The 61,470-nt window shown below is 40.2% G+C and overlaps 2 protein-coding genes, 1 long non-coding RNA gene and 1 pseudogene across 6 annotated transcripts; 2 read left to right on the forward strand and 2 right to left on the reverse strand.

Annotated features, from left to right (window-relative positions):
* Window positions 1-8,580: 8,580 nt before the first annotated feature.
* LOC111608505 lies at window positions 8,581-15,768 on the reverse strand. 3 transcript variants are annotated; one of them, XR_002752711.1, is made up of 5 exons: window positions 15,688-15,768; window positions 14,962-15,503; window positions 10,858-11,122; window positions 10,630-10,722; window positions 8,581-10,116 (listed from the first exon to the last, which is right to left on the reverse strand). It is a non-coding gene; the product is annotated as an uncharacterized LOC111608505 (long non-coding RNA). The 3 variants fall into 3 exon arrangements; XR_002752709.1 differs by lacking the exon at window positions 15,688-15,768 and having other exon boundaries at window positions 14,962-15,595; XR_002752710.1 differs by lacking the exon at window positions 15,688-15,768 and having other exon boundaries at window positions 10,858-11,134; window positions 14,962-15,595.
* On the forward strand, window positions 15,696-28,741 carry LOC102223477 (mitogen-activated protein kinase 13-like). Its single transcript, XM_023333089.1, has 12 exons — window positions 15,696-15,897; window positions 18,227-18,356; window positions 18,496-18,554; window positions 21,288-21,393; window positions 21,528-21,557; window positions 23,540-23,587; window positions 24,728-24,842; window positions 25,563-25,634; window positions 26,036-26,115; window positions 26,628-26,706; window positions 27,868-28,041; window positions 28,499-28,741. The coding sequence occupies exons 1-12, from the start codon at window positions 15,785-15,787 to the stop codon at window positions 28,582-28,584; spliced, it is 1,092 nt and encodes a 363-aa protein (XP_023188857.1). The 5' UTR covers window positions 15,696-15,784; the 3' UTR covers window positions 28,585-28,741.
* A 1,715-nt stretch (window positions 28,742-30,456) lies between these two features.
* On the forward strand, window positions 30,457-45,629 carry LOC102223212 (bromodomain and PHD finger-containing protein 3-like). Of its 2 annotated transcripts, XM_014471288.2 has the most exons (13): window positions 30,457-30,797; window positions 33,893-35,448; window positions 35,546-35,702; window positions 35,816-35,947; window positions 36,425-36,553; window positions 36,987-37,299; window positions 37,391-37,690; window positions 39,609-40,205; window positions 42,587-42,668; window positions 42,753-42,841; window positions 42,917-43,011; window positions 43,098-43,252; window positions 44,501-45,629. In XM_014471288.2, exons 2-13 carry the CDS (start codon window positions 33,917-33,919, stop codon window positions 44,682-44,684), a joined length of 3,765 nt encoding a protein of 1,254 aa, XP_014326774.1. In that variant the 5' UTR covers window positions 30,457-30,797; window positions 33,893-33,916; the 3' UTR covers window positions 44,685-45,629. The 2 variants fall into 2 exon arrangements, with proteins under 2 accessions (XP_014326774.1, XP_023191386.1); XM_023335618.1 differs by lacking the exons at window positions 42,917-43,011; window positions 43,098-43,252; window positions 44,501-45,629 and having other exon boundaries at window positions 42,587-42,679; window positions 42,753-42,842.
* Window positions 45,630-47,384: 1,755 nt separating this feature from the next.
* LOC102222958 lies at window positions 47,385-60,740 on the reverse strand (annotated as a pseudogene).
* Between the last annotated feature and the right edge of the window lie 730 nt (window positions 60,741-61,470).

Consider the following 61,470-nt stretch of genomic DNA (forward strand, 5'->3'; position numbering starts at 1 on the left):
TAATGTATGCTTATTGAACACTGTACAAACATGTAGGTCTAACAAAAACCAATGTCAATGTGTGTTTGTGTTTGTGTCTGTATCCTTAATCAGAGTCACAGTGGTGACAAATGAATGATGGTAGCCCAGGAGTGCAGGCTTGGTGGGCCCAGAGGCTGCATAGGGCACATTTTACCCGCACTTCCTGTGGCTTTGAGCTTTTAAATTTGTCTAGCACCTACGCTGGTATTCAATTCTTCTCTTGTCTCCAGTGACTAACCTGTCATATGCTTACCTCACGTGGAGTCAGTCCATAATATAGGTCTGCTGCCTGAGTCAAATAGTCAGCCAACACTTCCTCCTGCACCTCAGAGAAGACTTTGTTGCTGCTCCAATAACCTACACTGGGAAGATCACTGGACCCCTGTTCTCTCAGCTTCTGCAGTGATTTGCAGTATCTGCTCAGTGTTACATGGCAGATCCCATGCGCCTTCGCAACTGATCTGACTGACTTGCTCTTCTTTGTGACCTCATCAGATGCCTTTTTTAAAACATCTGCAGGCACACCTCTATCAGTCTTTCGTATCCACTGCCTAGGCATTCTGTAAAATTATTAAAATCAAAATGTTCTTAGTTGTATGTAAGGGGATGGTTGTAACACTTTTTAAAGATGTGTTACAACCCACCCCAACCCTGTCAGCCATGTTTAGCTAGCTGTAGTAGCATAGCGGTTTGAAATTAGCACGGGAAAGTGCATCACATTTTGCCTGAGAAATTACACTTTCATCTAATGTAAGTCATATGGTTTTATCTGCAACAGTATAAGTACTAAACAAAATATAGTCATGGTCAAAAAATTTACTTTCTTACCTCAAAATCAGTTTTTTCTCCTTAGTATCTGCATGTGCCTGTTTCCAGCCTTGACAATCACAATATGGGATTGGGGAGGAAGCGGGTAAACACTGAAATGATCATGTGACTCCTATCTTATCCCTGATTGGTGGAACTGGTGGTGTTACAACTCTCCCTATGTTACAACCATACCCGGTCTCCCCTAATGTGTCCTTTTTCTCACTAAACACAAATGAATGAAAAATATCACTTTTCTTGAGTCTTATTCAATACTTGTGCTGTTCTTTTGCTTTTATGTATACATATAACAGAAAGTATCCAGGTCATTCGGGACGCTGAGAAACGCTGGGTAGAAAACAAAAAAATCCGTCCACAAAATTCAAAGGTATATATATATATATATATATATATATATATATATATATATATATGTGTGTGTGTGTGTTTTATGTTCGAAGATCATTGTTAACAGACTGACTGGTTAGTTCCCTCAGCTCTTAGTAGAAACGACTTAACGCTAGCTTAGCTGAAACAGGTGCTCGCGCTGCTGTTGAGCGACCGTTAACTCAGCAACAGCGCGAGCACGGTTTTTTTTTCTCTAAAGGGAGCGGGGGTGGGAGTGGGGGGGTGAGGGAGCACCACCCATCCTTACTCTTCGATCGTATGTGAAAATTTGTGTGAACCACATGTGCATTTTTCAGTTTGCAGTAAATTCATGTGAAATCCACAAATACATATTGATCAACTGATAAATACTTTTTTGCATTGATTTATACAGACCAAATCAAGGAAGTGTTCAAGGATGTTGATGTCTCTGACATCAAAGTTTGCATGGCACAAAAATTGAAGGACACCAGGAGACGCGCTGAGAGGTGACATTACATTAAGTTAAATGTAATGTAATTAGATTATTTCATACCTTCTGCTCAAGAAATCTTTGAATATGTCTATATACAGGCAGCCAGGGCAAAACGATGTACTGTAAACCAATAGTCAGGTCGTCCTGTGGCTGGCTGATCACAGTGCTGCAATTTGTGTGTTGAAATTGTTTGCTTTTCTTTATTCTTTGATCTGCCACAGAATGTTGCTCATTTAGATAAGCAACATTCTGATTGTGAATAGCTTTAAAGAGGAATAAATAAATTTCTAAATTTTTTTTGGTCAAATATATTTGTCTCACATGTCTTTATTCATAGCAAGTTTTTTGTAACCGTTTTGTAAACAAAATGCAATAAGACTTCATGTGAAAGATGCATTGAAATAATGAGAATCACGTGTATAAACATTTGTGACTTTTTTTAAATCACGTGCTCACGTGTGAATCACATGTGATTTTACCACGAAACGTTCCAAAATCACACGTATACATGTGCTTTCACATGTGATTCACATCATTCACATGTAAAAATTTGTATGAACCACATGTGTGGTTTTCATGTGATCACATGTGAAAATCACATGTGATTTTCATGGGATTTTTTTGTAAGGGTAACTCTATTCTCATCATTAAACAACCATCAATCATCTCACCTGGGTCATCTGCGTCTTCCTCACCGCTTCCACCACAACAGTTCATGACAGAAGGACCCGACCAAGACATACAGTGAGGAACGCAAACAAGCTAAAAGAAAATATCATCAATATGAACACTCCACAATGGCACGAATTAAGGAGAAACATCAAGGACTACAGAGAAATTATGGCTGAGCCATATTTCGCTTATCGACGCCTGGGTGTAGCTACCAGGCTTCTCCTAGTGCTGGAGGACTGGTCCGCTCACCTCCTTCTGCTGGGTTTGGTGGAGCTGCAGCGGGAGGCAGAGTGGGAACGCCAGGCAGCTCTAACCGTCATGGCTGGCGACCCTCTGCCTCCCAAGCCGGACTTTCGCTCCACCAGCCCAACTCCAGCATCTCCAGCAGGCACACCTCAGCCTGTTTGAGCCGGCGCACCCGAGCCCATTCCAGCCTGCATTCCAGCCTTAAAAAAATTTGGATCTCGTTAAAAATTTAATTCTACTCTGAATTGTAGAATATAACTAATAACTTTCCTTTTTTGGTCTAAATGAATATAATGTAAATGAACAACTTTTATTTTAATTTATTAAGTGCTCTATCATTTGCGTGTGCTGAAAAAACAACAATGTAAAACAAACTAAACTTAGATTTTTTTTCCCCTTAAAGGGAAACTGTGTCCTACAGAACGAACAAACATCAACTGTTCCTGTTCATCCAGGGGCTGCAGAAGAAGAGAAGAGCAGATCCACTAGTGACAGACGATTAGGATCTGTGTTCACTGTGATATTATTCACCAACAATAATGTAGCTTACGGTGTTACATAAAATCCTAAAGATAAAATGTACACTTCCAACTGTTGTGACCTGCATCTAATAACACAACTGTTTTACCGGTTGTACTCTGTGTTTTTCTTTCTTGTTAAAACTCTGACGTGATAAACAAACATTGGAGGATGGTTTTATGTAGAGGATCGGTTTAGCATGATGAGCGTGATTTCTGATACTCAGAAGTAGCTTTTTGCAGCGTCATAAATCCTTCCGAATATAGGTCGAAGAATACCAAGAAGCGCTTGTTTAACTATGAACCAGAGGCCATCTAAGCATCTTTTTCTCCAGCTCTTACTTTTGTCTCAATCTGAAATTTCAGGGCCCTATTTGAATCTGTCAGAGAGACATTCACTTCATATATTTCCTCTGCTGTGCGTTCACGTTGATCTAGCTGAGCGATAATTGTGTGATGTTTATCTTCCAAGTGCAAAATCTTCTCGATGTAGGTTTCTTCTTTGTGTTTGGACGCTTTCGAATCTTCCATTAATTCTGCCATCTTCATCTCAAGCTTTTGAATATCAGCCCTCAATTCATCGTTTTCTTGTCTCAAAGACGATTCTTGGTCTTTCCTTTCAAAATTTTCCAGTGGAATTTTCAATGAATCAACGCTACTTCCAAGTTCTTTATTAAATCTAACAAATCATTTGACAATTGAGATGCCTGCCTGATCCAATTTGATCTCATAGCGTGCATTTTTAGCCGAAAGATTTTTTGTTTATTTTGTCTAGGCTTGAAATCATTGCTATATACCCGTTTCTTGACATGTTAGCTTGTTCCATGAATTCTGGCAAGTACGTCTGAGAATTTCCCTTTCCTGGTCCTGTGTCTTCAGTCGTCGAATGCGTTTGCTCTGTTCATATGGACATTTTACCGTCCAATTCTGCTCGTGTGCGTAGAAGATTAAGCAGTTTGGATTTTTGTGGATTTTCACTCACCTTTCTCTCCATATTTTCCTGATTTTTAGTTTCTTTCGACTGCTCATTTTCCTGCGTGTTCCTGCGTAAGACCTTCTTTCAAGTCCTGTCAAATTCTCAGACGGTTGCTGTTGAAAAGCTTTACCAACACGATTGTTCAACATGTCAGATGAGATTTTCCAAAACGACCTGTAAAGAAATCCTTTCAAATGAACTGAGACAGAACCTACGCTGGGGCGTCACTATGACTATATGTCACAATGACAACCGATTTCTTAGTGCGTCACGATAGCTGTCTGTTGCGTACGTGTTCTGGTATCGCTCTGAGCATGCGCAGTGCCACGACGTAGGTTGATGGTCCGAAGAACCAGCGCCATAGCGAGGGAGAGAGTTGAGACACCCACTGAACGCGGTACCGAGCCACGCAGCTTTAAATAGGTCCAAACATCTCAGCGCTGTTAGTCAGTTTGAATGGCTTCTGCCACGTCACGTAAATAAATAAACTTATTTTCTTACTTTCTCCCACAACGCCGCTAATTGTTGAGCAATAATGAAGTGATTCCTTCACTATGCGTTTTATCAATGCACTTTTAGACGCGACAGGGATAATTATCAGCGTTATAAATTCAGAAGGAAGAGAGACGAACACATTTGTTAAATAAGAGTCTATGAAATACACTTTACATAGGCGTGTCTACAGTGTTTTATAATAACGTTATGCAGGTACATAGGAAAAAAAACAGGAGTAACAATAACCATTGTAGCTTCTGATGTCCTCTGTATATGGTAGCATGAGACTGCTATACCTCATCGTCTGTGCCAGCAATTAGACCTAGTTTACCTTCAGATCTACATTCTACTAATATATATATATATGTGTGTGTGTAATCCAGATATCACAGATGGAAAATTAGCTCAATGCACAGTTAGATTAATTAAAGAAGTTTTAAATTAGAACAATATAAGACCTGGGATGAATTCTTAATTTCTATAGTATAATGAATCTAGTTTTCCAAATGTGAAGTGACTATCTGGATCTGTAACAGTTTATTGTGCGCCTGACAACCTTTGGAAAACTTTAATTCATTGCCTAAAATGGTCATTTAAATTTAGACAAAATAAGTGTGTATTTTACTAAACAAATTATAAAATATGTAAAATGCAGAGCTTAAATAAAATGCTAAAATTTTCATTTTTGCTGTTTATTACATACAAACCCTGGTAAAAAAAAAAAAAAAACAAACAAAAAAAAACCTTGCCTTTTTTGGAACATTGAAAGCCGTGACATTTAAGTCAAAAAATCATTTTTTGGACCTGCTTGGAACGTTTGGAGATCGGAAAAGCTTGGAAGATTGGATGATCACATTTGGATGACTGAAACTTCACAGAATGAACTTGGAGAAGACGCAGAAAGTTTGTGTGGTGATGGCCAAATGAAGCAATGAAGCTTCCCGGCCAGAACGACTTCCGGCCGATCTTATCTGCAGACTCCAGTTGGCTCTCAGCACAGTGGTGAAACGTGGTGGAATTCTAGCAACTGAAATGGACAAATATTTGTTAAAACAATTTTGTAGAGGTTGCTGGGATAACGGCATGATAAACAAACTGCAAGTAGAAAAGAAAAAATACCAACCACCTCCCTTCTCAGAGCTTTTATTAACACTTAGAACAGAAGAAGACAGACAGTTGGCAAAAGAGATGTTAATGAAAAAACATATTCCATCAGTCAAGCATCGTGTCAATGTACAAGCTCACACTACCAGTGCATGTTCATGTGGCCATCTATCAGACTCAGGTGCTATTGAAGACTTGAGGAAGCAAATGCTGAAGCTGCAGAGTCTCCAATTCTGCTAAACCAGAAAATCAGCTGAAAAAACAGAAAGCAAAACCTGGCCAGACCAGTAGTAGGCCAAAGCCCTGGTTCTGCTTCAAGTGTGGACAGGATGGTCACATTGCTCCCAACTGTTCCAGTCAGCCAAATTCCAGCCTGGTTGAAGAAAAACGCCGCCAGCTTAAGCACAAACAGCAGTCCTGGGAGAAAAGGAAACCATCAAACTAGAAGCAGTTCTTACTAGTGATGGATCCGGCAACACCGATGCGTCGGCGCATGTGTCAAGCTCATAGACCAAAACCCGCGTTGGTGCGCGTATTGTTTTCAGCAAGTCACGTGACCGATACAGGAACTGTTTCGAAATGACACTGGTGCGCCAAACTGTGTATATATGGAAGCGAATCTGTCAACGGGAAGCATTTGCCAAAATAATTCTTGATCTTTTATGGTACAGCGTTAACTATGGAGCCTCAAGGCAAACAAAAGGTTTCGTAGTTTGGGACCATTTTGATCTTACGTCAGAAAATAAGGTATTGGTTGTCACTTCGTAGTTGTTTCATCCGGTTCTTTTCAGTGTCACTCGATCTATCTGAATCCAAAATCAGCTGAAATTGACTCTTAATTTACTTTCATATTATGTTCTGCAGGTTAAGTTTTGCATATGTTTCTCCTTTTAAATGATACATTTCATAATTTTATTGGGGCCTGCCCATAGTAATGCATAAGGAGAGCAGTACTGACTTGCGTGGTATCAAAACGTGCGGCATTGGAGCTGTTACTTTTGTTGGGAATCGGACTTACGATGGCGACGTAAAAAGCGAAAAATGAGCCAAATTTCCAACTGCCGAAACGCAGAGCATAACTGACACCAACTGCCGCTCCATTAGAGTGAGAATTTAAGCAGATTTTAGACCCCCAAACAATTTTGAAATCGCCGTCACACCCACAAATATCGCCCGATTGGTATCAAACTCGGTCATGACATTGATACGCATGCCTGCTCCGGTAAAATGTTTTCGAAATTTCTCTAGGGCTTACGGTTTTCTGTCAAGGTGCTTCAGAGCGAAATCATGCGCCAGGGTAACTGACGCTCTCCCAGATTCACTTCCATGTATTTCTGAAAGATTTCTGAGCTCTGCATACACCATTTTTGTCTCATTACTGCAATTACTGTGAGTGAGCTACAAATATGAATCGCGGTACTATGGGAGACGATAAATAGCCCTCTCATACGCTTCAAACAGTTTTCCAATACGTCTCTCGGTTCCTGAACGGCAAGGAGTTGTTCAGACTGCTTTTTCCATATAAACTGACTGGGTGTCTCACAAAGATAGAATTCTTTTTCCACCACTCTGTCTCACACACACATGACAGTTAGCAGAGGATTGATAACCATAGCAATGGAACACAGGAGGCAATTGGCTGCTGGTTAAGACTACAAATGCGCATCACTGTAGTTCTAATGAACACTCAGTTAAAACAGAGGGCTGAGCTGCCATTTAGAGCTACTGGCTGTTTTGGCCAGTAAATAACGGATTTAACCCAAACACTGTTAGACATTTTAATTAGTGTGGTCATTTAATATGAAGCTTATGTTTTCACATGGGTTTAGTGTGGCAATTTAGCAAAAAATAGCAAAAAAACAAAAAACTTGCATTCTTTTCTAGGGAGCCTGCGATCAGCCTTACAGAAAGGGTGAGGAGCTGCAGTCATCGATTCTAGAGTGAACTTTGAGTAAAACCTTCCGAATAAAGGTTGAAGAATACTATTAAAAAAAGAGGATAATTTAACGTTAACTTTGGACAAATCGTTTGGCTCTTTCCTCTTTAATCTTCCCGGGAATCCTCAGCGAGTGACGTTCTCCGCTAGTGACGCTCTCAGTGGGCGACGTGCAGCGACAAGGAAACCACAACACTGCGTGTTGACATCACCGAATCACAGAGTTTAATTTCATACAAAACAACGCATGAATCAATCAACAAAACTGCAGAGGAACAGAGATATTTATTCAATACCTTGAAACAGGAAAAATAAAGCAAGAAAAAACCCAAGAAAAAAAGCAAAGACGCGTCTTTGGAGATAGCTGCTGGAAAAAAGCAAAATAGTGGCAACTTTCTGGATTTTTAGCGCTTACACAAAATTTTATACTGAGTGGGTGTTTCTTCAATTTAATATATTCAATTAAGGCGTTCCGTTCTTCGACCAATTAGAAACTCTCGTAGGGACTCAGAGAAACTTAAGAACCTCCCTGATTTACGGCAAAGATTGGAGGTCCGTCTGGTTTTTGTCTAAGCAAAAGGGCGGACCACTTAATCTTGGGCCGTGCCAGGTACGGATGTCCCCGGCGCCGAAAGTCCTGAGATAAGATTTCGCAGACACCCTCGGAATCTGACGTCTCTTCCATTATCTCTCCTAAAGTTCTCAAAGAGACTTGCATCTGGTAATTTTCAAGGAAATGTTATCTTTGCAAACCCCAGTTTTTGCTTTTCCACAGTCAGCCCCCCCAAAAGATTGAGTTCTGCCAAAATAATACATGAAATCCACAGGACAAAATAAAGTATAATTCCTGAACCATTTTCTAATAGTAAACAAAACATTTTCATTCAGACAATTTCCATTTGCTTCTAATATCGTCACAGATAATACAGTTTTCAAATACATTCATCATTTAGTAGTTTTAAAATGAGATAATACAATCTTCAGTAAAAACATGGTATTAATACTTAGAAATTAAATGTTCGGGGTTTCAATCTTCTATTTTGCATTAATTATACACCATCGCAGATGCTGGCCTCCGGCAGGTCTCCCCCCAACTGCCTGCAGGAATGCTAATTTTATGGCTCTGTGTTCTGTCCGCACAGCAAGAGGCCCCATTTAGTGATCTGCATTTTGACCCCTGTCTGTCCGGTTCAAAATAAGAGCGTCAAACATACCCTTTTTACACATGCGTAAGATTAACTGTATTAAGTACTAAAATAATCATTTTTTTCAACAATACCAAGAAGGCCTTGTTTAACTATAAACCAGAGGCCGTCTAAGCATCTTTTTCCCCAGCTCTTAGAATGAACTACTTTTGTCTCAATCTGCAATTTCAGGTCCCTATTTGAATCTCTCAGAGAGACATTCACTTCATATATTTCCTCTGCTGTGCGTTCAAGTTGATCTAGCTGAGCGATAATTGTGTGATGTTTGTCTTCCAAGTGCAAAATCTTCTCGATGTAGGTTTCTTCTTTGTGTTTGGACGCTTTGGAATCTTCCATTAATTCTGCCATCTTCATCTCAAGCTTTTGAATATCAGCCCTCAATTCATCATTTTCTTGTCTCAAAGATGACTCTTGGTCTTTCCTTTCAAAATTTTCCAGTCGAATTTTCAATGAATCAACGCCACTTCCAAGTTCTTTATTAAATCTTGACAGATAATTTGACAATTCAGATGCCTGATCCAATCTGATCTCATAGCGTGCATTTTTAGCCGAAAGTTTTTTGTTTATTTTGTCTAAGCTTGAAATCATTGCTACATAGCCTTTTCTTGACATGTTTGCTTCCTCCATCAATTCTGGCAAGTACGTCTGAGAATTTCCTTTTTCTGGTTCTGTGTCTTCAGTCGTTGAATGCGTTTGCTCTGTTCATATGGACATTTTACCGTCCAATTCTGCTCGTGTGCGTAGAAGATTAAGCATTTGGGATCTTTGTGGATTTTCACTCACCTTTCTCTCCATTTTTTCCGGAGATTTAGTTTCTTTCGACTGCTCATTTTCCTGCGTATTCCTGCGTAATGATGCTCCCTCCAACAAAAAAGAATCAAACAAGAAATAAAAATCACTTTTCCAATAAGGGGAAAGGTATCAACGTTGATCCATAATGTCACATCACATTCACTCATTGCATCAGAAGATTTTTGAGTGATTGTATTTTTGGTTTTAGGGATTTATGTCCAAGTGAGAGAAGCACCCTTTGGATGAAGTCAAAGGTGTACTTCAGTTGTTGAGGGTACTCCAAATTCAGAGCATAAATAAGTCCAAAGAGCAAGCACATGGCATGTGGAAGATTTCCAAGGTCATTCATGACAAGACTTCCTTCCAAAATGATGGCAGTACCTGAAGACTCAAGGTGCAGTGAGTCAGGGGAGGCCTGCCTGTCCTCAGGAATGATGGTCAGGATCCCAATGGGGGTGAGAGATGTCTGGGTCTTCGCAGTCCTAACAACAATAGAAGCAACACCACAATTGCATATCAACGTAACACTTCTTCATCACGGCTGCTTCTCCTACAGTTTACAGCTGTCCCACCTATGGCAGTCCACTCATCATCAGCCTTCTATGACAGTACAGCGAGCGCATTTCCCAAGAGTGTCAGTGATAAATAAGTGTTGATGATGTTGGAAGGGAAAGTTCATAACATTTTTACATGTTGCACTTCATCAGCTAAGTGTAATTCATTGTACTTTTTTGTTCTTGATGACATTCGGGTTTCACATGGTGTGACACTAGAGAACTGCAACTGAAACCTTTCGAAAGACAGCAGAGAACCACTAAAAGTGTTCTGATTGGGGATATTTCATCAGTGCATCATGTAAGAAGTACAGTAGCACTGATTCAGGCTGAGTGAAAGAACAGTAATTAAAACTAAAGCTATCAAAGTCACATAAGGAGCAGAATTAAGTGGGACATACTGCGGTGTGGAAGTATAAAAATGTAATAAAGATGACTTACAAAGCATGTCTTGAAGAAGTCTGTGTTCTCATCTCCAAGGATTACAGGAAGGCCACGGAGCACTGCCATTCGCTTCGCAGTAATATCTGAACTCTGAAAAATCATATCAAACACACATTACTCCTGTGGTAAAGAATAATCAATTAACAGCTCTGCATACACAGTGGGGTTGTGCATTTTGTTCCCAACATGATAATAAAATAATGACTTTGTATCTGAGAAACTCACCTCGGGTCTGACTTGTTGCAGATACGTCTGAAGTTTCTGGGCAACACTTCCCCCCTTGCTCTTGAAAATCTCAAAGAAGCGAGGGGTGTATTTGTAAAGTTCTTTGGAAAATTCTGAACCCAGGTTTTTGCTCGACAAGCGACAGAACTTCATCATCCCATGGGATGCTGCAGCTGGCCAGGTGAAGATGGTGAAGTGCAGTACACGAGCTGGTCCACTTGCAGGTCAGCAAGGAGTCCTGTTTGAACCTCTGTCACAGTCACAGCTACCAGAAGGACTAAGGGTTAAAGAAGGAATAGTGTGCCTACAACAGAGTTCCTGGTCCTGCTTCAGAATCCCAGTGAACAATGATGCTGCTCATGACATTGTCTTACCCTCCAAAAGTAAAGTAGGTCAAATCCAAGCAGTAAAAGCAATATATGTGGCACCAACAGAATGAGCAACTTTGTCTGCATGGCAGAGCAAAACATAATATTCCATATGAATAATATATTAGCACTAAAACTGGCATCTGCACTAAAAGCCTGTCTGTCTGACAACCAAACGCATATTCAGATGTAGCATTATGCTTGTGATGTTTTAGAAACTTCTGTATTTATTAAAAGAAACTCTGTTTGTAGAAAGAGTTTTAGTCCTTATGTTAGTTCTGTTAATGTTCTGGGGATGGAAATGAAGCTTCATCCCAAGAGTTGGAATGAAGGTTACAATCTTTATTATATAACCACAGTTATATAACATGAACATTGTTAGATAAGTCAAAACATTCCCATTGGTGTGGGACACTCTACTTTATTATAGATAAAAACTGCAGTCTGGATATTTTTAGCTTGTAGAATTGGTTTAGTATTAAAATGTGACTTTTGGTAATAGGTTCATTAATGCAGCTTAGTGTGGAAGTTAATACATTTACACCACATTCAATTTGTAAAAAATGACGACGCATAAATATATATATATAAAACGTAAGCCCTGCCAAAATGAAGCAGGTCAATGCTGTCACAAGTGCTGCTCCTGAACATTATGAAGGAAGAAAAACATGATTTTTCAAATTGATAATCCAAATTTGAAGTTAGTGGCCAGAAATGTCAGCTTTTTTATTTATTTATTTTTTCAACCAAGCAATTGTGATAATTGCTTAATGATGAAAATAATGGATTTTTAATTCAGGGTTTTACCAAAATTCAAAGACGTTAAAAGAAAGAAATGTTTTAGTGTCGTTACTATGTGGGCCACTTGATGTCAGAGGAGATAAAGCAGTTTTTTTCCCCAACACTTTGCACTTTGTTATAACTCTTTTATAAGTCTCACCCATCCATTATCATCATACACTTATCACTAGAAGGGTCTCAAGGCTACCTTGGGTTAGAGGTGGGGTCACCCTGGACAGGTCGCCAGTCCATCGCAGGGCAACACAGAGACGGACAGGATAAGCAATTATACACACACACACACACACACACACCAATGACTATTTGGAGCGATAAATTAAACCGACACTTATGAGGCTTTTCCTGCTATTGCAAGAACAATTAAGAAAAATAAACAAACCGTTTTTGTAACTTCAACATCAGACCTGCGTTTTTATACATACAAGTGTATGTTAGGAGAAAAATATTCTTGCCCATAATTTGATAGTTAGAGGGCACAGATCCGCCCCCCTCCTCCTCCTCACCATGGGGCCGATGTCTGAACAACATGGAGGAGGAGAAACAGAGAATCATTACTAGACGAGGGCAGCCAGACTAGTTTCTTTTGCTAAATTATTATATTTAGTTAAATATTACTGTTGAGGGGCACAAACAAGCTTCCTGACACACAGACAAAAAAAAAAACTCAAAAAGGGGCACTAGGAGCATCAAGGGAGCAGGGGCTCAAACCCCCTCCACCCCCCCTCTGCACCTGCCTGTGAGTTACAACCATAAAGTATCATATGATTTGGTGTAGTACACCAAGACAAGGTTTTTCACCCACATGAAAATCTCAATGCGTAGGGGAAGAAAAACTACATTACCTTGAATATATATAATCCAAATAATGAAACATAGAGGTGGCAGAGGGAATGCTTTTTATAATAAACCAAACACAAGGGAAGAACAAGGACTGTAAACTAACCCTGAAAAGAATGCAAAAGTAGAAGAATACACAACATTGAAAACCAAAGTGTGTGACACAACTCAGAGTAATTCTTTGGTTTGAACATAAAAAATAAAAAAAAACTTGCATTCTTTTCTAGGGAGCCTGCGATCAGATGCCTTACAGAAAGGGTGAGGAGCTGCAGTCATCGATTCTAGAGTGAACTTTGAGTAAAACTGTTGCACCTCTGCGTTGAAAGGAGCCAGTAGAAATGGTAAAGTATCTGATCAGGAGGCCCCTGAGGTTTTCAGACACATTTCACAAAGGTCAGGCCCACGTTATTCAAGTTGTCATAACTATAATGTAAATGTAATAATTCATGCCTGGGAGTTAATAACCGTAATTCATTTCAGACTTTTCATCATAGCAGAATAACAAAGTGTTTACAATTTGAAGCTCCTGGATTTGACAGTGAACGTTCAGTGTGAGACTAAAAAGTCAAAGATCTTCATGCTTCGCCCGTTCTTGTTTGTGTTACCGTCCCTCACTAGGCTGCCGTGATTCATACGTTTCTGCCAATGTACAGTAATTATTCATGACAAGTAACACCTACTGCGTGTGGGTGGGAGAAAAGCGAGTCATGTTGACATGTCTCAGCAGGCAAAGCGGCAAATTTTATCTCACAGGAGATCATGTGATTTGAGGCGTTTAGTTTAGTTTGATCTTTTCTGACATATTCAAGAATAAATGCCTGTTAGATATTCAGCTATGCTACCTATAAACAGTAAGAGTTCAGTTTAAAAAAGGATCTGAAAACACACGATTCCATTCATAAAGTCGATGTTAAAATCCAACAGGAAGTTGAGTGACCTTCCTTTCAAATGAAAGTTTTGTTTAATTTTGAAGAGGGACATTTTATTTTTGTTGTATAATTATTATTATTATTTTTTATCCTATTTTGATAATAGTCTGGTGAAAATAAAAATGTACATAAATAAATAAAATAAAGGCATTACTTTGTAAATGTTTAAAGTGTCAGTTTTTACAGGAGACTGGGTTTACTCCTGTTTCCAGAGGGCTGTGTTTCACAAAATTAGGATTCACTAATTTAGGAAAAAGAACGAAGCTGTTCGAAGGTATTTATCTTAGATAGATAAGTAGGTGAATAGTTTTCTCTGCTTTTCTTGTTGCTTTTTGTCTGGTAACAAACTGTTCCTTTGATTCAGTGTGTTGAATCAGCTGAACATTTAAAAGTAGACACTTGGAAAAAGACAATGATGTGCACAGATAAATCTTCTTAGATTGAAGGTGGCTTATAATGATGCATTAAGACTTTAGTTAAAAAAAAGCCCAGATGGGCCAGTGACAGTGAACTGTTTGTATTTGCTCGCATCAGCACTTTCATGGCTGTTTTAAGAAAGCTTATGTATAAATCTATTTGTTGTTTAAATGAGTCTAATAATAGAATTATCCTACTTTTGACTAATGCTAAATATAGTGCAGTAAAATACTCATCTGTACTTTGGAGACTTTGGTATGATTGTCTCCTGAGTGGTTAGGAGCCTGTTTTATTTTTACTTTTTTATTCTTTTATTGTATTTGTTTTCTTTTTTATGGAATTTGGACTTTGAGTCTGTAATAAATAATCTATCTATCTATCTATCTATCTATCTATCTATCTATCTATCTATCTATCTATCTATCTATCTATCTATCTATCTATCTATCTATCTATCTATCTATCTATCTATCTATCTATCTATCTATCTATCTATCTATCTATCTATCTATCTATCTATCTATCTATCTATCTATCTATCTATCTATCTATCTATCTATAAATTGCTAGTTTTAAACTAATTATATTGTAAGTTATTTTAAACAAACAAAGTGATAAAAAGACACTCCAGAATCCCCCTGGCTCTTTGTTGGCTCTGGAGCCGGCTAACTGCACAGACTGCAGACTAAGTTTTTGCTTTCTCGTGGTCTGACGTTGTGGATCTCAGTGCAAAGTCTGAAAAAATAAGTTACCATAATTATCATCTGAGTTGAAATGACGATTTGTACAGTATGGGGTTTCTGACCATCCTCAAACAGAAAATCCAAAATGGCTGTCCAGTATGGCTTGTCCATCCGCCTGACGACTGCAGAGTCATCTGAGGACGTCATCAGGAGTGACTTACGCTGGAAGACTCGGATGTAAAGAGGAAAAAAGGAAATAGTGAGAGTACAGTCCCCTTTGGTACTAATGTACTGCTGACCACCTGACCTGATTAGACACACAATCATTCAGTCTCACAAACTGGTTTGTTTGTTAGATAGTCGTAGATCCCAGCCGATTGTTGAGGCGTCCACCTGAGTTTTCTGGACTCTCTGACAAATAAGAGTGGATTGAGTTCAATCAAGCCAGTTTTCCTGTTGGCAACAGCCAACAGGAAAACTGAGTCTGAACTTGGGGTCAACTTAGATTGTCCAAGCTGGAATTCGGTCTTTATGTGTCCGTTCTATTTGATTCTTCCAACTTGGAAACGTCGACTTCAAGATGATTTTGGCTAACAGAGTCCAGATTTTATCTAGAAAGACCAAAAAACTCCAGTTAAATTCCTAAAGCGGATGTTACGATAGAGGGCTAGTCATCAGGTAATCCTGGCATCTGGACGACATTCTGGGTTAACAAAACCAGTCCGTTTTTACAGCTACAATTTGGCTATTTTATTTTGAAACACCACAACCGGAACAAGGCGATAACACCTCTACCTTGTTGGTGTTTTCGTTTTCCTCCCCTGAGCGAGTGACAGGCGAAACAGGAGGAGGGAGCAGAAGTTTTCCTTAGCTTCGCCTGCTCGTTCTCATCATGGAGGCTCGGGGACATTTCTCCCGTGAGGAAATCAACAGCACGGTGTGGGAAGTCCCGGAGAAATACACGCGGCTGAAGCAGATAGGAACTGGGGCGTACGGTGCAGTGTGGTGAGTGGCTTGTGGGGGCGTGTGTGTGTGTGTGTGTGTGTGTGGAGCTGTGGACTCGGTGTATACACAATGTTCAGTTTCTGGCGATGCCTACAGCAGCTGCAAGCAGCGTGTGGTGGGCCTGGCGTGATATCCTGTACAACACTGATGTCTGTCTGCCCTGACGACACAACCAAAACACTTACGTAGGAAGATGAAAGCTTCTACCACTTCCTATCAAAAAGAAAGAAAAATAAAAATCACTTTCTGACACATAAACACCTGCCTTTCAGGTCAAAATGTGTTTTAATGCACAGTGTGGATAATATATGGATTAAAGATGGATTGCATTAATGTGCAGGTATCTTATGTTGCTACATTATGAAACCATTAAGTCATGCAGATGAGAAAAGTATGTTGAGGCGAATATGGTGACTGCACTGGATTCATGCAGCATTCCTCATGCACACTATTGATTTTGATGCTAATGTACTCTATTACTTTGCATTTATATCCTAAAAGGCTTGAAAGATTTGACAATGTAATGGATTATATTATATACAGGCAGGAGTCAGTACAACCATGAGTAAAGATATTGCTGTTTGTAATGTTTATTATCGTGTGTAATGTAACTTGAAACAAAAATCCAAAACATAGTAGCTTTTTTATGAAAAAAGAGCAACAGTTATTCCTACTGCTGTTAAAATGGTGCAACATACAGGTTATTACAGTTATATTAATGTTATCAGCTATTTCTATTTGACCTGAGCAAACTGACTGCTAAGTTTAGTAGCAGCTTTAAAGCTTTTTATTGTGCAAAATAGTATCATTTTTTTGCCAATTGAACCATTATTATTAATACCATTATTAATTAACCTATGTTTTTTGTTTGTTTGTTTTTTTAATAATGAGGGTCCATCTGAAAACACGGTATGAGTTTATGGAGTTCATAAGTTTCTTACTTCTTCCTACTCCTTTCCGAGCACGTTAAGATTATTGTGGTACAAAAAAATATGTGTCTTTTGCATTGCCTGTTCATGTCTGTTATTTTATACTGCTGTCATGTTCAAAATAAATAAATAAAATAAAATTCAAAATAAATAAATTATAACGTAACACAGGTATTGCAAGCTAATAGTATTTGGTGTCAGCCATAAATATTTAAATGTTAAAAATTGTCATGGGACTAACAGTTTTCCAGTTGGCGTCATGATATTTAGGTAATATAAGTGAATGCATGAGAAATGTGTCTCATTGTGCCCTACAGAACCCCATGCATCAGAAATATTTACTTGCCACTTAATTTATTAATATAAAAAGCCAAGGCAAGTTTATTTGCATAGCACATTTCAGAAACGAGGCAAATCAGAGATGAAAACGTAAAACAAACATAAGATTTACTCAGTTGTCATTGTTAAAATAATCATCATAAGACATAAGACTAAAATGAAACCACATTCCAGTCATAATTAATCAGTAGTTTATCTAAATTAGATCCACTTCAAAAAATATGTTGACTTTCTTTCAGAAAAAAAAAACTGTTTTTGAAGTTATGTCTTTTTTCCAATTGGCTTCCTCAGAAAAAACATATAATGCAGTTCTAGTCAGCTGTGTGTCAAATTACAGCCAAATGGTTTATATTTATGTTGTGATCCTTTAGCTGCTGTGTAGACAGAGGAGCTTTACAGGTGAAAAAACAATTCATCAGGCTGCTAAACAGAACAAAGTGGAAGTTAAAAAGGGCTGAATTTGAATACAAACAACATGTCATGAACTCTGCCGCCATTACCTCTAATTTCCCCAAACAGCACATCTTGTCTAAACTCTCATTATGGAAACAGTAAAGCAGAGAGATCGTAGAGATGGTACACTTCATTAAATGAGCAGTTTAAGGTACTGTACTTCCTGCAGACGTACGGTGACATGCATTAGCTGCGGCGCACGTACTGTAAGCGACTGTAAAATCCTGTTTGTGGTTTTTTGAACCGGTGCGTCAGGGCTGAAAACAGCACAAGCGATTTGTGTGGTGTGTGTTAGTGCATGCGGCTCCAAATAGTCTAACAAGCCTCTCCTCCCACATATTGGTGCTCTGCAGATCACTGCAAGCGTGCACATCAAAAGTTGCCAAACATTTCCACGCTGAGCCTCAAGAAAAAAACCAGCAGACCACCAGCCATTCTTTGTACCTAGATGCTAATCCTGTCGAAGGGCAAAACCTCAAGGCTACTCATCCTTTCATTCCCCCCCCTGCTCTGGCTTCCCACGGACGCCTTCGTAGTGAAACCCGCGCGGGCTTAGCACCGAGCTAATGATGCGTTGTTGCTGATGTTTCGTCTCCTTCCTCCCACAGCTCGGCAATAAACGACAAGAGTAAAGAGAAAGTGGCCATAAAGAAGCTCCACAGGCCCTTCCAGTCGGAGATCTTTGCCAAGAGGGCGTACAGGGAGCTCCGGCTGCTCAAACACATGAAGCACGAGAATGTGAGGAGATGATATTACAACAGACTACAAATGTGTTTTTGTGTGGGTGTGTGTGTGTGCGTGTGTGTGTGTAGTTTCTCAAAATGAAAGTCTTCCAGTAAATAAATCACTTGCTTCATCCAGCTCTCATTCCATGCAGGTGATAGGACTCCAGAATGTGTTTACACCTGCCTGCAGCTTGGATGATTTCCAGGACTTGTGAGTACTTTTTACCGCACTGACATCGACTTGCAACATATGAGGAGCTTGGGACACACCTGAGGCTCTGGGAACAGGCAGCTGTTGTCGGTTATGAGAAGCAGGAAGCAGGTTTTCTCTTTGTCCCAGGAATTATTGCCATAAACTGCAGTATTGTTGTCTGGAGAGCGTTTTCAGGTAATATAATCGTAATGTCATAATAATGCAAGAACACATTCTCAAAGATGAATAAACTTTAAAGTTCAAAATGAACATTTAACACTGGAACTGGAGGATGTGTTAAATATCCAAAGTACATAAACGAAACAACAAATAAAATTAAGTCTGAAGTCTCTGTAAACAAAATTGTCCTTCTAAAAAGGGGCCAGTTGAGCCCAAAGCACCAGACTGAAGACTTTTATCATACAGTTTTTGGTAAAAAGAGAGAAAAGAAAAAAAACGGTAAATCACGCAAAAGGAAATTACTGAGCTTGCTTAAATTTATTATGTGATTAATTTATTTATTGCTTGCTGTGACAGGCCTAGGCAGGACTTTACCAAATTACTTTCATTGACCTGCTGCAACATATTTCTGTAGTAGTTGAAATATGTTGCAAGCTGGAGTAGCTTGTAAAATGTACTCTGGGTTTTGCTTTCCAGGGAAGGCATGTTCATGTGGATGGAAGTGTGTTCTTAAAATGATTCCTTCATCGTAAATTTAACTGTCGCTAAATTAATTCCCTTAGAGGCACACAATAAAGGAACGAGACAAATAGAAAAGGGTTGATTTTAACTTCTGCATTTTGATTCAGCGCCCCGTACTCTGATGCAAATAAAAATAGCCTAGAGCGACCAAAAATATTCAGAGATCAATTAAGTAATAAACCTTTTTGTAAAGTTTAGATTTATGGCCTTGTCTGAACTGAACGGGCCAGAATTATTTGCCTGATGGTTGGGCCGGGCGTGGACTTCTGTGGCGAGTTTCTTAAGCCTACAATACATTCAGCACAGAGAAAACCAGACGAGAATACACAATATAAAGTCGTGGTAATCTGCTTATTATAGTGTAAATAGAGGAGTACATAGTTTAATCTGTTAAGAAAATAAAGAAAGTAAGTAGGGTGCAGAAATTAATCAGACTGTAACAAGCACAGCACACTGCATGCACACACAGGTCCACCCTACTGCACGCTTATCAATCACACATCCCCGACGGTTTGACCTTGACTCACCTCATGGTTACAACAAGCGACAAGATGGAGCTGGGAGACGCTAAACAAAAGCTAACAAAGGGAGAAGCTACACTGCTTATGAAAACAGTAAAATCTTAATTAAAGTATCACGTCGAACCTATAATTAAAGTGAATTGAATCGAGTTGGGCTCAGACACAATGCCTGTGGGCTCAGGCCCGGTTAGGTTGGATTTTTTTAAAGCTTGATCTAAACTCTACTTGAGTGCAATTTATTCCCAATATAAATCTAGCTGTTCTGAAGTCCTCAGATGTTTGTTTTGCTTCGTCTCCACTGAGCGGTACTGCGTGGGTCGGTGCGCTGTTTTATGGTATTAGGGAGAATGTTTCCACTGCCAATTGGACTCTCAGTAGGCAGATGGGGTTAAACCCAAACGCCCAACATGGCTTACTAGTGTGTTGACAAACACATGATGCCTGGCTTGTCTCAAAAAGTGATGTCTTTCTATCTCCCATCACTGATCGGTGTTGTCTGATGGCCGTAGCTCCGCCTTAACTGTATCTTTGTTCTATGGACCTACGACTGAAGGGGGTCCAGGAATGCTGCGGTTGTATGTCCCGCTTTTACAATGGAAACAGACTAATTGGTGTACCACACTGACATGCGCTATACCACTCAGTGGAAACGAGGCATTTGAAAACCGAGGTGGACCATGGTAACTTTGGAAGAACTGTAGAGCTCCACAGCTCAGGTGGAAGGATCTGTCAAAGGCTACTACGGTATTATGACTAATAGCCAACTATTTGTTGTGCAATTCAAGAATATGACCTTTATGGAAAAGTGGCAGCATGGTCAGATAAGACAAAACAGAACTTATTGTTAATGCAAGGCACTAACAATAAGACTGGAAAGCTGCTGAGACTTAATTGTAGAACCGATGGAGCTAAATCAAGGCTAGCCTGGGAAGAAAACCCACTAACAGCCACAAAGGGCTTAATGGTGAGGTGGCGGTTCACCTTGTAGCTCAACAACAATCCTAATCATACAGCCGCAGCTACAATGGAGTGGTTTAAGCCCAGTCAAAGTTTAGACCTAAATCCAACTTAGAAAATAAAGCAAAACTTGTTGTCACAGATGTTCTCTGTCCAGTTTTAGAGATCTTGAACCTTTTTGCAAATAGGAATTGGCAAACACTTCAGGTGTGCAAAGCAACTGTAACTGCAGCAAAAGTTGTCTTTACAAAGCATTGACTCATAAACAGACACCTTTACTGAACAGCTGTATTCACAGTTTAATTACACAAAGGCAGATATTAATGATGAAGTTCAAGCCTTATAAATGGGACTGAATAGAAAAGCATGCTAACACTTCTTTAAGGAGTTTTTCAGGAGTATCTTCCAATGGAGGTTGAATCTCATTCAGATCCACTTCAATGTACACAAGCCTCCTCTAAGCTAAAGCATAGCGCTGCAGCTTTAGCAGGGTGGGGAATTTAGCAGAGCATTCACACCTTCCCACCTCTCTGCATCCTTCCCCTTTTACATCTCCACATCTTTTCCCCAGCTACCTGGTGATGCCTTACATGTACACTGACCTGTCAAAGGTGAGGGGTCAGCTCTCTGAAGACAAAGTCCAGTTCCTCGTCTACCAGATGCTCTGTGGACTGAGGGTGAGGCTTTTCCCAAAATGTTAAGGATGTGATTTTTACTTATTTTAAAAAAAAAACCAAACACATAAAAACAGCTTGAGGTTTAGATAAACAAATAAAGAAATGTAACTTTGGTTCTGCTTCTCCTTCTGCAGTACATTCACAAGGCAGGAATCATCCACAGGGTAAGCAGCTGACACAACTTTCATTGAGTATTACAAAGAAATGTAAACTCTGCCTCCACTTTGCCGTTTTTTATTTTAATAAATAATAAATAACGAGTCAGCAAAAAAATCTGCCCCAACTGGTAAGATGAGTCGAATCCCTCTGATGTTCGACTGCATGTCTAGAGTTGTTAGGCCACACCCAGGGTCTGTAGGTTAGCCTTATGTTGTTCTTTACTGCTTCGGTCAGTTCATTATTTTCTCCATCTAAAAGCACTGAAGGGCACGCAAAGCGCTCATGGCTCTGAGGATCACAGAGGGATGTTTAAGAAGGCATCAGGGAGAAACCACAAGACTGTCCCTAATGGAGGCTGATTATCGGAATAAGAGTCTATTAATTAATTCGTCTGTAGAAAACTATCTGGGTTTCAAGAGGCAGATGTAAAGTCATTAATTCTGCTTCTGAAGCCACTCAAACCACATTTCATGTGGCATATTTATGCCACATGTTGTTTTTAAAATGTTTCCCAACCAAAAGACATCCTGCTGGTTTGTAGAGTGATTTCACAGTTACAGAGCTTGCCTTCAGATTTCCCAGTTTCATTACTGTCTGTGTTTTAGAGAAGTGTGTTCTCATCTTTCGTCATATCTCGATTTCCACAACATTTGACATAAATTGAAAGTGTTTGTGGTTTTTTTTGTTGCTGACAGAATTTTCTTTTAGCATTTTAAACAAACCCAAAACCAGCATCCCCTAAAATTACTGGCAGTCCTGGTAAAGTGTAAAGTACTACTGTTGCCTTTTTGTTATCTTGAGCCAGTATTCCCATTCTCCTCTGATATCAACAAGACATATTTATCTATACAGCTGCTGTTCACTGGATATTTTCCCTTTTCTGACCTTTCTATGCAAACCTGAGTTATGGTTGTTCATAAAAGTCCCTGTAGATCTGCAGTCTCTGAGCAGGGAGGATTTCCAGTAGCAGTCAGTCTTGCACCAAATCTAAAGAAGCCTCTGACTGAAGACATAAGAGTTGAGAATGTGATCCTTGCCCAATATGACGGATGGAAGAGCCGTCCTTATTCTCTGCTCGTTGGTCCTGATCTGTTCGTTTCAACTCCTCTGGGATTTGGGAACGTAGATCTATTGTTACTAGAGTGTTGGGAATGCCCATCTATTCCAGGTTGTAAATATAATAAATAATAAAAAAATTGAACAGCTTGTTGCCATGTTTATGGATCATAAAAGATATCCAAAAGTAAAAAAAAAAAGTATGAGCAAAAATTGTTCCAGCTGCACGGCTTTCAAAACCAGAGGGAATAATTTTCCAAACATTCAATGTCTCAACCAAAAGAAATGATTAACAAAAGTCCACAAAAACAATAAATCAGAACTAAAGTAGCAGAGCTACTTCAGCATGCCTTGAGCAGCGCAACTCTAGAAACGGAATATGAATAGAATTTGCCTGCAGTAATTGAAAGACGGGAACATACTGGATCCGCTACGCATGCAAAAAGGTTCTTGCAGTGGGCCGAAATGAGCAGTTTGTGCAACATGAGAACAGCTGTGATCCTTCATCTCTTCCATCTCTACGTAGTTTTTTTTAATTCTGTAGTAAGCTGTGTTCATGCACCTAACAGATCGTGTCTGGTTGGTGGTGTGGGGATTTGTTTGGTTTCTCTGTGTTTGAAGTGCAACCCTGCTACTCCTCTGCTAAGACCCAAACCTGTTCGGGTGTCACCAACACATTATGTCGCAGTATCAAAATGCTTCGTAGTATTTCGTGTTTTGGCTTGCGGTTGAATCGCTCGATGAGGCTTGTGTTAAAGGAGAAAAACAATCGTTACATGACGCGTTGAAACAAACAGCTGAGCCTCGTCATCTCCACGGGAACTGAGACGTTAAAGCTCCTTTTGCTGAGTGAGGGAGTCCAGTCACTGTGATTTCTTGTTAATTACTGTGTGACCCGCTTAGCCATCACTCATCTGATTTCATTTTGCAGGATCTTAAGCCTGGAAACCTGGCTGTTAACCAAGACTGCGAACTGAAGGTACAAGATTTATAATATGACTTTTTCAAAAGTATTCATTCAAATCCTGAAGTCCTTTAGATTTAGGATTTAATGTTACAGACCAACACAAAGTAGCACAAATGGAAGGAGAGGGACATATTGTGTAGAACATGCTTGCAAATAAGAATCTGTAATCTGGGTTGTGTTTGTATTCAGACCCTAATATGATATTACGGGTGTTGTTTATCATTTATTCTGAAAAATGTATTTTCGCTGCAAGAATTTGGATTTATCGTTATCATAATAGATTTCAGTTATGGATGTTGACTTACTGACTGTGATCGGAGCATTATTTTTGCTAGTGTCTCCACTTTTTCTTCCGCGAGAGCATCAATAAATATCAGTAAATTTGAAAATATGGTTAAATGCAGTCACTTTGTGAAGTTTAGTGATATAAATCACACGTTTGTAAGCAAGTGGCATCCTGAAGAAGCTTATTTCAGATGACAATGTGTTTCAAGAACGATATTTGTGTTTGTGACGCTATGAATGCTGTGACATGCAGTTACCCTACAGCGAAACTATTTATTGTCTAAAAATACAAATAATAAATATTTCTTTTAAATCAAAATAGTTCCTCAAAATATTGCAATAAAATTCTATGTCCATATCGCCCGCCCTAACTCTGATACCCTGAAAGAAAATCCCAAACAAAACAAAAAATTGAGATAAAGCTGAGAAAGTGCAATAAAATGACATTTCAATAGGGAATCTGAAACTAAAATATTGCTCTTACCACTCTAGTGTCGATCCAATACTAATACCAATGTTATCAGTGTTATCAGTGTTTTAGACAGATCCGCCCACCTTTATTATTTACCTTCCGTTACACAAATACTTTGTGTTGTGTGTCGCATTAAATCCCAATAAAATATGTCAAAATTAATAGGAAGTGACAAAATGTGAAATTTCAAGGGTTGTGACTTCCTTTGTAGATGCCCAGTTTTAGTTTAGGTTTAAAAATGCATAACATTTATATATATAACTCTTGTTTTATAACGCTAAACATGTACAGTATGTTTCCATGTAAGATATTTAGAAGCAGGTTGTGCTCGTTGCGTCCAGACATGGCGTGCTCCTGGTGCAGATTGTTACCAGTTTCTCTGGTGTCCGGTACAGATCCTGGACTTTGGGCTGGCTCGCAGTGCTGATGCGGAGATGACGGGCTACGTGGTGACCCGTTGGTACCGGGCACCTGAGGTCATTCTGAACTGGATGCACTACACCCAGACTGGCAAGACATCTGTAGCTGTTACATATTATTAATGTACTCCTGTTCTCGCCTTACCGTTCTGTAACTCTGAACCTTTGCTCGTCACGTGCAAACTTCCTGTTTTACATGAAGCTCATGTTTTTGCTTTGTCTTTGCTTTCCAGAGCCAGCAAGTTCCTAATCTGGAATATTAGTTCTTAAAATGCATTTTTATGATTGGGTTACATTTAGAAACATCTTCCTTGATCTTCCTTTTTTGATTTATTTTCTTACTGTTAGCCTGATTGAACTGCCCCGACGGTCTGTCATTGTGATGGGTCTGTCTCTCTAGGATATGATTTTAAATTTAGAAGCAAGTTGTTCAAAACACACTGCGGCACACAGAGAGCAGCTTTTTTGGGATTGTGTTGCTCACCAGATGTTCTGTGGCAGGCCGTTTTAACATAAATTCTGTTTTACCGCCCTTACATTCCAGATATCTCAAATTGTTTTATGATTAGACGTTTAAGTAATTTAAGATATCTCTACTTATGTTTTGACTAGACAAAATACCTATTTGAGATATCTCTAATTATGTTAATACAGCCTCCCGTAGCTGTTCCCCATTTATCTGTTGTGAATAAAGACTGAGTGGTGCCATGTAAATGCCACCTTCCTCATTTTTATTCCACCTTGCTGTAGATATGACATATTCTGCTTTGGTTGTTACTGATGTTTCTTTCTCTTTCCCTCCTTCTTTTAGTGGATATTTGGTCTGTGGGTTGCATCATGGCTGAAATGATCAACGGAAAAACCCTCTTTAAAGGAAAAGACTGTATCCTTTAATGTTTGTCATCTTTTAATCTGTTTTTATTATTATGACTTTATGACTGTGTGGTAATTAAAGAGGTTGATAGCATCTATCACAAGCAGGAACGTGTCAATTTGATGAGAACAGTAAATCGGGCACTAAGTGGATCACACGGTACTATTACCACAAACTACGTATTTGAGCAACATGTTTCCTGACTTGGTATCGTGTTTTTACTTTAGATTTATCTACTACTTCCTATGTACTTTACAGATTTATGGAGCCTATTAGAAATTTAAATTGGCTCTTTCCTGTTTTTAATTAATCTGTCATGTTTTTTTTTTTTAAACCACATTCCCAGAGCTTGTTTTGCAGCCATCAATGATTAGCACCAGGATTTTTGACCGTAACCCTTTAATAACCAGACATGGACCAGCTATCCCAGATCATGAAAGTGTGTGGCGTGCCTGGACAAGAGTTTATACAGAAGCTTGAAAGTCCAGAGGTAAGACTTGATGTAGTGTCAATATGTTGATGTAGCTAATAAAAGTCAGTCATGATTTAACTCAGAAATCTTTATTTCATATTTTCTTTCCTAATTAAGGCTGCCAAACTAATCGTTTTCATGTTGGCAAAGAAAAAGGACCATCTGCTGTCATCATGATCAGCAGCCAGAGCTTAGCAGATCTTGATCGTATCATGCTAAGATGTCATTCTAAAAAAAATAGTATATGTTAACCTTATATGTATAGCTTTAACCTTGTCTGGATTAAAGAATATCCACAATAAATGTGCTTATTTTGAATTTCCTTGATTATCACCTTTTAAAAGAAACATTTATGTTTATAGTCCCTCAAGCTAAAGGTTGTTTTTCGACATTATTATACTATTTATTAATTTCACCATGAAAAACGAATGTTCAAATGAATCACTGAAACCCCAAATTAATGTTATTTAAAGTAAAATATCAACATGTCTGTTACTTGACTTCTGTTGTTGATTTGTTCTTTGCAACAGGCCAGAAGTTACATTAAGGGCCTCCCTCGCCATCCTAGAAAAGACTTCTCAACATTGTTTCCCAGAGCCAGTGAACAGGGTGAGTTCAAATGTATCATTGTCTGACACAGTTTATTTAATTATCTATTTTTAACTTCATATGAAGATGGTTCAAAGGGCATATTTAAAACAGCAGACTCCAGTTTTTCACTTGGTTATTTTGAAAAGAAATTATGATTTTTGTTTCCTTTTGGCTCTGAAATATGAGCACTTCCTCATCTTCTGTACTACACAACTGTAGTGGGTCTCATCTCAGGGGGGGAAATGAGTCTGTCTACAGGAATGAGGTGGAGCGACTGACAGCGTGATGCACAGACAACCTGATCCTGAACACAGCCAAGAACAAGGAGCTCATGGATTTTAGGAGATTTTCAACCATTGTGCTTCTCTGGAGATCAGGTTGATAGAGTGTCAAACTTCAGTTTCCTGGGAGTTCATAACCTGATCTGGGATGTAAACACAGCAGAACTGGCAAAGAAAGTCCAACAGAGACTCTATTTCCTGAGAGTCCTCAGAAAAAAACAATATTTCTCAAAAACTGGTGTCCTTCCATCGATGCTCTATTGAAAGCATCGTCTGCTATTGTCTCTGTGTGGTTCTCCAGCTGCACAGCAGCAGAGAGGAAGACTCTCCAGAGAATCACACAATCTGCCCAGAGGACCATCAGCTGCTCTCTGCTTTCTCTTGAAGATCTCCACAGATCCCACTGCCTCAGGAAACCAGGAAGGTTTTAAAAGACTCCTCACTCCCTGATCACGATTTGTTCCAACTGCTGCCATCTGGCTGCAGAAACAGGAGCATAAAAGCAACGACAAACAGCCTGAAGAGCAGTTTATACCCGGTAGCCATAAGGGCATTAAATGCTACCTAGTATTATTTATCAACCATTTTCATTATAGTTCATGCTATTTTTATTACATGGTTTCTATAATGACAACAAAATTATTGATTGATTGAACGGTAATAGAGATGTTCCATTTTGTATTCTGTAACAGAACTGACATAATTGCTTGTCTGTATTTTTGCGCAATAATAATTTTAGATTAGTTGCATAGTGTGACCTCAACATCACACAGTTTAGTCTTTGTGTGGAGCCTGGCATGTGTCTTTGATGCATTCTTTGCGATTTTTCAGTAGGATGGCTTTAACTTTGATATTTTCCTGTGTTTTTTTTTGTTGTTGTTTGTTTTGTCCATGGCAGGTATTGACCTGCTTGAAAAGATGCTGGTTCTGGATGGAGATGAAAGGCCCACTGCTGAGCTCGCTCTGGAGCACCCGTACTTTGACAATTTACGGGAACCGGAGGACTTTCCTGAGCCTACGCCATACGACGACAGCCATGACAACGCAACCATGTCCCTAGATGAGTGGAAACGTAAGTAGGGAAAAAAACAAAACTAGAAAACACTAGTCTTTAGGAAATAAATGTTATGTATTGTAAATGTAAATGCTATCAAATGAATATGCAGCAAACATCCTAATTTACTTAACTAAAAACAAGGCAAAGTCCAAGATGGAGAGCCATGTTTTTAAAAGTAGCAAACAGAACAACTGCCAGCAGGAAACTTTTCACAACCTGAGCTCAAGGTGAACCTACGACAAGGTCTGTTTTTGAGAAAATTGGCAATTAAATAAATATACCTCAATTCAGCCATGAATTCTTGCTTTCTGTTTTTTTTTGTTTTCTGCATGCTGCTACAATAAAAGCTTTCTTTCAAAATTATTTTATGGCAATTAGGTGTAAATATGGACGCATTTAACATATTTTTTTCTGCAAACAAAAATGTGGTTGTGTAGAAGAAAACCAAACTGCCCTCCCCTTTCTCTCACAGGGTTATGCTACAAGGAGGTGAATAGCTTCGTGCCATTTCCACGGCGGGACTCCAAGAGAAAAAACACTCTTACTATGTCTCCATGATACGACAGACATGACGTAACTCCCCTACAAAGACCACACACAGCCAACGGTGCCCTTGTATATTCCTGACCCAAAATCACACTATTTCTTTTACTTTGGAGGTGTTTTAGATTCAGTGTTGTCAGTGATCTATTTAAATAAAGATTTCCCCAATTTCTTTTGGAATGTGAACTTATTTCTGAAATGTAAATTCTTACATGTCGGTGAATCGTGTTGCAAGTTCATTGGGACAAATTGCTGCAGGATTTCCTGTAAGGTTTAATGTTATACCGTTTCCCAATTAAACAATAAGACAGTATCTGTATATGCTTTTTCCCCCCCCATTCTTGTTGCATTGTGGCATCCTTTATTACAACAATATGGTGTAAATATTTAAGTAAAAATCTTTTTTGAATATGCTTTTAATAAGCCAAGAAGACAAATGCTGGGCATTGAGGCTACTGGATTTCTAGAAGGTAAATGGATATCATGTAAATGTACACTAAGTCGCCAGTGCACACTGGAGTTTGTCTGGAAGACACTGTGCCTAAGACGTTTTTAACACTGTTTAAGGCCTTGGTTTTACAATAAAAAGCAATTCATGTAATTTATAAAATCCCCTTGCCTTTTTTCAGTCTTTTTTTAAAGTTATTTTTAGCTTATTGTAATCACTTGCTTCTTTTTATTTAGTGTTTTAAGTGTTTTTTGGGTTTTTTTTTTTATTGATCCCAAAGGGAAATTAAATTATTCAAATTCAATCAATTAAATTATCAAACACATGGGACTTCCTTACTTACTTGTTTTAGGTTTTTTTATGGTCTTTTGAGAATTTATATAATTTGATGTAACATTTAAGCAGATGTTTTGACATACATATCTGGATGTATGAATCCACTCTTTGTTTATGTCTCATTTCTTTCATAGTCCATAGATCAGGTATATTCTCATGTATAGATTTTCAGACAAGCCCCGTAGGTCCTTCGTGTGTTTTACTAAGATTATTATGTCACACTGAGAGATGGACGACGGGGACAGCATCAGGAGTCGCACATCTCGTCAGATAAACGAGACGAGGTTTCTATCAAGAGGCTTGCCCGCGAAAATCGTGGCTTGGTGACGTAAAGGGGGAGGACTCTGAGCAGGCTAAACTTTTACCAACCAGCTGGTGTCAAATCCTTTAAGATGCCATCAACCGGAAGCAAGACACGTTGCTTTCAAAATAAATGCAGAAAAATCCAGGTTTGCACTATTACAAACTCAATTCATGAGTTGATTTTTTTATTTTATTTTATTGGAACACAGACGGGGATATAGAGCCAGGAAATGTTACCTTTTATGAGGCAAGTAAAATAGCAAAATAAACATTTACAGCAAGAGTGAACGAGTTTATAGTGTAAACATATGATTTTTCTAAATCTGTGCTCCTGCCATATTAAGAATTTACTTTTGTTAATGTGATAAACCATTGCTGTCAGTTATTACACTTTAAAAAAAGAAAACAAAGGTTGCTTGTTTCTAATTAGAATAACTTGCTAAAACAAGAAGAAAAGATAGATGTAATGCAAAAAAAAAAAAAAAACTAGTGGTAGGTATAGGTGTCCATATGGAGGTTTGACAAAATATTATAACATAAGTTTGTTATCATTTGACTCCTCTTCATAAAAAAACAAGTAGTTACAAACTAAATTCTGACTTATGTTTAGGTATTATTATTATTACTATTATTTTGCTATTTTCAAAATATCTAAAAGATTCGCTCTCGTCTTTATTATGTGTAGTTGGAAGTAGAATACGCATAGCTATGTTTAATAGTTATATTATTGTGAAATTTATACCCGGAAGTCAAATACTTTGACTAGCTTGTTATCTCCGCTTTTACAGTAAAGCTGGACTCTAAACAGCTAGCCAACTAGCCGAAAGAAGCTAGCACTCCTCCTCATAATATTTGATCAACAACAAGGTGCCCCTTTATTTATTGGACTTGATATATCCCTACTATTTTCATTATGGCTTTAGGGTTAACTGTTTTTATTTTTAAGGGCAGTTTGGGGAAAACATGGAATGTTATAAAGAAGGTGAAATGTACCGGCTGTGGTAGCAAACTGTGACAGGCTATTAGCTGTTAGCTTAGGAAGTGTAGCAAAGCCCACCGCCGAACTGAGCGACCATTACTGGAAAAACGGCTCCAAACCGCCGGTTACTGATCCCCCCTGTTCACTCTGCTGGCATTTTAGGTAAGACTTACCAAACTTGCTCTCTTTTTGCAATTTTCTATTTGTTTACTGCTTTTGGAACTTTTATTTCTGTTTTATTTAGAAAACTTCATAATAAAACCGGCTACCGTCTTTAAAAAGTTAGCAGGCTAGCTCTGTCATGTATACTTTGACTTGTGACAGTCCTGTATGACACTGCCAGTCGGCAGATCACCGTGCCATTTTTGTACCGACTTCACATGTTAAGCCCTTTATCTAGTTCACTGAACTAATGTCTATATGTTAAACACATAGAAGCTTTTGACAGCATTTTAAAATTGTAAATATGGCTGACATTTTACTGCTGGAACGGAGGGTTCCGATGTGTTCGGTTTAAGGTATTCTTGAAGCTGATTGGCTTTTGTACAGATCAGTCAGCTTTCTTGAAAGCCGATTGGCTATGACCGTTGTTTTGTGGAATAGGTCAATTTAACGAAGTGTTTATGAGATAAAGTCGAGAAAAATCACTGCTCACTTAACCTTGTTAGTGTCTGGAGTGAAGGTTTGCCCATAGTCTTTTCATTTAACTAGCTGTCAACTGAATGGTTTATCTCTTTAAATAGTTTTCACGGAAATACATTTTATCAGTGAGAGAACTTCTGTGTTACATTTATGATTTGCAATGTTGAATTATAGTTACTAGACAGACAGTTAATTTCAGTTAAAATTTCTCATTTCTTAAACTTTAATTCCGGTGTTTCTGGCAAAAAAATGTATTTTTTTTTTGCCTTTGGTTTTGGATGCTGTGGAGTTGGATTGATTACACTTTTTCAACTTATTTGTTATGATGCGTAGCCTTAGCAACAAGGTGGTTTACAACAGGGAGCAGCTGATGAACACCACGAAGCTGAAATAATACCACACATGAAGCCAGAAGTCTCAGAGGATTTGAAAATGAGGCACTGTGGATGCAGAGCAGGGTCAAAAAGGAGAGAGAGAAGGAAGAAGTTAAAACCATGTCTTCTGTCAATCACAATGGCTAGCTAACAAGTTGGATGAACAAGGACTCAGCTAGAGCATAGGAATGCAGTAAAGGAGGTAGATTAGCAGTGCTTGTCACCAATAGATGTCATCCAGGACTTGTTACAATAAATGTTGTTTCTGCAGTCCTAAGCATTATTGATTCCACCTTCAGCTGTTGTCGACAGTGCACATGATGTCATCAGTCCTGTTGAAGCTAAGACAGAGACACAACACCTCAATGCATTTGTGGCAATACCTGGTGATTTTAATCGCGCTTCACTTTGCTAAACTACTAACATTTAAGCAGTTTGTCAGTTGCTCTTTCAGAGAAACAAAACATTACGTTTGTTTTACAAAAATGTCAATTCATATATCTCCAGACCAAAATTTCCTCTGGAAAAGTCAGGTCACAGCCTTGTTTTTCTGTGCACTGAATATAAACCCCAGAGACTATGAGAAAGTGGTCAAAGGAAGCCAAAAAAGCTACTCCACTTCTATTTTGAGGCACAGATTGGATTGTTCTTTGCCAGTGACATGGAGAGGACATCAGTGCCATAACGAAGTGTGTGATTGACTACATAAACCTTTGTGTGGACAACAACATCCCCAGTGAGATGCTTTCTAATAGTAAACCCTGGATGACCAGTGGCCTGAAGGAACTGTTAAAGAAGAAACAAAAGAAACTTCAGAAAGCAAGAGTTATAGAGGCGTGTACAGATGCAGCTCAAAATCAAGATTAGAGACAGCAAGGAGGTGAATAGGAGGAAGCTAGAGAGCAAACTACAAAAGCGCAATATCGGAGATGTGTGGTCCTAAGAGAAGGTTCCAGTGTTGTGGAAGACATCCTGCCTGGTTCTGGTACCATAGAAAACTCGCCCATTAGTCAGCGACTGTAAGCACAGACATCCGCCATCAGAATAGTCAGGGCGTCCTGACTATCTTGTCCTCACAACAAGTGATAGCTAGACAGCCAGCAAACAGCAAGGCTTGCTTTTCTTTACTGAAGATGTTTTTCTTTTTTATAAATGGCATCAGGGCAATGTATTTATGGTAATACAAGAATAATCTGGCTGTTTGTTATTATGTGAGAGGGAAATGTGCATAAGAGACGAATCAGATGAAAAAATTCAAGCAGGAATGAAAACAAATTTGTACAAGTTAAAGTTCTGAAGACCATAATCACTTCTTGCTTTACTTTCACTACCCATGGTGGCATCCATCACAGATTTCTCTGAAGTCATACTCTGGCTCAAACACAGTTGAACCCTTTGCAACTCAAGTGCAACTTAAATGATTCAGAATCTGCTGAAAAAGTTGCTATTCCATCATGACGATTTCTTCTGCCAACTTGGTTCTTGTGACTTTTGGGATGTCATAAACTAAAATGCATACAGAGCAGCATTTGTTTTTTTTTTTTTTCTTTTTCATACATTGAGTTGTGTTTTGTCTGGGTACATTTGTTCACAAAAAATAAATATAGAATTTGGTAGTAGGTTTGGGCATTTCACTTATAGTGATACATTTATTATCAATGATAAGAATTTTTATTTATTGTTGTCACAATTAATTCCAGTTAATGATATTTAAGCCCCTCCAAAACTGTATTGTTCGGATTGTTCGTTTTAATATTTTCTCCAGTGTTTATTCAATGAGAGCATCAACAAGTATCATCCATCCATCCATTTTCTTTACACCTTTGTCCCTAATGGGGTTGGGAGGGGTGCTGGTGCCCATCTCCAACGAGACATTTCGGTCGCCAGTCTGTCGTAGCAGCAAATATCAATACATTTAAAAATATGATTAAATGCAGTTTAGTGATACAAATTTATGTGTTTGGTGTCCTACAGAAGCATATTACAAATGGTTTGTTTTTTTAAGAGTAGTATTTGTGTTTGTGGGGCTATAAATGATGTAAAACACAGTCGTAGCCATATAGCTTCTTAAGAAAAAAAAAAAATTATTGTCACTTTTATCATTATCACAGTAGTAGCGTAAAAATATTGTTATAAAACCTTAAGTCTGTATCGCATATCCCTACTTGGTGGTATGTTTAAAATTTTCTACAAAGTAAGATACACTACTGTCCCCTAAATTTCTTTGTTTTTGATTTACAGGAGTGAAAGTGTGAGCAGTGGCCTATGAGGAAGCCACGGCGAACTTGCCAGGTCGGTGGAGGAGGTAGAGTAAATGGCAAGAAGTCCAACGGGACAGTTGGCGGGCGTGGGGGCACCCGCCAGCGATCTCCATCCCCGTACAGCCTCAAAGCGTCTCCAAGTAGAGAAACTCTCTCCTATTCTCAGTCTCAGAAGGTGGTGGAGGTTGAACTGGACGGAAGGCTTCACCGCATTTCTGTCCTGGAGCCCTTGGAAGTCATCACGGATGATGAGACAGTGGCTCAGGACATCAGCGAGTGCAACAGCAACAAAGAGAACAGTGAGCAGTCGATGTCGCCCACCAGCAGTGCACAAACTCCCCGGAAAGTCTCCACGCTCAGAGGCCGCAGGAAAGACTCCAGAGTGACCTCTGGCAGGTCAACGCAGCCTTCCAAGAACCAATGCCACAATTCCCAACCTCATACACCTGAAAAGTCCAGCACATCGAACAGTACCCACATAACCCTCCCTGAGCCTAAGTTTCGTGTTGTGGAAAGCTTCACTCCGGTTGAGGCGCCTCCCCTGCCAGCTGCCTATTACCGTTACATCGAGTGCTCCCCTGAGGATCAGGAAACAAAGGCAGAATATGACATGGATGAGGAGGACTCCGCCTGGCTGGAAATGGTTAACGCCACCCGGCTTTCCGAGGGTCTCTCAGCCATTTCGCCAGACAATTTCGAGCTACTGGTGGATCGGTTGGAGGAGGAGGCGTACAGAGAAGCACGCATCCGAGCGCCTCCACAAAGCGCTATTGACGACGACGCCTTCTGCTGTGTGTGCTTGGATGATGAATGCCTCAATAGCAACGTCATTCTGTTCTGTGACTCTTGCAACTTGGCTGTGCACCAGGAGTGTTACGGCGTTCCCTACGTCCCTGAAGGGCAGTGGCTCTGCCGCTGCTGCCTTCAGTCTCCTCAGAAACCTGTCGACTGCGTCTTGTGTCCTAACCGGGGAGGAGCTTTCAAACAAACAAGCGAGGGTCGTTGGGCGCACGTTGTGTGTGCTATATGGATTCCCGAAGTGTGCTTTGCCAACACTGTGTTTCTAGAACCGGTGGAAGGGGTTAGTAACATTCCTCCAGCTCGCTGGAAGTTAACTTGCTACCTTTGCAAGCAGAAAGGCCGTGGCGCGTGTATTCAGTGCCACAAGGCCAACTGTTACACTGCGTTTCACGTCACATGTGCTCAGCGGGCCGGTCTGTTCATGAAGATCGATCCTGTCAGGGAAACGGGCATCAATGGCACAACGTTCTCAGTAAAGAAGACGGCGTTTTGCGAGACGCACTCGCCCCTGGGACAGGAGTCAGAGTCCGACGAGGAGAGTGAGGGGCGAATCGTGGGCAGCAGGAGAAGGGCGAGCAGAGGACGCATCGCTTACACAGATGGTCCTACTTTACCTAAAAAAGGCAGGAAGTGTGAAGATGAGCCAGCAGATAAGAAGAAAGGGAAGAAAAATACAGAGTGTACAACCCAAACCACAGGTTCTCCACAGCTTGTGCTGCAGATACCCACAAGCAGGTTTGCTTTTCTTGATCATGTCCAGTATTGTTTTTTTTGTTTTGTATTCCATTTTCAGAATCCATTTAGTAAGATGCTTATTTCTCATCTGTTACAGGTTGAATATAATTTCCAAAGGAATTCTCATGCAAAGGAAAAGCCAGTTTATGCACAGACTGCATAGCTACTGGTTGCTAAAACGTCAGTCAAGAAACGGTGTGGCACTGGTTCGGCAGTTGCACTCTAACATCCAATCACAAAAGAGTACAGAACAGGTATTTTTTTCTGTTTTAATTATTGAAACAAAAAAAACGAAACAAAAAAAACACATGACTTACTGTTTATGAGATGTACCTTTATAAGCTGTAAAATGGGATGTTTTGTTCAGCCTGAAGTGGACGAGAAGATTTCTGCAGCAAGAGAAGCTCTGAGATACTGGCAGAAACTCCGGCATGATCTTGAAAAAGCCAGATTGCTGGTGGAGCTCATACGCAAAAGAGAGAAGCTCAAACGGGAACAGGTAACAGTGGACTAGTCTTTATGCTAACATTGTCATCCTATCGTATGTAAATGTAAAGAGATAGAAGCTGAAACCAACTGGACTTGAGGCCTTGATCTGGTGCAGTTTAGCTGCTTCTTCACCACATTGTTGTAGACGGACACGCAGGAGATTAAACCAAATCAGAGTTCATGAAATAAGTTAAGTCCTTGGTTGGCAAAGCTTTAAATGTAAGCCTTGCCAATTAAATGTTTTGAAATTGTACAAAAAGTTGTTGTTTTTTAATAAAGGTTTAAAAACAAAACATACAGTAGTCTTATGTAATTTGATGTCCTTGTAATAATAATTTACCTCCTGTCTCTTATCCTATGGAATTTTTGCTAATTGTGTCACTTTTAAACATTCCTTGGAAATTTAAGACTGCTAAATGTAGACTGTGACAAATTCAGTAAATCTTTTCTTATTAAAACCTGACAAGTCTGTATTCTTCAACTGCAGGTCAAAGTTCACCAATCAACTTTAGAGATGCAGCTCACGCCAATGTTGATGCTGCTGCGTGCCACCCTGGACCATCTTCAGGAGAAGGACACTGCTCACATTTTTGCCCAGCCAGTTAACTTGAAGGAGGTAAGGCTTCTTAGTATTGTAGTGTAAACTCTAGGAGAACTTGTAGCAGGCTTCATTGAATGTTTTTTAGTTCCCAGATAAATACAATTTTATAGAATACTTATGGAAGTTAGCTTTAAAACTTAGAAAGCTGCAAAGACCATACCTGACTGAAACTCAAAGTAAACACCATGCACGTATATGTCTATGGTAAAGATGGGATGTCATGATTTAATGGGACATCCAGAAGAAAAGAAAGAAAAGTTGTGACACTTGATGATAATATTGAACATGAGAAAATTTACATAGATAAAATTACTTACTCCACACTCCTCCTAAATTGAATTTTCTATCTTATTCCACTGTAAAGCCATCTTAACTTGTGGATACATTGTACATTTTAATCTAAGTGTGTTCAATACTTTTGAAGGGAAAACATTTGTTCCATTTTCAGGTTCCAGACTACCTGGAGTTTATCACTTATCCAATGGACTTCTCCACTATGCGCTCCAAGCTTGAGAGTCATGCTTACCGTTCTGTGGCTGACCTGGAGGCTGACTTTAATCTGATGGTGTCAAACTGCCTCCTGTATAACACCAAAGACACAGTCTTCTACAAAGCAGCGCTGCGTCTGCGTGACTTAGGGGGTGCTGTATTGCGCCATGCCCAAAGACAAGCCACAAACGCCGGCCTTGACCTGGACACGGGGATGCACCTCCCTGAGTCACCCCAGAAAAGAGACTTCTACAGCTGTACCTGGGAGGACGGTAAGGTCTTGCAGCATTAGTGGGAACTTCTTCTTGTGGGAAACACTTCCTTAAGACCTCCATTCCTATTTGAACTTGTCGATGTGCTCAGTTGACAGTGTTCTGGATCCAGATAACCGACTCCACATGACGATGGAAGAGCAGCTGAAGGAGCTTCTGGAGAAACTAGACTTTGTCACATCCATGCGGTGCAGCGGCGCCCGGGCCAAACGCATCCACCATCTTCGACGCGAGATCAACAAGCTCCGGCTCAGACAGGGTCAACCCATGAGCCACGGCATCCACAACGGGCATCTTAAAGAAGAGGGCGAAGACGAAGATGATGACGACGACGACGAATACAACAATAACAATGCCAAGGCAGATAATAGCCTGTCCTCCTCAGACAAAGGTGAGAGGAGAGGGCAATGAAATGCACTAGATTAACATGAGAATTAAATTTGCAGTGCATGAATCTTTTGAAAGACTAATTTGTTTCATTGAGATCAGTTGTGAAACTTGAGCTAATGGAACATTGTCCTCAGGTAATTGAGCCAGGGTTCCCCTAACGCACCAACCCCAACCACCCCACTGTCTCCAGTCTAGTAAGTAGGGGCCCAGAAAGTCTTGTTGGCCATGGCTGCCTCACAACTCCTCTCTTCTAGTGCACGCTGTGTTTGCACCTCCTTTATGCATCACTCTCATGGATTCACCACACCTTGGGCCACTTTCAGTCATGCCATATCATCTCACTTCTGATTACAAACGGGTCCGGTCAGACACTCAAAGACAACATCAAAACACATTTTTAGCAGTAAAATTAGGGATGCACTGATGAGAGGTTTATTGACCAGCATTGCTGGATTTCTCTCTAAAAACTACAGAGTAAGAAGATGTAGAATTATCATGTAAAATATTAGTTCTAGCTTTCCTGCCCCAAGCAATTTTTTTATAAGAGTAGAGGCAACGTCACACTTTGTGCAAAAACAGTTGCTGTTGGGGTTGTAATAATAAAACCAAAAAAAACCCCAACAGAATTAACCTTTTAAGCTAAAGAAATATGAGTGATTAGCACAGCTTGCATTGCAAAAATGGGATTGTGTTTATATTTCACAAATGGCTACTAATATTTCCAAATTGTACATGTTCATGACAGATGTTGGAAGCTAAAAAGGATAAAACGAAGCAACTTAGTTTACTGTATTCTGTTAGCCTTTCTGTCTTCCTCTTTCTCCAGCAGTCTAGAGCGTCCAGATGTTAATTTATTTACAAAAGTTGGACTTTGTTTTCTCTGTCTTCATTTTCAAAACCCCTGCATTTCCATTGATCATGAAATTTTTCAGATTGGAATTACAGAATAAATTTGAAAATAACTCGAGTGTATTGATAAAAAGTTTCTGCGCTGGAATGCAAAATTGCAATTGAAACACTTTTTTCGCAACTCGCCAGTTTGTGTACAGCAACAACTCGCATATTAATGGACACTGATCTCCATGGCCTATGTGCATCCAACCAGAAATCTCACAGCATGGCAATGTTCATCAAAAGTTGAGCTTGTCATTTGAAAGTGCTTAATCTATAGCTCTTATGTGAAATCGCAGCCTAAAATGGCAATATCGCTAAAACGCCCCGTGTATACATAACCACCCTGAAGTATAAGGAACTTGATGCTCCAAGGCCTGAATAAGACGCCAACCTCTCCTCTGATGACTGACAGATGAGCGCTAGCGCCGTGGCTGAAATATGAATATTGCCCATGCAACTGTTTACATTCATTCCCACCTGACTTTTAATCACCTGAACAAGTAGATTCACATGTGATGGTAATTGCATTTCTTATTTAATGACATCACAATTGCGAAATTGTGTTTTTTCGACATTAGTAGAATATCAACAAATTTATAATGGAAACGCAATGAAAATATCCTGAGTCTTCTTCCCTCAGTAACAACCTCCACACCTGGTAGCTTCTAGATTTTGTTCCACCATCAGATCGATCTCAATTCCTGGCCTTTCAACCGGAAGGTTGTCTGGTTCTGGTCACCCTTTGGTTTCACGGTGCATCTCTATGTAAAATGTTGCCATGTTGCTGGTGTACAGTTGTGAGAGCGATTTTCTTTAGTCACTTGTCTTGATGAAGTCCTCCATTTTGAATATCTTAACTCTTTTCGGGCTGTGGTTAATGTGTAAGAATGAAATGTATCCATTGGGAAAAAGACGCCATTTTCGTGTGTGTGAAAACTACCACATCATACTACGTACAGCATAACCAATCATTTGGGAAGAATTGTGTTCAAATTATCTTTACATATTTTTTTTTCTTCTTCTAGAGGACCTCAAATCCACTTCACCCCCAAGACTGGAACCTAGAGGCCCGTCTCCTCCTCCCCGACAAGGAGAACCACCTCTGGAGCCTCCCACACTGCGGCCCATGACAGGGGAGGTCCAGTCCCCCTCCTGGTTCTGCAAACGCCTTAAAATAGACAGCAACCACTTGAACAGCGCCTCAGAAAACATTAATTGCACTAAAGCACGAGCAGAATGTTGCGTGACACCTCCTCCCACTTTGCACTATGAGGGGCAGGTTGTAGCCAACGCCCTGCCGCCGCTCTCCGTCTCTCCGCTGCCCGCCACCGGGGGAGTCGGACGGCGGACCTCTGTCTTGTTCAAGAAAGCAAAGAACGGAGCGAAGCTTTGCAGGGAAAAAGAGAACCCCGTGTTTAATGGGAAGGGGCTGCAGGACGAGAATACGAGCAGCAACCCCACCGGCCCTAGTTCAACAACCAGCTCCCCATCCTGCACACCAGCGTCCAGAACCCCACAGAAAAGCCCTGGACCTCCCACTCTTCACGAGGTGTGGACCCCTGGTCGAGAAGCGTCGTCAGATACAGAATCGGAGAGGACAGTGAATCATTCTCTGGAAAGCGGTTAGAAAGCTTTACATACTAGTGTTAAACACTTGAATGGCTTCTTTTAAAGATGGGTGGTCTCCTGGTCTTTAACAATTTACTACGACTAGCAGAGACTCTTATTTAGCTCTGAAGAGTTGTGGAAAATACCAATTTTAGATGCATTACAAATAATTGCAAGGATTAATTTGGTCTGGTGTTATACACAAATAAAGTTCAATCAGTTTACAATTTACTTGTTTTGAAAGGGTTACCGTGGTAACTGCAGCCCAGAAAGTAAAGCTGTTGGTTGAAACACTGACTGTTGAAACTTTTTCAAGAAGGTCTTTCCTCAATGACCTATATTATTACCACGTGATAAATTATTTATATATTGTTCTCATTTGACGTCACACTTCCAGAAACTTTGTAGCCTACAGCCATCTTGGTAGGTGTCTGTAACTGACATGATAGCACCTATGACAACAATGAACAAGCTCCACGCTTTAGCTCTTTCTGCATTCCTTGTAATTTATAAACAGTATAAGTACATTACAATTTTTGAGTACTATACTTTGTCTTTGCTGGTCTCGAAGCCATGACTTATCTATGCTTTGTGCTGCTCTTGTTAAGCAAGATGGCGGTTCAGTGGCACAGATTACTTCCAGTTCGGTTCAGACAAAGGACAAATAACATAATTTCTTCCTAGTTTGGTCTCAGTTAGAGGGAAAATGAAGATGTAGCTTCATCTATCAAGACGGGGGATAAACTTAGCCTTCAGAAATTAAAATGCAGTGAGGTGAACGTGATGCAGTGTGAGGTACAGAGACGCTGATCTAAAAATAAAACCTCTTGACAGCAGCGGGAGATGTGTTGGGCGAAGATAGGTGATCTGCGCTGGCTGCCAGTTGTAAATTATTTTATTAGCCTAATTTTAAATGGCTTAAACAGTTAGAATAATGGGTTTCTGCATTCGTTCTGAAGGCTACATGTGCAGTAAGAGTGGCTGTTGACGCAACGTGACATCCACTGATGATCCCTCTATTGATAATACATCTCATAGAATATTCAGTGTGTAGAATATCCACGGAACTCCGACCCAGAACCGCACAGCATTCTGGGAGATGTAGGCAGAGCAAAGACATTAGTGGCTCAACCCTTCTCAAGGAGCTTAGCAAGATTTGTGACATCAATTAACTCACTCATTGGTTACCTAGCAACAGGCTGTTGAGGAACTTGTGCAGAAGCAGTTTCAGGTTTTTCCACCGTGTCTCATAAAATAAAAAAATAATAGCGTGGAGTGAAAAGTGGATAAAAGAGAAATGTTAGGGAAAAAAACAAAGTAATAATTATCAATATCAACAAATATCAATATCATCTGATATGAAACGCTCATATTGTGATACATTTTTCAGTCATATTGTCCAACCCTATAATGTATCATAAGAGTCAGTAGGCCTAAACAAGAATCAGATTCTAAATGTGTGAAAATATGGTATAAAATCACATTTTCAGAAAGCTATATAGAATTAAATCACAATAAATGTGAAGTTTGAGCCTACTTGTGACCTTTTATCTCCATAAAGTATAAGAAATACTCATACTGATACTAGAGGTGGACACATATTGTTTATCATTTTTTATATATTGTGAAAAATTTCTTGTAAGAATTTTGATTCATCGTTGCTGCGAATGTCAGTTAATGCAAAAAACCAGACAAGTTTGTTAATTGTACTATTTTCTCCCGCTATCCTCACGAGAAACAGGTAAATTTAAAAATACGAGCAAATGAAATGCTGTCGCTATTTGCAGTTTAGCCTTATATTATATCAAGAAGGAATGTTTTGGGGCGTGCTGTGGTGGCGCAGGGGGTTAGCACACCCCACATTTGGAGGCCTTAGTCCTCGACGCGGACGTCGCGGGTTCAACTCCCGGTCCCGACGACCTTTACCGCATGTCCTCCTTCCTGTCTGCCTACTGTAGAGAAAATACAAGCCACTAGCGCCGCAAAAACTCTCCGGAGAAAAAAAAGAAGGAATGTTTTGCAAGACCAGCATATGTTCGTGACGCTGTGAATGCTGCCATGCAGTTGCCTATAAAAACAAATAGTTTTTTATCCTCATTTTTGTCATGATAGTAATAGTACTACATAAAATTCTAAGACCACACCGCCCTACTCTTCCTAATACGCTGTTTTAAGATAAGAATGTGTTTTTTTTTAATCCATTAATAATCTGAATAATCAAAATAATTGTTAGCAGCAGCCCTATTGAAATGCATTCGATTCTATTTATTATCTCAATTTTAAATTGGTGTCATCAGGATGTAAATTTGATTTAAATTGTTTTAGCTCAAATGTGAAGCTTTTATAGTAGTAATAAGACGAGACTGAGGATAACCGATGCGTTGTTTGTTTTCAGGACTGACCAATAGGTTTGAAAGGCACAAAGACAGCAACTCCGACGCAGAGTCACGATCCTGTCCCGTCCTTCACAAAGAAATGTAAGATGAAGGTGATTATCTCCTTTGTCGGGTTTTGGTGATGTCTGATCAGTCGATGACAGTCCAGCATGTTTGATCCTACAGAAACTCGCCACCCAAACGAAGCCTCGGAAAGCCTTCTCTCTCCAACGTTCCTCTTCTTGACATAGTCAACGGAGATTCGGATTACACCGGTACTTGACATTGTGCCGTAATAACGCATGTTCTTTTCTTGATCTGCGTTAAACACAGAATTTGTTGCTTCGCAGGCAACGGGAGTCAGTCGTTAGAGGACGAGACGGAGCTGGAGCCGTTGGAGCTGGTGTGGGCGAAGTGCAGAGGATATCCCTCCTATCCCGCTCTGGTGAGCTGTTTATATTCACGATCATCTCGTTTGAGCTGTCAAAAGACTTTTTGGCTCAACGTTCCCCGTTGCTCTGTTTGGTTCAGATCATCGACCCAGAGATGCCAGAGGAAGGCCTGCTGCTGAACGGGATTCCTATCCCCGTCCCACCCAAGGACGTCCTCAGGCTGGGAGAGCAGAGACAAGAGGAGACAAACGACAGACTCTACCTGGTGCTTTTCTTTGATAATAAGCGGACGTGGTGAGTGTCACAGATATTAAACGAAGTTGCGAACCATCTGTTTCGGCTAAAGGGTAGAGACATTTTAGCGTCTGGCTGAAAAGGGACAACTTGTCTTGATTGTTCTGTTGAGACCACAAGCTTAGCTCAACACAAAGGAAAAATGATGAGGCGGAAGGAAAGTGAGTCGAATCCATTTTAGATCTGAAAACCGTTTGTATGCAAACGGCATCACGAACATAGAACATGGGTCAGAAATAAAGCTGTGGGAAAGTTTAATGCAGGGTTTCCAGGCTTCCAGCACTTCAGGGAGTATGTGTGTCAGTCAGTCGTCCCAACATGAGGGTATGGCACAACCGCAAAGCTACAGCCATCAGATAAGACCTGAGGTCTACTCGCCAAACGTTGTTTGGAAAACCTTTCACTTTCTTTAGAAGTGACAAGAAAGCTTTTTGGAAAATGGATGTAGCTAAATGTAGAGCAAAACCCCGATGGGGAAAAAAAATAAAAATTGCTAGACACTTCAGGACACTAAGAAGGGATGCTCACAATGCCCCCATACACATCCAGCTCTGTGGAGTGCATTAGGTCAAATTAGAATGGCCTAGTCCAAATCTAAACCCTATTTGGAGTCTGTGACTTGAACGATTTATGCTAACAGATTCAGTCTCTAGGACAGTGTTTCTCAACCTGTTTTGGGCCAGGACCCCCCCTGTCCCTTATCCAGGTCCCTTACTGCCCCCCCATCAAAGAAGATCTAAGGAGATATAGGCTACTTGCACTGCATATTATTCTATCATTAATATTACTGTCATTATTGTTATTGAGGTCTCTGTATTTATCATCGAAACTCATTCACAGACAAACACATTACTGCATTTATTTAGTTTGTCAGAGAATAAGGAAGCCACACTATATTGACAAAAGTATTCGCTCCCCTGCCTTGACTCACATATGAATGTTTTGTTTATGTTGGTTTATCACATAAAATCCAACTGGAACAAATTTAAGCACTAGAATCAAATTGACATCCATGTAATTGACCTTGAATCAGTCTACACTGATTGGGTTGAATTATACTAACAGACTATTTCTCTATAAATGGATATTTTTCTAAAGTCTGTAAGAAAGATGTCGTCCTTTAATAAAATATACATAAAAACCACATGTATTTTGACCAAATAAAGGTGAAGTTACCTTTGTTTTGATGATTACTCCTTTTTAAAATGTCTTCACTCCTGGACCAAACTCTTGTCTCCGGTGTTTCAGGCAGTGGCTCCCCCGCGACAAATTAACGCACCTGGGCGCAGACGACACGGCGGACAAGCTGCGCATAATGGAGGGCCGCAAGTCCAGCATCCGCAAGTCCGTCCAGGTGGCGTACGACCGCGCCATGATCCACCAGAGCCGAGTCAGCCACAGCCACTGCTTCGTCACCTCCAACTACCTGTAGACGCCGCTGAGCAGCTGTCGGGTCCCAGACCGAATCACAGGTTTCCGACAGAACCTGTTTTGTGTCATTAGGGAGACGATGTGTAAATGAAGTTACATTAAGCCTCACGTTGCTGCAGTAAGCGTTAATTCCCCCCATTCAGGGACGTTCAGAGGTGTGTGCTCAACTCCAGCCGGATATCACGAATCAAATGTAAAAGAGCCTGAGGTTCTGCTAATCCTGCTGCTGAGGGATCAAGCCATTAGGAAAGAGATTTAAAATGAGCTGCCGGAGACCGACGAACACATCGCTGCCTTCTTTTATACAATAGATTTTCTATGTTTTACACTTTTTACAAAAGACTCATGTATATTTTACTGCTAGTAGTTGTTGTACATACGACTTTGCGTTATCAAGCTCATTCTAATTAAAATTTTAAAAATGCGTACTTCAATCAGCCCTTTAAAGGGCGACGCGAGACTCGACATGACATAATTCCTGCAGAGTATGGAGATATTTGTCTTTACTGTAAATTAACTATAGTTTGTGTGTTTTGCATTGTTGTGTAATCTTGGCATTCGACAAAATGAGCCGATGCTCTTTATATTTGAAATCTCTTTTGATACAGAGAAATAATTTATTTATGGAAGACAAACTATAGAAATAAAGTTATATTGATTAAATTGAGAGTTCTTATTTAAGAAAAAATGGAGTGAGGTTTTTTAATTGAAAAGCAGACAGCATTTTAACTGATTTTTTTTTATTATTTTTTTACTCGATACCAAGCACAAGCTTTTAATATTGACCCACTCAATGATTCTATTTATTTCCCAGAGCCCAATTCCATCCAATGAAACGTTCACCCCGATAAGCTTATCGCTACTGTTTATATTTTACCAGCTCAGCAAAATTCTTTAACCAGTTTCCACATTTTGGAAAATATTCTATTAAAAAAATGTTTATGTATCTGGAGTCCTGTGGATTTTTTGTTTAGTCATCTGTCACTGTTTTATATCTCAGTGACATAGGCTAACAGTTGTGGTATAACTATATATATAAAAAAAATATATAAATTTTATGTTATCAAATTCAAAAGAAATGCAGATATTCACATAAGGTTTGAGATTACATACTGTTCCACTTATTTGTTGCAACTTTCAGCTGCAATCAGACAATTGTTTTAGTAGAAAAAAGAACATTCATCTGTATGAGGTAGCTTTGGCTGAGAAATTTGGGCAGTTGACAAAACCACAAACCCCATAATGGTTGGAAATAGTAAGCCCTGTGTATACTGGGGTTTTTTTCCCACAAGCCTCTGAAAGAATTCAGATTCAGCCGGTGGATTTTTGTAAGTTTAGGCATTTAAATGTTATTGTCACACCCTCTCCTGCTACTTCAGGGTGTCCACACATCCTTTAAAAGTCTCAATGTATCTAAATTTAAGGCCTTAAAATGTCTTGATTTTTTTTTAAAGAAAGTAAGTTGGCCTTAAGCATGCCAATGTCAGGTCTTAAGATGGCTGAACTTTTATATATATGTTGTTTTCTGTCAGGCTTGACTTTCTTCAATGCCTTTTGTGACTCAAGGTAGTTAAGACTACCAGTAGTTGCTGACATACCTCTGCTCTCGCTAGCTAGCTCTTTTTGTGTCTGTGTTTGTTTTCGCCACTGGTTCACGTCTGTCACCAACAGATGAATGGATTCTGTGCAAGTAAAACTTTTTATCTTGACACTATGGGACAGAGCCATATGCAGTGTGAAAAGCACAAAGCAACTCATGCTAGGCTTGATTGTAATAAAGGAGGATCTTCTAACCGTACTTTATCTACATCCTCCAACTGAGCAATATTGCACTGTAAAAAAAAAAAAAAAAGATTTGCTCACTCAACTTGACTCTTGACAAATGTCCTTGTTGCTTTGCCTCGGTTAAGTTACATCGACTTTAACCGTCAAGTGCAAAATGCTTAATCAAAACTACGTTGACCTAACTCTCTTTGTCATTTATAGCAAGGTAGATTTTACGTTGATTCAACTTGCTATTTGATGTCATTAAGTTGATTGAACTCACTATTTTACGTTTTTATTAAGCTGATTTAACGTTGATTCATCTCACAGTTTTACAGTGATTCAACTTCATTCTATGCAGTTTTGCAGCTCTAAATGAAAAGCTAAGTATAATCTAAAGAATAACTCACAATTTTACATTTGATTAAACCTGTGAATTTACTTTTTTTTTTAAATTAAGTTTATCAAACTTACAAGTTTACATTTTTTAGTTGATTTCGCTGATTCAACTCACAATTTTGTGTTGATTCAACTCAGAATTTATTACCACTTGGTTTTTAATTTTTTTTAGTCTTCAGTTTGAGGGTTGCTCCTTTAATGCCTTTGATATTAAGCATATATATACAGTATATATATGTATATATATATATATATATATATATATATATATATATATATATATACATATAATATATATGTGTGTGTGCCACAGCTACAGAATTGACAAAAGTGCTCCTCAAATATTGCTACGCAGATGCTCTGTCTATACTGAAGAGGATTCACTCACCTCTGCATGTTGAATGCTTGAAGTGGCTCCTAAAATAAGAAAGCCAACATATATATTTTTAAAATAAATCAGCTAATATTCTCACGGGTTTTCAATACACCAACCTATAGGAAAGAGCGTGTCAGCAGAAACTGGTCATTTGCATCATTTTCTTTCTTAATTTTTATTTAATAGATAAACTTTTACAAATGCAGAGGCAACACTTTGTTTTAAAACTGCTCAACAAAACAAACTGCCCTCGAAGTGTTTATGGTAACAGTTTTCAACACATATTGAAAAAGATTGTTTACAACAAGCCACTGAAGCGATGTGACCAAAGGACATGTCGGATGAAAAAAACAAACAAACCCAAAAACAATCTTTTGTTGGTCCATCTCTCGGATCTCAAAAAGACAGAACGACGGTCTTTATCATGCCTTCACACATGAAGACATGGTCAGTGTCTGCATTAGTGTGGATGCTGTTGTCCTGTCAGGAGGAGGTAGTTGTGATGGAGGGTGCGCAGCTCCGTCAATCTGCCCAGCAGGCGGCCGAAACGCTGCGGTCCTCTGCGACCTGTTGCTCCAGTCTGGGCCCCACACACCCTGGACAGCAGGTCCAGGATCAGCTCCTGCATTTTCTCCACACCACTAACCGCCTGCAGGGACGCTCGATCTGCACGCGACGCACAAAAAAAAAAAAAAAAAAAAAAGAAATCATATGTTCAAAGCATTCATAACCTTTTTCACAGTTTGTCTTGTCACAAATGCAAAACTCAGGATGGCCAATCCTGGAGTCTGGATGTGACAATCCGATGCAAAGTGGATCATAACTGTGAAAAGAAAACTTTTTTTTTTTTCCCACATGTTAAAATCAAAAAACATTTGAATGCATTTACTTAAATTCATGTTGATTTATGAGAACGTCTGCATTTTTGGCTGCATGAATAAGGGCAACGAAACACAAAAAGACTTTGAAAACGGACAACAAAAACAGTTAGCAACATATAAAAAAAACTAAAATAAGATTTTAAAAAATAGGGGAAAAAAATCAACTAATGCTATTTTAAAAGCAACTGAGTGCCAGTGTGCTATAAGCCTGGAAAACGTTGAGAGTCGCAGCCTGTCTGATGTGTCGCTATGTAGTTAAGAAGCTACAAATACCCTACAGGAAGTTGTCTAATTAACCAACAGAGTCCACGTGTGATTAATGTAGTTGTTGCAAAAACAATCTTCTAAGCTTTGTTGAATCCATTATCAGAAAATAAAAAGAGCACTAATCAGAGACGCAGCCCAAAGGAGCTGCAGAGATCCGCAGCTCAAGAGCGAGAATCTGTAGAAAAGATTAAAATATAAACTTCCAGCAGGAAAACAACTCTAAACATGCAGCCGGAGCTACAGTGATTCGCACAAACTAAATTAGATCATTTGACACAACGAGAGGTGCATTCAGAGACTCTGTTCACCGGAACAACTGCAGCCAGAGTTTCACTAAACTGGACGTGTCTGACCTGAGCAGAGCAGAGCCGTGGCGGTCAGCAGAGTGTATTCAGCTTCTGTCACACGCAGCACTGCCATGCTGTGCAGGAAGTTCAGCACCGAGCCGAGGAGATCCTCGCTGCATCCTGTCCAAGCAGAAAGCCGGTGCTGTTATTGGACCGATCGTGTCCAGGGTGTGGAGATGAAAGAGTATGCAATGAGCTCACCTGAGCTGACGGGCATCCTGATGTCCAGGTTTTCCTTCGGGTCCAGGTGTCGGTGCCAGCCGTAAGCGGAAGCACTGAAAAGCTGCGAGGCTGATGACACGGCCGCAAGAGTTACAGGTTTAACGCGTAGATATTCTGAGTCGGTGGGTTTTACATTTCTGAGCGCGCCATCTTCTTTTCCAGTCTTGTGTGTGTGTGTGTGTGTGTGTGTGTGTGTGTGTGTGTGTGTGTGTGTGTGTGTGTGTGTGTGTGTGTGTGTGTGTGTGTGTGTGTGTGTGTGTGTTTTCTCCTTACCTGGAGTGGGGCTCGCTGGGTTGCTGGAGAACTGCTGGGCAGAGAGCAGGAACATGACCTCCAGCGAAGACACAGACAGGAGGCTCATCTGGTCTGAGAAATCCAGGAGGTCAAATCCTGGGTCGGAGGTCAGAACTGGGTTTATTTTACCAGCAAGCTCACAGATTCAAGGGCCACAAATAGCCGCACTTTGGACGGCCCTGTTGCAAGGTTTTCATCTCTGATTATGTTACGACCAATAAAAGTAAATAAATAGTGTTTCAACATGGAGAGGATGATCTCTTCAACTAATTTATGCATAATTTATTAAGAATTGGAAGAAATTCAGTATTTGTTGTAAACTAAGTGTATAATCATAAGAGCTCAAAGTGAATTAAGAAAACATTTTTTTCTCTTGCCCTCCCTGTGATGTTGACCTTACATTCATTTTTTTGTCTTATTGTCCTTTTAACATTTTCCCCATTATACCCCTCATATATTTTGTGCCTGTTCATTGTATGTGTACTAGTTGGTTTTATTTTAATGTTTTCAATGTGCTATAAAAAGAAGAAGAAGAAGAAGAAGTTTTGTTCACGGCAAAAGGACAAAATCTTACCAAGGATTTTTGGTCTTGTAGTTTCTAATTCAAATATTTTAGTACGCTTGAAACAAGATAAAACTAACTTAGCTCTAGTAACTTTTCAGCAAGATACAGGATCTTGTTTTAAGTCAGTAGTTCCTTAATGTTGATGAAAAAGTGTAAGGTCCACTGGGCAGACTGTTTCACATTATTAGTGAATTACTGACTTAACACAAGCTCCTATATCTTTCTGAAAAGTTACTGCTAAGTAAGTTTTGTCTTGTTTCAATCGTACTAAAATATTCACACTGGAAACTAGACCAAAAACACTTGGCAAGATTTTGTGTTTTTGCCTTTTTAAATTTTTTTTTTTACAACATTTACTGAAATAGTTTTAAATTCAAAATCAATAAATAAACATGTTGATTCATCCTTTACAATGTCTCTGTGAAACTTCAAATCTTATCTCTTTTCTTTTTCCTTCCCTCCTTTTTATGTGAACACCGTAGATACAGAAATTTGCGCCTCTGAACGAGCGAACACCTCCGTCCGACTCACCCGGCACCGTTCTGGCAAACTGCAGGAGTCTTTGCAGCGGTGGGGAGGGGACCTCCATCAGGCCGTCTCCTTCCAGAGCACACTGCCACTCAAACACCTGCCCACATGACAGCGACATGAGCACGCCGCCTCGCCCGGGCGGACGTGACGTCTGCACATGTCCCCACCATGTAACTGCTGCTGTCCTGATCTCTGAACTGTCGGTGAGACTCCACCATCCTGTCCACAACGTGTTTCTGTTCCCGGGTCAACGTGGCCGGCTGAGTCTGCAATGGGGAGGACAAAAGTGACGGGGTTAAGAAACCCAGGCCTGACCCCTGGGGTTAGGCCTCAGGGTATCGCCGCGGTACCTGCACAGGTAACCGGCAGGTGGAGCTGACTCTCCGACCGTCTGCGCTCTCCTCCTCTTCTTGCCCCCTGCTTTTACCTCCTTTCCTCAGTCGCTTGGATTGGCACTGAACTTCTGTCAGAAGGCCTTGAAAGGTAAACGACGACAATATGAACACGGAGTCCAAACACGGAGACGTTTCCATCATTTGTGCTGTTGCGCGCTGTAGCTGTCAAGAAAGCTATCACTGCACTGAACCTCCAGAGCCACATAAAGACGGTCACAAAGTCGACCTTCTGTCACCTGAAGGACATTTCCAGAATTAAAGGATTAATGTCCAAGCAAGATACAGAGAAACTCATACATGTGTTTATCTCTAGTTGCACTGATTACTGCAACAGTATCTTGCCTGAAAAAAACAACAACAAAAAACAGGAAGCTTCAGGGGGATCCAGAACGCTGCTGCTCCTGTTCTGACTAAAACCAGGAAAATAGAAAGTCCTTCTACTGGCTTCCTGTATCTCAGAGAATAGACTTTAAAATACTATTGTTCATTTAATGTATTTGCTTGATGATTTTGATGATGTAATTTGGCAAAATGTAATATTTATCTCTACTTCATAACTGATGGCAGTACTATGTTTTTATGGTGTAAAGCCCTTTAAACCGTCTTGCTGCGGAAATGAGCTCTACAAATAAACTCGACTGTAGGACCAGTATCAGTGATTTTATGTCGATCCTGTTGAATTAGTTTCCTTACACTCCGCCAGCATTCCCACGGCGCGGCACTTCCTCAGCCGACAGTCCTGGCACTTCCTCCTCATGTACATGTCCATCTCGCAGCCGCCGCCGCTCTTGCAGTGATACACGGCCTTCTTAGTCACACTGCGCCTGAAGAAACCTGCGGTTAAAGTCAAAACCCAGACCAGCGTTAGCTTTGAAAGCGTGAACAGATTTAAAGCCAGCGCTCAGAGTGAGTACCTTTGCACCCTTCGCAGGTGAGAGCGTTGTAGTGGTAACCCGACGCTTTATCCCCACACACCACGCACAACTCATCCTGGCCTTTGCCCTTTCCTCCCGACCCCATCCGAGGCCTGCGCACGAGAGGCAGCCCTGTGGGTGCCAGCCCCTGATTCAGCCCCAAAGACAGGGGCTCCGGGCCCTGATCGCAGGGGCCCTCCAGGCTGTGAGAGCCGTACTGGTACGGAGGATGGCAGAGCTGAGAGGATGAAGCCAGAGACGAAGGTGAGGAGGTGGAAGAAGGAGGCGAGCTGTAGAAGGGGAAAGGCAGGTTGGCAGGGAAACACTGCTGTTGGCTGTAAGGGAGCAGCTGGAGGTCCGGGTCCTGCAGAGGATAGCCCACAGGGTCGGCCAGGACGTCTGGAAGGAGAGAGGATGATTAGGAAATTCTGGAGGCAAGAATTTCAGTTTACTCAACAGAGAAAATTATAATAATAATTAAACAAACAAACACAAGTTTGATTAAAACATAAAGACAAACACTTTTCTGTCTGGACAGCAAAGTATAAACTGTGATGCTCTCTGACATCACAGTTCATAAAGAAAAACAAGCTATTTGATCACAATCAGAGTGTAACCAGTTATCAAGGTGTCAGATCCCAGAAAATGTGTTTAACATGTCAGAGTCATGAAGCTACAGAAGCTTTTAGTAAGAACAAGTGACTAAATAAATAAATGAAATATTTGACAAAATCACATGAGAAAAATAATTACTACACAGCAGTGGAGAAAACACAATATCAAAAATATACAAAATAGAAAAAACACAACAATTAAAAGTAAAAACACTAAAGAAGGAAAAATGTGGCATTGGTATTTTTGCTTAGAAATTATTTGTTAATCAAATTATGTACGCATTAATATGTGATTAGAAATGACGTTATGTGTTTTCTAGGCACATGATGTCATTTTTATAGCACAGTCAAATAAATGTGTTATAAAAATGCTGCTTACATCAAATATGACTTAAAAACTCACCTTAAATATGGGCTTCTGTCTCTTTAAAAAAAAAAAAAGCTCCTGCTCTTTTTGAAACTCCGCCTTCAGGAAATCATCACAACATGGCTCCTATATTAACCCTTCAGCAAGGTTGTTTTTTTTTCCCCCAGCGCTGCACTGAGAAGTATCTGGTATAATTAGATCAGTTGATGTGCAGTTCCACTCTACGCTAATTTCTGCTGGCTAGTCTGGAGGAGCTGAATGGGGGAGTCGTGGGAGAGGCTGCTCTTTGAGGCGGAAGCTCAGAGGAGGAGCTCCGTCCTCTAAGGCGGGGCTTGGTCCACCCAGGCGCTTTGCACAGCCGAATGGTTGCCGTGGAGATTAAAGGATTTCTCAAACGTGCATGAAAGAGTCAAAGCAGCACTCCAGGTGTGTTTTTGATGAGGGAATACCGTTGTTATAACAGAGTGGAGTTGATTTTAGATAATTCTGCCGCTTCACTTGCTTCACGCTTCCTGTGTCCCACAATGATATCATCTAAAACTCTCCAGAGGGGCGAACAGCATAACAATCGAGTGAACCAGATGCCACAAGCATGACCGAGATCGGACTGAGCGTTTCAAGATGACCCTGGTCGAAAGCCAAGAGCGTCATAGCGCTGTGGCTCTAGCCGACCCCGAGTGACTTCACCGTATTGATCGCTCTAGTGGGACTCAATAAAAGGCCCAGAGTGAGACCTCGTGAACTCGTTCAGACTGCCTAAACAGGATGCAGCTGAGATCTCTGCGTGCCATGTAGGGTTGTTCAGGGGCTTCGAGATGTTCGCTGATGAGAGAACATGTGGGGCCCCTGGCAACGCATGAAAGTGCATCTGGACAAATGAGGTCGCTGTGGGAGCAGTTAGCCGTTACACGCTGATTAAACAGAGAGCCCACCCAGCGGCCACACTGTCAGGATCGGCTCTGCTGAGGATGGAGACACAGACGTAAACAAGCGACAGGATCCATGATATGATCGGAGGCTGTTTAAGCTCCCAGAACGTGCAGAGACGTGTCGGGTGTAACGAGTAGGACACCCTGTGAAAGCCTGGACGTTTTTCTAATATGGACAGCAAATATTTACTGAAATACTGAAAGACAGCGAAGATAGTTCACAAAAACAAGATAGTAAAAGAAGTCTACCCAAGCAGAAAGGCCACAAAGAACACAATCACTTTCTGAATAACGTTTTAGGACAGATTAGCGTAAAGCTAAATTGTTTTACTAAGTTGTTTGCCTTTCAAGGCTAAGCTAACTATGGCTTAGCCTTTCAGCAACAGGAACAGCAGAACCTGCTCAGTCATGTTTTGGCATCATTCCACCATATCAGAGCGTGTTTGAGGGAAATGTGAGGCCATCTTTAAAAAAAAACAAAAAAAATACAGTTGAAGCAGTAATTTATTTACAGGCCCTTCCAAGAGGCCAGCTTTAGTTACATTAATTTTTAAGTTTTGGTCAAAATGTCTTCAAGCTTTCTGCAGGTCTTTTGTAGCATTCCTTTAATTTCTCTAGCTAATGTTAAACTTAGTTAGTTAGTTAGTTAGTTAGTTAGTTAGTTAGTTAGTTAGTTAGTTAGTTAGTTAGTTAGTTAGTTAGTTAGTTAGTTAGTTAGTTAGTTAGTTAGTTAGTTAGTTAGAACTGGATGAGAGAATTGTTTATGTTGCTTGACAAGAAGTTTCAAAGCCTGAGTTGGTTTCAGGAAGGAGGAAATCTGACAAAGTCTTGTAGCTTGAAACAGAAGAATTAGTTCCCAAGTTGATCTCAACAGAGACTGATGTGGTCCAACACATCAATGTCTGTTGATGTGTGGGACCCTCTATGTGGCGCTTTGTTGTGATGATGGGGTTAATTTGACTGAACAATTAGCTTAAAAGGAATGCCAGGCAAGTATTTACTATCCTGCTACTGAAAACGGAAACATGTTGAATATTAAACTATTCCACCCGACAGCGTGTTGACCGTTGTAGATGGGGGGAAAAAGGAGGAGTAAAAAACAATGGTCCTAATACGCCTTCATACTTAAAGGCTCTGAATTGTTTGATTTGATCAGATGAGATTGAGCTTTTGGCAACAAAACACACTAGTTTAGCGTGAAACAGAGACTTTCTTCCTTCCTAATTAAAGACACTGAGATCAACAGCTGCTTCAATAAAAGGCGACTTCATTTAGGGATCTTTACCAGGGGCGTGTAAATGCAGCCGAATCACAGTCGGTGTTAGCGTCTATGAGCCGTTAACACTGACTTATTCCCGATAAATCAGTGTTTGACATATTGAAATGTTAATGATTCAAATACCCATCTTTTGTAAACGTCTGCTGTGTCTCAGAATTTAAGAGACCGATCAGATGGGCCCTCATTCACCCTTGTTATGCTCTGTCATTGTTATCCTCTCCTTCTCTTTGCGTCCAGATGTTTCCTGTCTTCATTAGACGACGCTGGCGGCGGGTTAGGGGCGAGGAGGAGGCGTGGGGGGGTCCTTGCTTGCTCGGTGTGACAGAGGCTGTGCTTCGTACTGTTTGTAAACCATCTGAGCGCTGTCTAAACACTCCTCAGCCTCCCCTTCCATCCCACGCACGCCAGGGAGCTAAACAACCCCCCACGGCTCGCCCCGCTCCGGCTCTTAATGACACTCATCAGTATTAATAGATCCCATGATGCCGTCCGGCTGAACCACCTCAACGCCGCTCTTGTTCTCTTCGCTGTCTCATGTCTCTGGGTTCTCGAAGACGACAAAATAAAAGCTCAGCTCTCATTCGTCAGCTGTCACAGAGAGAGGATAGGAGGTTGTGTTGCGTAAAGCAGGCAGTCACTCATTGTGAAGTAATACATTACTGACCCTTCCTGTTGACCTTTGACATTTTGGTAAACTTATGTTAAAGCTGGAGCTTACTTTAAAGAGATGTGGCACTATTGAAGGAGAACAAGGTATGAAAATTGAGGCCCTCTACCCCCAACACACACCTTTAGTTTTTTACATTATAGGCAGTGATTCCTGACGTCGGACCACTTTTTTCAGTAATGAGTAATCTAACGCGTTTCTATTTCAAATCCAGTAGTCAGACTACAGTTACTTATCGAAACCACTTTGCGTTGCTATTTTCTTTTGTAATTTAATTTAATTTCCACTACGCGTCTTGGGGAGTGGCCGCCGTTTCTATGCGACAGTTACCAGCAGCGACAGAAACGTAAACAATGGAGGGAGGAGAGAGAAACTAGCGTTAGAATCTATTATATCTAACAATGTAGGAATTTCGCCATCAGAGGCTGAAGAAGAGCGCCATTGTTGAGAAAAGATATAAGCTTTCTGTTCACAGGTAAGCTGGGTCATAAGTAATACATATAGATTATAATGCTAGTAGCCTCTGATAAGTACCGTCTGGCCGTCATAAGAACTGAACTGCCGAGCCGAATGTGACGTCAGAGTTAGCAGCAGGCTAAAGTAATGATTACATATACAGTATGTATCTTATTTGAGTTCAGTTAGTGAAAGTTATGTTGGCGTAGATGTACAGTGACGTCAGTAGTGAGCATATCTGTTTCCTGTCGTGCCGCTCTTTGGGTTGACGCAGGCTGAAGAAGTTCGCCATTGCTGAGAAAACAGCTTTCAGTGGATATTAGGAGCAGCTACTATAGCCGCTGTGCTTTCTGCTCACAGTTTAGCCTAAATAAATACTCTACACCAGAAGTGACCCGGCCCATGAGTATAACATGTGAGCTGTACGTCACACTATAACGTCATCCATCCCCTCATCGAAAACATACTTGGAGTGTTGCTTTGATTCTTTCACGCATGTTTAGAAATCCTTTTAATCTCCCATGGCAACCACCTGGCTGTGCAAAACGCCTGGGTGGACCGAGCCTTAGAGGGGGAGGTCCTCATCTGAGCTGCAGCTTTCAGGTTTCTGGGCTTCGGCCTCACAGAGCAGCGACTCCTCAACTGACCTCCGCAAGACCTGGAGGAGCTGAGCGTCTGCTGAGCTCATTGTAGGACTTAGTGCAACACTGGCAGCTAGATTAAAGTTAGTTAAAGGGTTAATAGAGGAGGGTTTATTGCGATGACTTCCTGATGGCGGAGTTTCAGAAAGTGACGAGTTTCTAAAGAACAGAGACCCAATTTTAAGCCCTCAAATTTCTTTTAAGTCATATTTGATATATAGCGACTGAAGGTACCGTAGTTAATTGATTGTGCTACAAAAGGCCTGGAAAATACATAATAATGTCCTTTTACAGTGTTCAGCCTGACGTTTCATAAGACTTTATAACTTGATTTTAGGTCAAGAAGGTTTGACCCATTAACTCTGTTAGATGTTATTGAAAAGGTCATTGAGATATTAATGCTGCTACACTCTACTTTATTTCAGTTCATCAATATGTTTTATTTTAAAACTCACTCATTTCCAAAGGTTAAAAATAGAAATCCTGCACAACATATTCAGTCGAGCACAATTTTGTCAACAAGTTTCTTTACTGTAAAACGTGTGAAAGTGGTTCAACTTGAAAATGAAAGTCCACCTGCTGCCTTGGCAATGCAGTTTAAGTCAACAGGAAAATTATATTGGGTTTGACTGAGAAATTAAAATTCATGACGTTGATTTAATAACAAGAGACAAGCCAAACTTCTTTTTTTTTTTTATAAGTTCGTTAATCTTGAAATGTGAATTTTAACTTAATGCTGCTAATTTAACCCAAATAATTATTTCATAATAAGCAAGAAAAAAAACTGCCCTGGCCTAGTTAAAGTGCACACATGTCTCTATTATTTTATACTTACAATTTCAAGTTAAAATAACTACTTATTATATTTTAGAATAACTTAATTTCATGTTTCAGATTGCATGAATAAAATTTCTGATTTGATCCTGAATTTTACTGAACATCACAATGAATTCAGAAACATTTAGTTTGAACAGGATGTCATCATCAAGCTTCAGAAACTGTGAGTTGCATTAAGAATAAACATTTGCATTAGTGACACAGAAGTCAGATTGGTGTTGCGCGCTTCCAAAAACATGCCACTAAGCATTGTGGGAAATAGGTCCCACTCCTGTCTTTTTCTTCTTTCTTTTTTTTTGGGGGGGGGGGTTAAAGTGCTAATCTAGTTTATTCAACTCTTGGAGGTTTTGACAAAATGAATAAAAAGTTGACACAACTTACTGCTACACTAAGTTTATCTTTCACAAATTCACACATTTTAGGTTCAAAATCTAAAACCGGCTCAATTTTGATCCCTCGGCTCGGCTCAAGTGTTTGGCAGTTCTGACTGGACGTAAAGTTGATGTTTTGGCCAGAGTGATGGTCTGAGTTTGATAGAGCGCCTTTCAAAGGAGCTATAGATTAGGGTTATGGCAAGGAGACCTTCCAGCCTCGAGATACCAGTGGAAACATGCAAAAAGCCGATCATCAGTTATGAATAGGTTGTATTTCTGTAATGCCTATAAATGATTTTCTATCCATTAGTTATGAAGGTATGAATAATTTTCAACAAGCCATTTTACTCAAATGTACACAACAGGCATCCTACTGATTTTTAAAATGTCTCGGATTTCTAAGTTTGAATTTCCATTTTTGTTTGTTTCAGGAGCTTTTATTACATTCTGAACACCAGAGTGGAAAATATGAACTTTTAGCTGCTTGAACTAAAATCTGAAGTTACTTCAGTGGGTTTGTGAAACAACACAATTCTGGAATCGGCTTGGGACTTTGGTTTGCGGTGCAGCTTAAATATGCTGCCTTTATAAATGAGGTCTGACACGTTAATAGGCAACAATAAAAAGTGTTTTAACATTTTTGCGCAGCAGCTGAGTCCATTGTCTCCTATTTAGCTTTATCACAATAACACATTTCGCTGGACAATAAATTGTTCCAGTGATGATTGCGATAAATCATAATATTGCTGTTTTGAAACAACAATATTATCAATATTGATAATACGTCAAGTAAGATATTGACAAGGCCATGATAATACAAGTTTGCTCTCTCAGAGCGCAGTAAACTTTCATTTTGTAAAGAACACTTCACGTTGGAACATATTTCAAATCTCCAAATTAAAACAAAGACAACCGAGAACAACGAATAAAACAGAAACTTAAAAATAACACGCTCAGCTAAAATTGCAAATAAAGTGGAACATTACAAAACTGCCCTTCAAAAAGTATTAATCATTAGAAAGGCAATGATCTAGTTCATTTTAATTCACTTTGCGGTTAATTGATTCGTTGCTTCGCCACTGTATCGCGGTACAATCGCTTCCACGCGGTTTACAGAATAAATTGTCCATAGAAAAATAATGTCAAATGTATTTTGCGTGTAATCTAGAGGTGCAAATACTGGGGGGAAAAAAATACCTAAATTGTGCTTTTTAAAGTTAAGTCTTTGGCCCTACAAGATTCTGTGATAGACTTTCCATAGATGCACCTAAAAATATAAAAGATGGAAAAGAAAGCCATCATGTTTATGCCATCAAGAATGAGCGTGGAGTGTAATGGAGGACTCACCGTAGTACTGGAGCGGCTCAGCGGAGCAGTAGCCCTCCGAGGTGGAGAGATACCCCCCTGCTGGAAAGCTCATCTCAGACTCCGTCCACTCTCTCATCTGGACTCAGGAATCCTCTCTCCAGTCTGTGACCTTTACGTCTGTTTTCTTGCACCAAGAAAACACAAAAGCAGTCCGAGAATTCACACAGAACGTGACGGATCTGGATGGTGAGGAGACATTCCTTAGTCCCCGCGATGTGTTCAGGTCTCCACGACTGATATATACTTAAAAAAAACCTCACACACACAGAGAGGAAGAGTGCAGCTGAGGCTCTTCGTCAGTGGTGATGAAGTGCTGGAGGAGGGCCTGAGCGTCCCTCAGGGGTCGACGAAAGGGAAAGTGGGGACACCCGGGAAGGACGGGGCTGGAACCGCTGTCCACACAGCTGGACCTGCCTGCGACTTGATAAATCACACGAGACCTCCGAGGTATTCAACACTCACTGCACGTCAGAATGTGTGAACGCGAAGTTGTTTGTTTCCCAGAGCAGAAGAGAGTAAATATATCACTTTTTTTTTTTTATGAGCCGAAATTTTGTTTTGTTTTTTAGTCCTTAAAAACCAGAGGAACAGAATCATAAAAGTTTGCCCGTCCCCTTCCAGGCCCTGGGAGTTTGTTTACTCTGGCCTTTTGTTTACTGCTGATTTGTTTGCGCTGCAGTTAATATTAGACAGCAGTTAATACTGAAGGGTCTCCGGGACCTCCGCCTCCCCGAGCAAGACGGTTCAGCCAAAGCAGCAGGGTGTCGAGGCCTGTCCTGCCGGAGGAAGACAGAGGAGCGACCCCGACCCAGGGCATGTAAGCCCTTGAGCAGGGGGGCCCCTAAGACGTGCAGCGTGTTTACGGTGGATTGATGGTGTCCTCCCGGCCCCTTATCATCCCCTCTCACTGACTCAATGTGGGAGCCGGCTGGAGGATGGCAAGAGGCGAGAGGGAGAGGCAATCATTCTTTCTGAAGCTGAGATCGGTCCCAGAGAGAAGGGAAGCAGGAATGTTTTATGTATGATACACGCTGTCTTTAATTTGAAGAGAACTCTCTTATAATCCTAACAGAACGTGAAGTACACTCATGATTAGTCTGACTTAAAGCCTAAATTTAACATACTTAGTATATTTGTTTTTCCCCAGGGTGACTTCAATCCCATTACTGGATTTGAAGTAATAGATTACTCGTTACTGAACAAAAGTGGTACAATTACTGACTTATGTTGGATACGGAAACTCAGGGTTACTCAGGGACCTTCAACTTTCACTTTTCAGAATAGCGACTTCAGGATCAGTCCTGGTGATGCCAAGATTTCTGAGCTGCGGTGTGACAGAGGCCAAAGTAACCCAGGAATAGTTTGATTTCTGTTGCTTGGTTCTCAGGAGAGATGAGTGTTTCTGTCTTAGGAAAAAGGGTAATTGAACCACTGCTTGATGCGACTGGCAGTTTATCAAGGAGGGTAATTTTAGACATTCAGTAGGCTGAAAAGAACAATAGATCTGAATGTTATCAGCATAGAAATGATCAACTGTGTTGGAGCCAAACTCCAGGTTCAGGGAAACTTCATGGGCAAATCTGTTACACTTGTCTGACATGGAAATGGAGAATTCCTACTTCCTGTTTCAAACAGAATGAACCAAGTGTCCTTTTGGTGGCAAGCTACTGAATTATCAGCAACTGAAGTTAAAAACGACTTTGTACGGTTTCACCAAATGTAAAATTTGGTGCAGAAATGTCCAGCATTGAGCTGCAGACCAGTCACAAAAACAGAAAAACTGTCAAAATGACTGTGTTTAGTAGGACTCAGCTGATCTTCAAACTCTTTCTTCATCGCCTTTGAGTGGAGTGTGGAATAAAAATGACTGTTAACCGAATCTGGCCTAAATGCAGAGTAAAAAGGGGGGGATTATTGTTGAACCACATTTCATTCCACGAATCTGTGACAAGTTCAGCAGTGATGAAGCGTCCGCCTAATAGTCGCCGACCTCTGACGGATATGCGGAGGACAGAGAGCAGGCAAGTGGGGCCGAGAGAGGCTTTAAGTGATGGAGACGACATCTGACAGTGCAGATGTCACCCTGGATCTTCTGGAGGTGTCATGCTGTTGGACACATTGTTGATCGCAGGCCTAAGTACGAGGACTCGTCCCATGGGAGAGGAGTGTCAGAGAGAGAAGAAGAAGAAGAAGAGGAGGAGGAAGGGGAAGGACAATTGGGACATTAGTAACATAATTGCATCAAGACTTCTAAAAAAAAAAAAGTGCTCTGAAAAACAGAGGATGTGAAAAGATAAGAC

The sequence above is a fragment of the Xiphophorus maculatus genome, chromosome 1 (genome assembly GCF_002775205.1).
Source record: "Xiphophorus maculatus strain JP 163 A chromosome 1, X_maculatus-5.0-male, whole genome shotgun sequence".
Classification (NCBI taxonomy): domain Eukaryota; kingdom Metazoa; phylum Chordata; class Actinopteri; order Cyprinodontiformes; family Poeciliidae; genus Xiphophorus; species Xiphophorus maculatus.

What these genes read in the sequence shown, in the direction of transcription:
- LOC102223477 (XM_023333089.1), top strand. Translation starts at nt 15,785, where the DNA reads ATGGAGGCTCGGGGACATTTCTCCCGTGAGGAAATCAACAGCACGGTG. An exon ending in AGGCAGGAATCATCCACAGG is followed by an intron (nt 21,558 to 23,539) that starts GTAAGCAGCTGA and finishes TTCATTTTGCAG; the next exon opens with GATCTTAAGCCTGGAAACCT. An exon ending in AGAAGCTTGAAAGTCCAGAG is followed by an intron (nt 26,116 to 26,627) that starts GTAAGACTTGAT and finishes TCTTTGCAACAG; the next exon opens with GCCAGAAGTTACATTAAGGG.
- LOC102223212 (XM_014471288.2), top strand. Translation starts at nt 33,917, where the DNA reads ATGAGGAAGCCACGGCGAACTTGCCAGGTCGGTGGAGGAGGTAGAGTA. An exon ending in GAATCATTCTCTGGAAAGCG is followed by an intron (nt 40,206 to 42,586) that starts GTTAGAAAGCTT and finishes GTTTGTTTTCAG; the next exon opens with GACTGACCAATAGGTTTGAA. An exon ending in TTTGATAATAAGCGGACGTG is followed by an intron (nt 43,253 to 44,500) that starts GTGAGTGTCACA and finishes CCGGTGTTTCAG; the next exon opens with GCAGTGGCTCCCCCGCGACA.